This window comes from Gossypium raimondii, chromosome 3 (genome assembly GCF_025698545.1).
Source record: "Gossypium raimondii isolate GPD5lz chromosome 3, ASM2569854v1, whole genome shotgun sequence".
Classification (NCBI taxonomy): domain Eukaryota; kingdom Viridiplantae; phylum Streptophyta; class Magnoliopsida; order Malvales; family Malvaceae; genus Gossypium; species Gossypium raimondii.
This window is the reverse complement of record NC_068567.1, coordinates 56,544,732-56,615,889: the sequence shown is the minus strand read 5'-3', so window position 1 is coordinate 56,615,889 and position 71,158 is coordinate 56,544,732. Positions and strand designations below refer to the sequence as shown.

The 71,158-nt window shown below is 33.4% G+C and overlaps 7 protein-coding genes across 15 annotated transcripts; 2 read left to right on the top strand and 5 right to left on the bottom strand.

Annotated features, from left to right (window-relative positions):
• The first annotated feature begins 1,391 nt into the window (after positions 1–1,391).
• Positions 1,392–20,870, top strand: LOC105794869 (two pore calcium channel protein 1). 2 transcript variants are annotated; one of them, XM_052628575.1, is made up of 24 exons: positions 1,397–1,774; positions 2,458–2,601; positions 2,776–2,880; positions 3,348–3,443; positions 4,223–4,353; positions 5,042–5,102; positions 5,260–5,426; positions 5,901–6,006; positions 6,207–6,284; positions 7,195–7,256; positions 13,061–13,133; positions 14,328–14,393; positions 14,482–14,622; positions 15,737–15,794; positions 15,957–16,064; positions 16,862–16,925; positions 17,121–17,289; positions 17,521–17,585; positions 17,784–17,874; positions 18,933–19,019; positions 19,728–19,805; positions 20,151–20,188; positions 20,285–20,403; positions 20,484–20,870. In XM_052628575.1, the coding sequence occupies exons 1-23, from the start codon at positions 1,649–1,651 to the stop codon at positions 20,379–20,381; spliced, it is 2,211 nt and encodes a 736-aa protein (XP_052484535.1). In that variant the 5' UTR covers positions 1,397–1,648; the 3' UTR covers positions 20,382–20,403; positions 20,484–20,870. The 2 variants fall into 2 exon arrangements, 1 of the variants encoding a protein (XP_052484535.1); XR_008194577.1 differs by lacking the exons at positions 20,151–20,188; positions 20,285–20,403; positions 20,484–20,870 and adding an exon at positions 18,598–18,808 and having other exon boundaries at positions 1,392–1,774; positions 19,728–19,787.
• Positions 20,871–20,932: 62 nt separating this feature from the next.
• Positions 20,933–25,497, bottom strand: LOC105794870 (putative ubiquitin-conjugating enzyme E2 38). Of its 2 annotated transcripts, none has more exons than XM_012624244.2 (7): positions 25,329–25,497; positions 23,697–23,834; positions 23,017–23,592; positions 22,872–22,935; positions 22,382–22,521; positions 21,944–22,255; positions 20,933–21,640 (listed from the first exon to the last, which is right to left on the bottom strand). In XM_012624244.2, exons 1-7 carry the CDS (start codon positions 25,380–25,382, stop codon positions 21,386–21,388), a joined length of 1,539 nt encoding a protein of 512 aa, XP_012479698.1. In that variant the 5' UTR covers positions 25,383–25,497; the 3' UTR covers positions 20,933–21,385. The 2 variants fall into 2 exon arrangements, with proteins under 2 accessions (XP_012479698.1, XP_052484536.1); XM_052628576.1 differs by lacking the exon at positions 25,329–25,497 and adding an exon at positions 25,127–25,278.
• Positions 25,498–44,127: 18,630 nt separating this feature from the next.
• Positions 44,128–45,062, top strand: LOC105794868 (uncharacterized). Its single transcript, XM_012624240.2, has one exon. The coding sequence runs from the start codon at positions 44,250–44,252 to the stop codon at positions 44,937–44,939; it is 690 nt and encodes a 229-aa protein (XP_012479694.1). The 5' UTR covers positions 44,128–44,249; the 3' UTR covers positions 44,940–45,062.
• Positions 45,063–45,317: 255 nt separating this feature from the next.
• Positions 45,318–49,607, bottom strand: LOC105794866 (mannan endo-1,4-beta-mannosidase 2). 2 transcript variants are annotated; one of them, XM_012624238.2, is made up of 6 exons: positions 49,091–49,607; positions 48,578–48,962; positions 47,877–48,074; positions 46,768–46,890; positions 46,102–46,313; positions 45,318–45,977 (listed from the first exon to the last, which is right to left on the bottom strand). In XM_012624238.2, the coding sequence occupies exons 1-6, from the start codon at positions 49,123–49,125 to the stop codon at positions 45,572–45,574; spliced, it is 1,359 nt and encodes a 452-aa protein (XP_012479692.1). In that variant the 5' UTR covers positions 49,126–49,607; the 3' UTR covers positions 45,318–45,571. The 2 variants fall into 2 exon arrangements, with proteins under 2 accessions (XP_012479692.1, XP_012479693.1); XM_012624239.2 differs by having other exon boundaries at positions 48,578–48,944.
• Positions 49,608–56,813: 7,206 nt separating this feature from the next.
• LOC105794865 (uncharacterized) lies at positions 56,814–59,215 on the bottom strand. 6 transcript variants are annotated; one of them, XR_008194576.1, is made up of 4 exons: positions 58,348–59,213; positions 58,032–58,076; positions 57,594–57,696; positions 56,814–57,473 (listed from the first exon to the last, which is right to left on the bottom strand). XR_008194576.1 is itself a non-coding variant. In XM_052628570.1 (3 exons), exons 1-2 carry the CDS (start codon positions 58,865–58,867, stop codon positions 57,623–57,625), a joined length of 594 nt encoding a protein of 197 aa, XP_052484530.1. In that variant the 5' UTR covers positions 58,868–59,215; the 3' UTR covers positions 56,814–57,473; positions 57,594–57,622. The 6 variants fall into 6 exon arrangements, 5 of the variants coding, with proteins under 5 accessions (XP_052484530.1, XP_052484534.1, XP_052484529.1 ...); XM_052628570.1 differs by lacking the exon at positions 58,032–58,076 and having other exon boundaries at positions 58,348–59,215; XM_052628574.1 differs by having other exon boundaries at positions 56,814–57,696.
• Positions 59,216–60,503: 1,288 nt separating this feature from the next.
• On the bottom strand, positions 60,504–61,424 carry LOC105795984 (uncharacterized). Its single transcript, XM_012625633.2, has one exon. It carries the CDS (start codon positions 61,118–61,120, stop codon positions 60,743–60,745), a length of 378 nt encoding a protein of 125 aa, XP_012481087.1. The 5' UTR covers positions 61,121–61,424; the 3' UTR covers positions 60,504–60,742.
• Positions 61,425–69,603: 8,179 nt separating this feature from the next.
• On the bottom strand, positions 69,604–70,587 carry LOC105795983 (uncharacterized). Its single transcript, XM_012625631.1, has 2 exons — positions 70,340–70,587; positions 69,604–70,138 (listed from the first exon to the last, which is right to left on the bottom strand). The coding sequence occupies exons 1-2, from the start codon at positions 70,585–70,587 to the stop codon at positions 69,604–69,606; spliced, it is 783 nt and encodes a 260-aa protein (XP_012481085.1).
• Positions 70,588–71,158: the final 571 nt, after the last annotated feature.

The following is a 71,158-nucleotide window of genomic DNA, read 5'->3' as shown; positions in this document are numbered from 1 at the left end:
GTGTCCCAGTACCCCAAAAATTTTATTATTTTTTAAAATTTGGTACAAGGGTGCTGACAATCAGTGTCCCAACACCCAATTTTTTTTCAAATTTGGTACTGGGGTGCCGACCATCAGTGTCTCAGCACCCAAATTTTTTTTTAATCTGGTACAAGAGTGTTGGCCATTATTGCCCTAACAACTAATTTTTTTTAAAAATCTAGTACAAGGTGTCACTATCGTTGTTCCAAAGACTCAATTTTTTTAATCTGCATCTGAGTGCTTGGTCATCGTTGTCCTAACACCCAAATTTTTTTTAATCTGGTACAAGGGTGTCGGTCATCAGTGTTACAGCATCCAATTTTTTATTATAAATTTTAAAGTGGTGTCAATCATTGGTGTACCAACACAAAAAAAAATTTGATAGAGGAATGTCGAGCTATCAGTGTGCCAACACTTAAAATTTGTTTTCGAATACTAGTATAAACGTATACCAATATGATACAAGGTCAAAAAAATATAAGAGTATAGGTCAAAATCATTTTTTAACTACCTGACACAATCATTAAACAATGATTGTTTCAAAAATTTATCTGATGTCGGTCATTTATTATCTCAACTCATATTTACTGTTCATTTTAAGTTATTTAAATAATTATTTTTGAACAGAGGTTATTTACGTAATTAAATTTTTTGGGTGATTTGGGTAAAATAACCTCTAATGACTATTGTCTAATCCCACCGTTTCCAAAAGAATTGGGGTTTCATTCGTTCAATGTTCCACCGAGACAAGTGCAGCAGATAGTCCATGAAGATTTGTTCTGGTGTCACTAGTTTATTTTCTCCTCCACTACAGAAAAAAGAAGTTAAAATCTATCATAAGTCATTATACTCTACAAATTTTGAATTTAGTCACTATACATTTATTTGCACAAATGTAGTAGTCTATTTTTCAGATTTAAAAATTTAGTTTTGATTGTTGAGAATGTTAAAATTTTTTTAAACAAAAAAATATTTACTTAATAGCCATGTAACTAAAAAAAGTAATGTTATAATAAATTTAAATTTAATAAAATGATCGTAACAATGCAACAATTAAACTTAAACTTTTAAATTTAAAAAATAAAAGAACTAAATTTAAATATATTAATGATAAATTTTAAATTACAATATTGAATACACGGATAGATGATGACATGTCGGCAAAATTTGGATCTCTTTTGTGCAAAAAAGTCAAAATATTAATTAAGATAAAATCAAAGAAATAAAAGAACGGACAGATCGTCGGGCCACGTCCTGCCAACCTCCTCCTGTCAACATTGATGTGCAAATGGACTAATGCGCAGGCTACAGCTACATCTCATTATAATGTATCATCCATTTACACCTTTAAGGATAAAAGCCAAAGGGAAAGTAGATATTGACAGTCTACTTGTCTGCATCTTCGAACCCTTGAGTTCAAAGAAAAAAGAAATCAAAGATACAAATGGTATCGACGTTTATCCAAAGGCCACGTTCCTTCCACTATAACGAACGTTCTCCTTGCTGACAACATTGTTTTTTTTTTTTTTAATTTCAACTCCTCAAAGTCCAAAAGAGAAGAGATCCAATCTCTCTCTGTTCATAATCAAAGCTTCTTCTCCATTCTCTGTGATTGAAGGAAAATAAAATGGATAAGCCTTTGCTGTTTGGAGAAACTAGTAATGGCGGTGGAAGGCGAGATCGTTTATATCGTCGCTCTGAAGCTATTACGTATGGCTCTCCTTACCAAAGAGCAGCTGCCCTCGTCGATCTGGTCACCTTCTATTTTCCTTTTTTATTCTCAATTTAACTTTTCTATCTGCTGTTCCGAGATTTGTCTTTCTTTTTTTCTTAAGCTTGTTTAAAAATGATTGATTATTCTTCCTTTTAACAAATTTTGTTTTCTTTTTCTAGTTATGTTTCTAGATTTAGTAGCTTCAGGATAATGTCTTTGAAAATTATTTATTTATCTATAGCATGCAGAGATCTCTTTAGTAAATGTGAAATATGAATAGAAGTGCTCCGAAAAGAAAATTGAATAGTAATAGTTTAGTTTCAGATGTTACTTTTGAGATTTTAAGATTTCTTTTTTTCCCAGTTTGTAATCAAATGCAGCAATACTATAGGTATCGATTCATCACTTACTGAAAATTTGGCATTTTGATTTAGCATTCGAAATCATTGAATCTCAGTTCTTTTTGGTAAAATAGTATGATAGGATTTTATTAATTTGCTCTTTTTATCTGTATTTATTTATCATTCCGCCGTTTCAACGTTATAGTTATCCTATCCTCTCTTTGACGAATATTTAAAAGTTAAACAGTACCTGAAATAGGTAACTCTTAACACAATAACACTGCAATTAGTAACAAAATTCTAGATTTACCCTTTCATTCAAATAATTGACAGAAAAAAAGAAAAAAGAGAGAACTTATTTGGTTGGCGTGATTTTTGCAGGCTGAGGATGGTGTTGGTCTGCCCGAACAAATTCTTGATAAATCAAGCTTTGGAAGTGCTGCAAAGTTCTACTTCATGTTCATTAAATTTGATATTATTTGGACCCTTAATTATTTTGCATTGGTTGTCCTAAACTTTCTTGAGGTTTGCTTAACTTTTTTTTTTTTCTATCATTTACATTAAATTTCAATGAGGTGGTGCAAGGTCTTTTGGTAAATCAGGATGGAAAGAAAAAAAACCATGGAAGGACAAAAAGAAATGCTCTAGAAATTTTATGAAGATGATTATCTAATTCTGAACTTGATTGACTCTTTGCAGAAGCCGCTGTGGTGTTTGAGTAGTTCATATTCTTGCAGTGATAGGGACTACTTTTTTCTTGGGCAGTTGCCTTATTTGAATGCTACAGAGTCTCTTATATATGAGGTAAGGTAATATAGGTAGATATAATTTCTGTGAAATTCTCCAGTTTATCACGCCACACAAAAAAAGTGGATGTTATGCTTGTGCGATCTTATCCATCTGATCACTCTGAGTTGTGATATATAGCTCAATACAAACATCTTGTACCTAAAAGAAGGGAGTAAGACAAAGCAGTGAAAATTTGCTGAGTTTTGACTGTATGCATGGTTATAAGTTAATTGCAAGTTAGTTTGCTTTTGTGGGGATATATTTATATAATGCATATCTTTGGTGGCTTTGGTCTTGTGTAAGAGTACCCTGAGAGCATGTGCTTTCTATAGGGTTATACTCAAGTGACTGAACCGCTGTTTGCTATATGCTATTTGCTATCTGGTGTAAAGGAGTAGTGGCTTCCAGGAATTATCAATTTAATGCGTGTTCTATCATATTAAAATCCACTAATAACCCTTTGGTTTTCCATTGTTATGCAGGTCGTGACTCTCATTCTCCTCGCTATACATACTATTTTCCCAATTTCCTATGAAGGGTCCAGTATCTATTGGAAGCGTCCTCTTAATCAGATAAAGGTACTTGCATTTTATTCTATTTTGGATAACTACATATCCCTAATCTCTCTCTCGTACTGTATTCAGATAGAATTCTCTTATGGATGGATTTCTTGAATGTAAGGAAAAAAAAAGTTAGGAGACAAAGAATGACAAGAATGCCATTCCAAAACTATACTCTTCAATGTACGTTTTATACCCATGTTAGACCTGTTTGGGACTTCTCAAATGCACTTGCATATTCTGGGATGATACTCTATATGGTGTTAGACATGTATACTGTCTGAAATTGCCCAAATCCAAAATGGTGTTTATGCTTTGTGCAAGTCACCTATTTCCGTAGGCAATCATAGTATATACATTAGTAGCCTTTCAAGCTATATGGACTCTAAGTAGAACTTATTTCTTGGAAGCTAAACAATGGAGTTGAAGTCTTATTGTTTCAATAAAAGATGGACTTTGTGGTCTTCTATTTTTTTTACCTCCATAAACCACCAACGTGCAAGGAACAGTGGTTAAAAAAAAAGGTGCAAGGAACTGCTTCTTGTAGATGATGTTTGTCATTGATCATTACTTATGATTTGATATTGGCTTTTGCATGTTGTATTTTGATTTTTTATTATTGTCTTTCAGAGGGGTTAAAATTGCATCTTTTGCTTATGGAATCCTATGAATAGAATTAACTATCTTGATTCCCCCTGATGCTATCCACATGGTTCTCTTCAGAATTTAGTTTTGCTTTGCCCTTCTGTAATTTTTATGATGTAGCCTAACAATGCATGTTTTGGTTCTACTTCCAGGTCATCTGCCTCTTAATTTTGGTTGCAGATTTACTGGTTTATACTCTCTATTTGTCTCCAGTGGCAATGAATTCTCTTCCGTTCAGGGTTGCACCTTATGTCAGAGTTATTCTTTTCATCCTAAGCATTAGGTAGTGACTGACAAAATCTTCACTTTCTGTTTCTGTAGAAAATTTTTATGTGTATATGTTTGTATTTTATATGTTCGACAGGAATCTATCTGTTGATGTGCATGTCCAGAATTAAGCTTTAAGTCTGCCGAAAATGTATGCTTGTGGTTTGTAGATGTACGTGTGAAATTATGCATCACAAAAGATAACTTGGAACTACTGAGCATATTTTTCCATTCATTACTTGACCTGATCTGAGTATCATATAGATCTATAAGATTATCATAGAGAGAGCTCAGGGATAATTTAAATAGTGAATTTTCTATGGTGTTTTTTGTTCCGCTAAGGTTCACAACAAATAAAAATGTAACTAGTTTTAGACGAGTAGTTGATCTCCTTTTACCTAACCTCATTGGTTTTTGGGCTAAGGCTAATTTGGTCTGCTTTAGGGTGCACAAATTGACCTTTTATAGATTGTTATGCCCGTAATTTAACTTGATTCTTCAATATTTTCAGAGTTTTTTAGCTTTTTGACAACCTATTTAACTTTGGTCTCTAAATCTTGATTGCAAATCATGTTTTCGTTGTAAAGGTTGCATATTCTACCGACCATTTTTTAATATCCATGTTTGAAGGAAGTTGTACTCTTTTATTCTCCATGATTTCAGTTGATGTTCATTTAATCTTTTCCCCTGCTTTGTTTGCTTAGGGAACTACGAAATAGCATCGTCATTTTGGCTGGAATGATTGGAACGTACTTGAATGTCTTGGTTTGTATACTCTCTTAGCACCATACCAGCCTGCTGTATTTTAGTTTTAAACAATATGTATTTGCCTTCTGATCTGGCCCAAATTATTGGTCATAAGTAAATATTGCTTACGTTTTCTCTGAGAACATAATCACTGTCTCATCTGCTTCCATTGCAGGCTCTGTGGCTGTTATTTCTTCTGTTTGCTAGTTGGGTAGCATATGTTATGTTTGAAGATACAAAACAGGGCAAATTGGTATTTACCTCATATGGTACCACGTTGTATCAGATGTTTGTTTTATTCACCACATCCAACAACCCAGATGTATGGATACCTGCCTATAAGTAAGTTTAGAGTTAAATGGTGATTTTCATTGAATGATTGTAATATATTTGGTTGGAGTTATTTTTCTTTAATGTAAACAAATTGGTTGGATGGTGTTTCTTCCCCCCATAGAGACAAATTTTTACATTTATAAACATTTCAAGAAACATTGCAATCTTATATATTTCTTAAGTGCCTGCTTGTTCCACTCGTTTGTTTTGCAGTGTATAAAATGTTAGTTGCTTTTTTTCCTCTGTAATGATCATTTTATGCCATGTCCTATCATTTTTCTTTCACTGGTGATTACAGTAAACTCATTCAGAGTTCAGCTTTATTTATACTCTTTTTTTTTGGAATTGTAATAAGTAAAATCTGCATTTCTTAAGAAAGTCAGGGTGTTTATCTTCTGTTGTATGCTTGGATCATGTTACAGCCTAAATTCTTTTTGATAATTCCTTTGATTTTTTTTCTATCTTTCAATCTTTTGGCTACAGGGCCTCACGTTGGTACTGCCTCTTTTTTGTTCTATTTGTCCTGATTGGGGTCTACTTTGTCACAAATTTGATCCTTGCTGTTGTATATGATAGCTTCAAAAGCGAGGTTGGTTGCAAATTCTCTTTACTTTTACTCTGATGAAGACTGGAGAAAGATGCCAATTTAATCTGCAATATTCCTTTTATTCTTTTGTTGTTGTCGTTGTTGTTGTATGATCAGTTATTATTTGAATATTGCCAATGATGACTGTCACTTAATAGAAAAAAAAGATTGAACATATGTGCTTAAATCTTCTTTTCTTGTAGCTTGCAAAACAAGTCTCTGAGATGGACCGAAATAGGAGAAGTATATTGTGTAAAGCCTTCGACCTTATTGATGATTATGTAAGTACTTTATTCACTTATTGGCCAAATATCCCTTTTACATTCTAAATTGCTCTGTGTGAATACTGCTGTCTTTATTTACAATATATGGTTGCTAGAAATCTTTGTATGTCAAAGTCGTGCAGAACTTCATCTCTGCAGTCTTTTCACATTGTGATCTGGATGTGGAGATTTTGCAATGTCAAGTATATAGGATTCGTTCACTATATCTTTTTTCAAAAGTCCTTCTATAGTACCTAATTAGAAATATATCAGAAAGATAAGATGAATAAAGAGACATGATATTGTCTATACATCTAATTAGAAAGAGAATGGATGGATAAAGTAAGACCAGGAAAGATAGCTTGGGGACACTTCTGGTGATTGAGCATCTCAAAGATATAATTAGATTACTACCATCAATCTATCATGGTTTCAGATGTTTGAATTATTATGTGAAGTTGATAAAGAGAGAATTTTTATGTCCTCGAGTTTGGTGGTTGGATTATTTGTTTCATGTTTATATGTTTGACTTGATTTATTAATAATCTATTCAACTTCAAATATTTTATTTATGAATAGGTCGACTTATCCATGAATTGGAAGATCCCACCATTCGATTTATCCTATAAATTTTGCCACATTAGGTGGATAAAAAGTAGGGACAAAAATGTTTGACAAGTAGCATTACTCCTTCACAATACAATTTTTTTTATTCGAGTTGTGAAAGGAGTATTATTATCCTTCCTTTTATGCAGCCGCAGTCAACTTATATTTAACTTGTTTGTCTGTCATCATGATTTTTGAAAAAAAAACTTATTGCTACTTTATCGATGTAGCCAACCCTACATTTCAGGAAAAGGCTAGTATGTGGTTATGTTTTTGTTTAAGTTTTCTGAATATTATATCAGGGCTCCTATTCTAAATGCAGAATGTTGGGTTCCTAAACAAAGAGCAATGCATTCATCTGTTTGAAGAACTGAATAAGTACAGGTATTAATTACGTCACCATATTTAATGTGTTTGTTGAAGTAAAATTCCTTCTTATCTCTTGCATTGTGTTACGTGATGGAATTTCGAATAGAAAATGAAGAAGAAACTTGTAGAAGAGAAGAAAGGTTGAGAGAATTCAGAAATAAGAAAATTTCCTTGTATTTTCTGCATAACCGATTTGCATGCAATGCATGCATTATAAAGAAATAAACGACCCACATGACGTGGAGTTTTCTGTTATAACAAAAATGCAAAACGCCCCGTATGACTTAAAACCCCAAAACTCTCCGTTTTAATTAAAATTTCCCACGTGCTTCTTGCTCACTTTATTAGCTCATAACAATACTCCCTACCCGCACAACAGCTTTGTCCTCAAGGCTGGAAATGAGGAAATTTGGTTTGGATTGTAGACAAAGATTCCCACGTCGCATCCTCTGGAAAGGAATTAGCCCATTCGACCAGCACTTCGGTTACCGCTTGGTTCCCTTTCTTGACCGTCCTTCTGTCGATAATGCTAGCAGGCTCTTTTGGTAAGGCACCATGAGCATCTACCACAGGCAACTGAGTTTGTGTTGGAGCAGAACCCACATGTTTCTTCAATTGTGAGACATGGAATGTAGGATGTATACGTGAATGTTAGGGAAGTTGCAAAGTATACGCTACTGCCCTTACTTTTCGGATTACTGGAAAAGGGCCAAAATACTTTGGGGATAACTTTTGGTTGGAGACCTTCCGAATCGACTGCTGCTTGTAGGGTTGCAACCTCAAATAGACCAAGTCACCCTCCTGAAAATTTCTCTCCGAGCGACGTTTATCTGCCAATTGCTTCATACGGGCCTGAGCTCTCTTAAGACAGAACATAAGTAACTTCCTAGCAGCCTCCCGACTTTGCAAACTTCGCTCCACAACTGCCACACGAGAGGCCCCCGCCAAATAGGGCATGTGAGTGGGAGGAGGCTGACCATACAGCGCCTCATATGGTGTAAGCTGGATAGAAGAGTGGTAAGAGGAATTATACCACCATTCTGCTAAGGACAACCATTGAGACCAATGTGCAGGCGTCTCCCCCGTCATGCAACGCAAATAATTCTCAAGACACCGGTTTAAAACCTCGGTCTGGTCATCCGTCTGAGGGTGGTAAGCCGTCGAAAGTAAGAGCTTAGTGCCTGACTTATGAAAAAGCTCTTGCCAAAAATTGCTAACAAATATTCGATCCCTATCCGATATGATAGAATCGGGCATACCATGAAGTTTATAGACCTAATTAAGATACTCCCAAGCCACATCCTTAGCCGTATACAGGTGCGTCAATGCCAAGAAGTGGCCATACTTAGTAAGATGATCCACCACGACAAGAATGGAATTTTTCTTATTTGAATTGGGCGGCCCTTCAATGAAGTCCATGCTGATCACCGACCAAGATCTATCAGGTACGGGTAAGGGCTGAAGAAGGCCAGGAGAAGCCACTGACTCACTTTTGCATCGCTGACACGTGATACACTCCCGAATCCACCTTTTGACATCCGTAGTAAGGCCCTTCCAGTATAGCTGGCTCGAAAGTCGTTTCCTTGTAACAGTCACCCCTAAGTGGCCCCCTGATTGCACTAGCATGAAAGTGAAGGAATAACTCGCGTCTTAGTTGTGGAACTCGCCCTACCACTATCTTCCCTTTCCTAAAGAAGAACCTCCCATCCCATGAATATTTTTGGTCCGAATTCTGATGCTGCTGAGTGTGTCTAATAATCTTTTGTAGTCGATCATCTTGAGTGTAAGACTGTTGGACCTGTACCAAAAGACCCGAAATAACAGAACTCGTAGTAAGTTGATAATACTGACCCTGTGCAAGCTGCGGTTGACGAGAAAGAGCATCCGCAACCTTGTTGATTTCTTTCCTGTATGAAACTTCGAAATCGTATCCTAGCATCTTGGCTACCCAAAGTTGCTGGAAGGGAGTAACGGCTACCTGATCAGACAAAAACCGCACACTCTAGTGGTCTGTACGGATTTTAAAATGGCGACCCACCAAATACGCGTGCCACTTGCGCACTGCCAATAAAACCGCCAACATTTCTTTTTCATATATTGATAGTGCTTGATGGCGCACCCCAAGAGCCTTGCTAAAGAAAGCTATAGGTCTCCCTTGTTGCTGCAAAACCGCACCGACTCCAAACCCACTTGCATCCGTATTCTGATGAAATTCCAACTGGAAATTGGGAAGTACCAATACGGGGGCTGAACTCACAGCTTGCTTGAGAGCTTGGAAAGCTTCAATGGCTTGGTCATTCCATCCCCAACAATCTTTCTTTAATAAACCAGTCAATGGCCGAGCAATTACTCCATAATTCCTTATAAAGCGTCTGTAGTATCCCGTAAGTCCCAGGAAGCTACGCAACTCTTTCACTGAACTAGGGGTAGGCCAGGACGTTATACAATCAACTTTAGCATTGTCCATATAAACGATCCCCTTATACAACACGTGTCCCAAGTATTGCACTTGGAGGGAACCAAAACAGCACTTTGACCGATTAGCATACAATTGCTGTTCCCATAGAATAAGAATGACTAATCGCAAATGCTGCATGTGCTCAGACCACGATGTAGAGTAGACGAGTATGTCATCAAAAAATACTAACACAGACTTCCGCAATAGTGGCTTAAAAATAGAATTCATGAGGTCTTGAAAACTGGAAGGAGGGTTGGTGAGGCCAAATGGCATCACGAGGAATTCATAATGTCCTTCGTGTGTTCGAAACGCGGTTTTATGCACATCCGGTTCCCACATGCGAATCTGATGATAGTCAGACCTTAAATCCAATTTAGAAAATACTCTGGCTTCCCCCAACTCATCCAATAACTCTTCAATTACAGGGATGGGAAATTTATCCTTAACTGTATGCTGGTTGAGTTGCCTGTAGTCCACACACAACCGCCAACTACCATCCTTCTTCTTGACCATGACAATAGGAGAGGCGAATGAACTGGTGCTGTCACGAATGATTCCAGCTTGGAGCATTTCTTGAATGAGTTTCTCGATCTCCGTCTTCTAGCAAGCTGGATATCTATAGGGCCTCATTTTAATTACTGTGCCTTCATCAACTAGAGGAATTTTATGGTCGTGTCTTCTACTTGGAGGCAACCCTTTCGGTATTTGAAATATATCATCAAACTCCATCAGTAGCTTCTGAAGTTGATTTCCCTGATTCGTGTCTTCCGTGGTGCAAAGTGTCACTTGTGCAGGTGAGCTTAATATGGCAGTATATGGTCCCAATGATTTCCCCATAACAACAAAACATCTCAGACTGGATTCTTTACTTCCTGTTGCTAACAAACCAGGAACTATGCCTTGAAGAACACAAGGTTTCCCCGCTATGTTAAACTGCATAGTCAAAGAACTGAATTTCCAAACAATGTCGCCCAATGACAACAGCCACTCAACCCCAAGTACCATATCGCAGCCTTTCAAAGATAAAACCATGAAGTCAGTTTGGAAGCAGTGGTTCTGCACCTCCTACTTAACCCCTTGGCATAAACCCCTAGTTAACAAACAACTTCCATTGGCCACCGAGACCTTCAATTGTTCCTGGCACACCACCGATAAGTACACTCTATTGACCAACTTACTATCAATAAAGTTGTGTGTACTCCCCGAATCCACTAAGATAATAGCCCGAGCTGATCCCACTTAAGCCGCCACCCTCATGGTATCATGCCCTTGTAAGCCAGTGAGAGCATGTAATGAAATCGTGGGAGACTTAGAACCCCCCTCCTCACTCCCCATTTCCTCCAAGTTGTCAGAACACTCCTGGAATTCCTCAACTTCACCCTCGGCCATGGGTTCCAATAAGAATTGATACAATTGCGATTTCACACATTTGTGCCCTGCATGGTACTTAGCTCCACACCAAAAACACAGTCCCTTCTGTTTCCTTTCCGCCATCAATGCAGGAGATATGGTTTTGGATCCCGAGTTATTTGTCGATCCCCTAGTAGCTGACTATGAGTTAGCAAATTTCATGGGAGAAGAAGGGTACCTTACCATAGGTGAAGAGCTGGTTACCATTCTTTGTGAGCCGACTCCCAGCGTCGGAGATCCCTTTCCTGTAACAGAGATGAGTACCTCGATCTTTCTAGCTAACTGGAAAGCGTCCACCAATGTCGAAGGTGCGAATAAGTCCAAATAGTGACCTATTTCAGCCTTCAAATTCCCCAGGAATATACTAAGAGCATATGACTCTGGTAGATGTAGTTGATTAAGCAGTTCTACGAATAAATCCTGAAATTGCTCAACGGTATCTTGTTGTTTTAGGTTGACGAGCTCCCTCATCGGATCCCCAAATGATCCGCAACCAAAACGATCTCGAAGGCTCCTAATGTACGCCGGCCATGACAACATTTGCAACCCCCCATTCCTCTGCGAGTAGAAGTGATGCCATTCCAGTGCTCTGCCTTCTAAGTTGAGCATCACCATACGAACCTTACTCCCTTCAGGTATGCCCTCAGCTTCAAAAAACTGTTCCAATTTGGTCCACCAACCCCGAAAATCATTCCCATCGAACATAGGACACTCCAATTGGCTGGTTTTCGTCGAGTCTCCTACCACAAAAGAAGAGTCCCTCACATGTACACTACCAACCTCTGGAACCAGGGGTTCCGATTGTCCTGGAGGTAAATCGGCAGTTTTGGGTAAAAACCCAGGAGGAGCTCCCAGCACCCCCTTCCCTTTGTTAGCTGCAGCATGTAACCCAGTTGGTGGGGCCCGAAATACTGCCCCAACAGCGACTGTAGATCAGCTCAAATCTCCGTTTTGAACTCTTGACAGCGAGAGTCCAACTTAGCCTCCAAATGCGCAAACTCCTCTTGGATTTTGGAAAATTCCTGCTGTAAATTGCTCACCTCTTTCTGCAACCTTGTCGACACACCATCGCCGGCTATTAGGGGGATCGTGATAGCTCTGATACCTTTGTTACGTGATGGAATTTCGAATAGAAAATGAAGAAGAAACTTGTAGAAGAGAAGAAAGGTTGAGAGAATTCAGAAATAAGAAAATTTCCTTGTATTTTCTGCATAACCGATTTGCATGCAATGCATGCATTATAAAGAAATAAACGACCCACATGACGTGGAGTTTTCTGTTATAACAAAAATGCAAAACGCCCCGTATGACTTAAGACCCCAAAACTCTCCGTTTTAATTAAAATTTCCCACGTGCTTCTTGCTCACTTTATCAGCTCATAACACATTGATACATATTTCTCCAGTTTCTAGTAGGATTTATGGAAATTGTGCAGGTTCTGTTGGGTTTAAGTCATTTAAGGTTTGCATTTTTGGGGTAAAAGAAAGTGAATTATGTTAAAAAAGAATGAAGAAAAGATGCAGGGAGGATTTTCTTTTTTAAAATTTTAAGATGCAGGAACGATTTACTGTCTCAAATAAGGGGATATATGTGTAAGCATTATTAACAAGTTGTCTCTCTTGTTAAGTCTGTTTAGTGCATTGTTAAATCTTAATTAGGATCAAAGCATTTTGAACCAGAAGGAATTCAATCTCTTGTTTGACTGTCAAAGATTAGCTAGTTTTCTCTTTGTATCTTTTATCTTAAATCTTAAAAGATTTTATTTAATTAGTGAAAGCAAATTTATGTAGATGCATTTAATTCATCAGGTTGTAGTTCATATTTCTTGAGTTTGTTGTAAGTCGCTTAATGTATGAAGGTTCCTGATTTTATTGACTTCTCGACCTCTTTTCTTTTTTTAGTTCTTCTGATATTGTGCATGCTAAAGTATGCTGTGAAAAATCCTATTCAGGTCTTTGCCAAAAATATCAAGGGAAGAATTTGAGTTAATATTTGATGAGCTGGATGATAGTCATGACTTCAAGGTATACTTATTACTTCACCATTTTGGTTTTATTTAAATTGGGCATTTTTTTCCTTTTTGTATATCAGTCAGTATATGCTGAGTGTTAACTTCAACGATACACGAGAAGAGATTGTAGTTGTTAGATCAAATACCAGCATAACCAAAATTTTCTAATCTCTAATGAGAAAAGTGGGGGCAAAAAAGTTTGATGTTTTCTAATTTGAGAAAATAGATCGGTTTGGTTACTGTTTCTTTTATTGAAAAAATAGAATTTATTTTCCATCTTTGGCAGGATAACCTTACGGAGAAATCTGGAAGTTTGTGTCGTACTGTCGTTAACCAATTGTAAAATTTCTACATGTTAATAAGGAATGAATAGTTTTCTTTAGAAGGGTATAAAAAGAGCCTTGTGTAAGTCATACATAAGAGGTCACTAGAATGGGAGAGAATGAGCTAATATTCTCTCTAGGTTTGGTGCTCTCTTTTTTTTGTTGGTCAGAAGCCAACTTCAGTTTTACTCGGTGTAGGAGTTCTATCAGGATGCGCATCAAATTGCCTGAGTTTGTGGGACTGAATCTGTACAGGGCAATAAACTATATGCTGGGGTTCATCTATAAATAAATGTGAAACCTTCTGCACAGATGGAAAGAGAAATGTCTTAGGATGTGAACATGGGTACTGCTGTTTATGTTAAGTGAAGGTGGTTCATTTGGAAGGAAAAGAGCCTGACATATGGTTGATGGCTAACAAAGATAATATCTGGATAGGTTCATCATTACCATCTCACACTTTCCAGAGCCCTTTCAAATATTCGTAAGAATCTAGTTCTAATCTGGATTTGTAAACTAAAGCTGCATCTTGAAGCCTAGGAAAATGCAAGTTAGTTGGGGCATCGAAGGATCTTGAAGGACCAGCTGTAATATTCAATTGTTGTTTATTACAAGGCTTTGATTCCTTTCAGATGAATGAAACTGATTGTATGGAAAACTTTGGAGGAGCTTTCAATATATTTCTTCAGATCATTAAGCAACAGAGACTATAATGCTATTTTATTGTTTTAAACATTATTTGTTCTTTTCCATATCTTCTTGTATGCGAGCTCTGTCTTATATATCTTTTCTGTGCAGTGGATTGCCTGTTTGTACAATATCATTACTCTTTATTCTTCATTTAATGTAATTGTTTCTGAGTTTGATCTTTTTTCCACCTGTAGATCAACTTGGATGAATTTACTGATCTTTGCAATGCCATTGGTCTAAGATTTCAAAAGGAGGATGTTGTAAGTCCAATTTTCTATTTAACCTTCTCAAAAACATGTTCATACGGATAAGATATTTATGACAGCAGAATCTTTTTATGATGTGCAGCCATCTTTGTTTGAAAGATTTCAAATCTATCGTTCACCTTTCTCTGAAAATTTGAAAGCCTTTGTTCGGGGTCCCAAATTTGGATACATAATATCCTTCATTCTCATACTGAATCTGTTTGCAGTTATCATTGAGACAACGGTATGCCTCTTAATGCATTTCATCTAATGAATATATAATATGTAATTTTCTTTAGCAATTAAGGTGCTTTTATTTCCTTGTTTCGTGCAACTAGTTTTACAATTTGATAGAACAAACAACTTGCATTTATCTGATGGTGATGTCGTCAGTTGTCCACTTTCATAAAAGGGACTCACACATTGGAGTAAAACTCTTTTTTGTCTCAATTTTAAGAGTTTGGAAACTACTTAGAACTCTGCCTCTGGCGTGTGCTGATTTCCATCTTGCCTTATATCATGTCCAAAGTTGGGGCCTCTGATGAATTGTTTTGAAGCACATAATACGATAGGGTTATAAATCAAAAAATATCTCAATCAGTACCCCATGAGTAATTGCTTAAAGTTTTCTGTTTTCTTTTTATATGATTAAATCTTGTCCCTTAAGTATTCCATTTTTCAAGAGGCACGCCATCCATTTGAGTAATACAAACTTCTTGGTTTTCTAGACATGCATCTAAATTACATGTAATTTCCCTTATATGTATATTCTAATTTGCTGACTGAATTAATTCAAAAAAAAATAATTTGCTGACCGAAGAAAAATATGTCAATTTAATTCCGAGAATGTTGTGAATGCATCAAATTCACAGACTAACAAAGTGAAATATGAATGACCTGCAGAAGCTTTCTATTGCTTTACTACTACCATAGCTAGAGTCCAGCAATGTGATTCCCAACTTTAACACAGTTTCTTGCTCTTTTCAACATGGGCTCATGTTTGCCACCTAAACCTGATTTGGAACTAAAATTATAAGATAGCTTAAAATTAAACAAGAAGCTTTTCAAGATTATGCAATGGTCTGAAGATCTGACGCCTATGGAGGGGGGTACGGAAGTGGCACTACTGACACTGAGGAACAGGAGAGAAAAATGCTTATGCATTATTGACTAATAAATCAACAGAAGACCTTCCTGATCTGCTTTTACCATTATTTTTTCATTGTTGGATTGATTGCTGAACGAAGTGAACCCATTTTCCTTATTTTTGCTTCAGATCATTTGATTTCTAGGATACATATCGCCAAATTTAATTTCTGGGTTACAAACTAATTTCCCTGATATAAATCGGCCCGCAGCTTGATATTGCAAACAACTCTGGTCAGAAGGTGTGGCAGGAGGTTGAGTTTGTCTTTGGTACGTACCTTTCTAGTGCATGTCAAGATTTTTGAGCTTGTTGATTAACTCCCTGATTTTACTTAATTTTAAATTCATAAATTTGCATGATTCATTTAATGCTTGTTGTATGTTATTACTTACTATCTCATGGTGCTTAATGCATTGCTTATTATTTGACAGGCTGGATATATGTACTGGAAATGGCACTGAAAGTATATTCATTTGGCTTTGAAAATTATTGGAGGGATGGTCAGAATCGCTTTGATTTTCTTATCACATGGATAATAGGTAGTTAATCAAGTTAAATCTTTGGTATTTTACTTAGCTCTACTAAAGCGACCAATTTTATTTGCAATTTTTTTTGAAATTCTAATAATAATACTAATAATACAAATCAAATAGCACAATGAGCTTTCAAAAGGAAAATTTCAGAAATTATTTTGTTTCATGATCTAATATTGGATGACACCTTAATTTAGTTACTGGTTAAACCAAATGTGAAAACTTGGTTGTCATTTGTGTCAACTGCCAATACTTGTAGAAATTAAACAGAATGCATTAATTAAATCCTTTAATTTTTCCTATTCTAGAGTTTCCTAGGTGACTGATAATAGAGGAGGGCATGGTTGGGAAATGACTTTTGTTGATGTTATTCCAATTTTTAAATATCGACTGTTATAAAATTTTTAGGTAACCTGTAAAAATTGGAGATATGAAATGATTTTATTATGATCAAAATATTATTGAACATGCTGCTGCGTTATGTGGTTTTCCTCTGAAGTGAACTGCTGTATACATTTACAAACAGATAGGTACAAGTTGGGGAATAACCATGCTGTTAAGAGACTATCAAGCAATAATGCGCAAAGCTTATTATTATTATTTTGGAAATGTTTGCACATTAGGATAGAGCAAATGGCATGTGCATTTCTGCATGTTTTACATAAGCAATATTTGTCCATTCAATTTTGAAACATAAGCTTTTATTTTCTCTTTGGGTTAATACGTCTCTTTTATGTGTAAAAGAAAATGCTTCATTTGTCAATAAGCTGCTGAATTTCATTTTATTTAATTTGTGCTTGCAGTTATAGGAGAAACTGTAACTTTTGCATCTCCTGATGAATTTTACTTTTTCTCAAATGGAGAATGGTAAGGACAAAATATTCAAAGTTTGCGTATTAGATGCATCATTTTCTTTTCCTCTTATCATTCATCATTTATCCTTAAACATATGCTTTCTGCTTGTTATAAATAAATTCTAGTTAATATTGTTAGTTTTGGATGTCCCCTTTTCCTCCTTTAGTAGCTTTTACATATCCCATTTGCTCCCATTCTTGTCTACAGGATTCGCTACCTTCTTCTTGCCAGACTGCTAAGATTGATAAGGCTTCTCATGCATGTCCGAAGTTACAGAGCTTTCGTTGCCACATTCTTAACCCTAATACCAAGTTTAATGCCATATCTTGGAACCATATTTTGTGTCCTATGCATCTATTGCTCAATTGGTGTACAGGTACTATGGATATTTTACTTCCATCTTCATCTGCCTGCCTACCTGGATTTTCAGATGCAACATTCTATTGAAGTTACCTCAATATATCAAAATCTGGAGTAGTCTTGAATTTTTTATCCTAAAAGAAAATGGTTTCGGATTCCTAGATATCTAGATTTCATAGTGGATTACTATTCAGTCCAATCAATGTTCTGATTATGTTACTAATGGAAATTATCACCATTTTTCTAGATCTTTGGTGGGATCGTCAATGCTGGGAATCCTGCTCTAGAAGCAACAGAACTCACTGATGATGAGTATCCTTTTTTATCATTTCTGTATACCCTTCTTATCTTCCCTTAGTATATTTTTTAAACAAACAGAATGCATTGACAATCATGGCAATTTACAGAATTCGTAAATTTTGCATTTGGTTTTAGAGGTATATTAAGTTTTAACAGCAATTGAATTGTTAAACTGTATTAACATTCAGCGACTTTCCTTGACTATATCAGCTATTTGCTCTTCAATTTTAATGATTATCCAAATGGAATGGTAACACTTTTTAACTTGCTGGTGATGGGAAATTGGCAAGTGTGGATGCAGGTATTGCTTTTTTGCAAGAATTTCTTCATTTTGTTGTTTCTTTCAACGTGTTTTACAGTGTAGGACATTTAGAGGGACATCCTTGTTATATATGATCTTGATGTATGCTTCATTGGTCAATTACAATAGAATTATGCTATTTCACTTCTGGATATATTTCTCACTTCTTCTTACTGCCTCTACTCACTCGCAGAATAAAAGAATATTTTCTAAATTAGAGATGGCAATGGGTTAGTTTAAAAGTTATGGGAACCTATTCAAATTATAGCAAATTTATTTCTTTGAACTTCTAAGCATCTAAGTAAATTTGAAAGCAGGTGTACCACCTTTTATTATTCAGGATATTGTTTGATTGATAAGCTATGTTCACATTAACATAAAATGAGGCACAGATTCAATATGCATGGTCCATGCTGATGTGGGCAGTTCTAAAAATAGATGCATACAAAGCTAGGTCACAGAGACTTATTTTGTATTTTATTTTTTTGTTCTCTTTGTAACAGTAAACAAAAACCTTTTGCACCAATTCTTACACCAAAAAATTGTATATGCAGTTTTACACTTACAAAAGAAAGTGTAATTCTAACAAAAGGAGATAACTGTATAGAGGATCGCATAATAAATGCTTTTCATTTTTTGTTTGCTCTTAAAATGCTCTACTTATATTGAGTAAATAAATATACTTGAGGGAAATTACAAATTAGCACATTTTTTTTTCTCCAGAGAAGAGACTGAGGGATAAATTGTCTGGACTTTGTGTGGATTGGTTTGTTGCGTCTGACTTGAATACTCTTTCTCAGCAAATATCGCTTAAACTCTATGTAGTATATTTCAAGTTTTTGCTTCCCTCTATTACATTGAGGAATGAAGTACTTTCTGGTCAAAAGTAAAAATGACCTTTAGCTTGGTCATTTGTAGCCATTCTTTTATGCAGGTACTATGGAATTTTGCTTGCTCATGCATGTTCTTTTCTTTTTTTCTCCTCTTGCTCTACTCAAATGGTGTAACCATTCCCGGAGGCATTGATTTTTCATTCTCCTTCTGAATTGCTGTTACAGAGCTACAAAGAATTAACTGGAACTTCTTGGAGCCTTGTATATTTTATCAGCTTCTACCTAGTTACTGTTCTGTTACTTCTGAATTTGGTAAGTTACGAAATATTTGATCTTCTCACTGCCTTTTAACATTGTAGACATATTACTTCTGTATACTTCAATGCTTTCCGGACTATTTTTAATTGTCATGCTGTCATCCAGTATGCATTGCATGTATGTTTATATGATGTTTATTTGTTTGTATTGACATGTACAAAAGCAATTGGATGCTTCTCACTCACATATGGTCTCTATATATTTGCAGTTTAATCTTTTTTCTTGCATTTTGTGACTTGGCAGTTTTAAAACTGCTTCGACATAAAGGACTAATAGGAAAGAGAAAAGAGTGAAGAAGGGAGTAACAAGAGCAAGTTGATTGGCCCTGTGTTTTTTAATAGTTCCACAAGTTAAATAAAGCATCCCTAAATATAGTTCTTATTTAGATTAATTTATTTGAACATACCCAACAAGGAATATTAATTTAGTAATAAGATTAATATAAGAGTCTGTTCATTAATCATCAATCTTTAGTTTTCTCCCTTAATAATAGATACTATATGTTAAGTTTCAGTGTGACTACCCTGAATATGTCTATTTGCTTGATCATCATTCATCTAAATTTGAGTTAGATATACTGATATATGATTGTTTCCTTGTTCTCTAGATCATGCCTTTATAATTCATGTTTTCAAGGTACGTTCAAGACGTTTATAAAAAGAACAAGAAAAAACTTATTTTTCTTCCTTTTTGTAAATTCAGGTCGTAGCTTTTGTCTTGGAGGCATTCTTTGCTGAAATGGATCTTGAGGCATCAGGGAATAGTGAAGAAGATGACAAGGTTGGTACATTTTATAAACTCGTCATTAAATCTATACAAATTTATTGCAGAAGTTGGGAGTCTTCCAGGGGAGTTTTCAGGTTGGGATTGTAGCAACCTTTGCATTTTTGTTATTCATGAGTCTTCTTCAGCGTCATAAAGTTTTGAGGTTAGCATTAGTGTCCGCTTAACCATGGTTTATTAAGTCAAGTTAATCTATTTAGAAGAGTAAAAGGTCACTTCTAAGTAACAATGTATGCCTATGGGCAAATTGTCATTCCCATTTTCATGGCCGTTATCCAACAAATTAGTGTTAACATATCCATCTAAATGATGTAAATCTGATTGCTGATTTCATATTCCCAGGATGCCGGATCAGGAAAAGGTCGAAAAAGACTTGCTGGGTTTGTATTTTCTGTCCCGATATTTCTATATATTTTTTTTCACTTTCACTCCATTTGTTTGATGTTGAAGTTGCTTTATCCTGGTATGATGCACAGCACAAAGACTCGTAGTCAAAGAGTTGATATCCTTCTACATCACATGTTGAGTGCGGAGCTGGATAGAAGCCACTCCTCAGCCTCCTCCGATGCCTAACTTGATTCCATTTCTTCTTCTGGTAAGCAAATCCCTTCTAAACAATAAGCTCTTGATTGAAGTTCATGAAGCCATATTCATTTGGGCTTGTTGAACTTTTAGGTGCATCACTTGTTTCAAGTGTTCAACTTCGTCGATGTACACCCAAGTCTGCTTGCAAAGATTTATCTTTTAGATCGAAACCAAGGTTGTGTATTAAGCTCCGAGATTGTGATAGTGATATAAATATTATTATATGATTGATAAATAAACTTGTTCCTTCTTCCATAGCTTTAGATTATTCTCCCCATAAGAATTAAAGAGGTCATTTTGAAAGAGTATTTATTTATTTGTGCGCGCGCTAGCAAGCTAATGGAGGGGTAGTAGACTAGTGCAAAAGCCAAAAGCAACGCAATGATGTCAAGATGATTCGTCCATGTCTGTATGTAAGGTGGTGTTTAATGCTTGTATCTAACATCTATATATGATAGTGGTATTCAAGTTTTAACATCCCTGATGGTAATGAGATTCAAATTGTAACATCCATAATAAAACAGAGATAAAACAAACAGTGACAAAACATACCAATAGTCATGTGATGATAGATTTAACAATATCTGCTTCTGCTACGCTTCATTACAGTTTGACCCTTAAAATCTATCAAATGCCATCCTTAAAAAGTACACATATGAACAGACTAAATTAAGTACAATAGATCCAACCGAAGTATCCTAGAGTTTAGCAGCACGTGTTGACTGAAATGATAAAATAATTACAGTAAAGGCTAAAATTGAACCACTGTGGGCGTTCTTTCAGTCAACCAGAGCCGTTCCACTATATATATATGATTAAATCTACCGGGGAATCCCGAGATTATATATACCGTAAGTAGTAATAATGTAACCAAGTTCACCAAAATTGCGTTCACCAAATCATTCATACTAAACGGCACTACATTAGCTTCTATAATGGCTTAACACATCCCATCCTACACTTTAGATCTAACCAACTCTTCTTAACCATAATCAGCTTCTGCAACTCTGAAACTGCTCACAGTTCGTTGACCCGTTTTTCACAAATTCTTTAGCCACCGCATTGATCATCTTTGGAATCGTTCCTTTAAATTCCTCAGAGCTACCCTTTACAATTTTGTTAGCATCTGGAACACCTTCTTTAACCGCAACAGAGCCTACTATAGCACCCTCTTTATATGCTTGACATGCCACAAGGATGTCTAGTGCACGGTTGCGAAAATGACCAGTAACAAAGTCCTCAAAATGCTGTACACAGAAAACATGACTGATTCGTAAAATTTACAGAATACTGAGCATAGACGACAAGAACTAAAAGAACAGTAAAATGATCCTATTTAACAAGCATGCCTGACCAAACGCCGAGGCCGTATACAACAGGTCAACTATTTAGTAATGAAAGACTATAGGAAAAGGGAGGGTATTCAGACTTGTCAATGCATGTATACAAACTCCAGGAAAAAGAATTACATAATAACAGATAGACACAAAAAGCTTCATAAAAAGGAAGACAGAAGAAAATTCATGGATATACTAGATAAGTAAGGATACCTTTGGCGGTCTTCTTAGTGTGTAAATCATTGTCTTTAATGATAGAATAAATACTTCCTCATTGTACTTCCTGGACCTCCTGTTACCTTCAGCCCCAACATACGAAGTTTCATACCCAGGTTCATTAAAGAAAGGTCTAGCATTCAGAATAAGAGCTTGTATGGAAACCAATACTTGTAGCATGGTCGATTGCCCCGGAACCCACATCTCATTCTGATGCCCATGCCAGGTGCCCAAAAGGCTTAGACACACTTTACCGCAGTTGTATAAATTTGGATTTAACCGGAGGCCACCAGAATAATAATAAACCATCTGCCAAGAAATTATCATATATCCATTAAGCTCCATAAAAATAAGTTCTAATACAACATACAGTCCAATATGAGAATTTTTTGGGGAAGCACGCAGATATGCATACCCACTGAAGACTGAACATACCGGTGGCTCTTTGGGATATTTTGGAGGGAAGAAACAATCAAAAACAAAAAGGCCATCATGGTATGGAGTACCAGTAGGTCCTATAATAACAGCCCTTAAAAGATCCATCCTTGCTTCATAAACTCTCACATATATAGTTTCTGTGTAAGAACAGAGAGAGAGAGAGAGAGAGAACATGAGACATTCAAACAAAATCATGCCAGGGGATGAGAAGAAAAAAAAAACGTAGTGATATTCATATTTTAGAAGTCATGGGATGCATTTAGAAGGGAACCGGAAAAAAAGAAGCTATAAAATTTAGAAAAAGCTGCACCTGTCCTTTAAAGTTTGAAATGCATGACTCTAAAGATGTTACTCAGCTTGCGAAAGTTGCAGAATTCAGTCAGGGGAGTTAACGCTTGGTAAAAGTAATTTAATATGTCATAATTCCTTACGGTTAGCATGACAATGACACCATATTTCAGAAAACATATCCATAAATCAAACTCACCTGGTAAGTCCTTTTCCAGAATCTTCCACTCCTCTTGTATTTGCTTTGCCCACTCCTTTGGTTGCTATTAATAGAAAGTGCAAATTTCATATTTATATAAATACTTACAAATTTACCACGACAGGCAAACAAGATGTATACTCACCTCTCCTGATGAATTCAAATTGCTGTAATGATGATCTGAGAAATCATCCACAATATCAAAATGTTTGAAACTGAGAGAATTTTGCACGACTCCATTTTCTTCATTTCCTTCTTTCCGATCAGACCCTGACTCTCTTAAGACCATTGAAGTATTGGTAGAAACCGACTTCAGTTCACTATCAGCCAAATTTGATGTTGTCGCTTTCTTGCTTTCAGCCAGACATGGGGTTGTTGAGAGTGAGACACCCAGGGCAGGAGGTAGATTTCCAAGTAGAGCAGAGCCTTTCAGCCAAGGAATTGAAGCCTCTACCCCAGGAGGAAGATCCACATTATCAAAATGGGATTGCATAATTGCATAATCATCTTCATATAAAAAATCATCATTGTCACCATAATCAGAAACATCATCAGCATAGTCATCACAATCCTCATCATCATCAGGATATGACAAATCAGAGTTAGAACTATTGATATTATTCGAATTGATTGATGCAGAAGTAGAACTCTTGAAGGGATTGTCACTATCCTCAGACCCTGCTATACTGACAGAAATACCCTGATCACTGGCTGAAGCATCCTGGAAAAAAAAAGGAAAGTTAATTAAAAGCCATTGGTGATAAAATAAAAAAAAGATGTGCCACGGAAACAAGCAGTTTCGATTTAAAAATATAATGAATATACCTTCACATGGTCTTCCCACTTCTTGTCACAGCATATTTTAGTCTTCCCCTTGGTGCCCATACCAGCTTTCTCAGAATCAATCAAAACAGTTGTTGGATCTTCAACTTGTTCAATATCCATTGCATCAGAAAGAAGAATCTAAACAACAAGATTGTTTCTTCAACATATAGTTCAAGCAAAATAATTAAGTGAAAACTTAAAAAAGTTGCATATCAGAAAGCTCCAAAGACAATGATAAAAAATTGGGAAAATTGACAGTGACAAGAATATGCTATTCATACATGCATTGAAGTTTCAAGATGCTCTAGTTTTTTATGTTTGTAGCTGCAAATTGAATATTAGGGCAAAGTGTATTATGTTAACAGGTTACGGATCAAGTCACCAGGCAATTCACGAGAAAACCTGATTTGATAGATAAGGCCTTACCCTTGTTGCGATTCCTGTCTCGTGGAAAACCTATGATTAATAATAGGTATGGAACTCGTTTAGGGGAGCTCCCAACCTCGGGACTTGTGGAAGGGAGCTACTAATCTTAGACTGATTAGGGGAGAGAGTCTTAACCCTCTAATTTGAATGAAATTCTGTCTTATTTTATTACCAAGAATCGTCCCCTAGAATAGAAGTTACATAGGGAATTAAGAAAATATAATTAAGGACTTTTATTGTAATAAACTATTTGCTAAATGCAATTATTATGATTAGGAATATTTCTAAAATAAAGTTGTTTGCCTGTCTTCTTTCCATCACGCCTTTGATTTCTTGTCTTGCCCACAAAGGCATCCGTAGCAGGGTACCAAACAGACTAACACTTGAGAGTAATATTAAGATTCAATTGACAGATAGGTACTCATAACAGTGAACCAAACATTCACTCAAAGTATTCAACTGATCAATGAGGCAAAGGTTAAACAGGAAAAAAAAGCTATGCTACTTAAAGCATAATCTACAAAACTGTTTTTAAGTCAAATTACTTAAATTTGTACCAAGAAGGCAAGAAAACGTTAATATTCCAAGAAACCAAATTAGGGTATCCGACTAATTCTTCAAAAAGGTTCACTTCAAACTATTATGGGCTAATTTTTTTTTCTTAGTCAGAAGTCCTAAACTTCCATTAAAAAGGGAAAATCCTCCAATCCCATCATTAAAAAATAATAATTGCATAAATAATACTTGCATGCAAGCCAAAATTGGCGAATCGAAACAAACCAAAATTAACCTAAGGCTGTGCTTGGCCACAGAGAAACATAGGGGGAAAGCCAAAGAACAATATAAACCCTTTTGGTGATACTTATAGTTTGTTTTAACTTCTCTCTCTGAAACAGGCAGTAAGACCTCGACTTTCTCCGTGGACAGAATTTTCCAAGCAACCAAACATAGAACTTAAGAAGAAAATTTATATTATAAAAAAAAATAGTCGAAGAATTACATACAAGCTCATTTAGTAAACGAGATCGAGAGAGAGGGGGGAGGGAACAGAATTCCGATCAAATACCGTAAATCAAATCAAAAGATCATTCGTCAAGAAACAACAAAAACCAAATTCCATCCACTTCTACAGTTAATCAAAGGATAAAGCACGCACATAATTCGGTTTAATGGAAAAGACATATATATTGAAGAAAAAAGAAAAACCTGGGTTGGTTTGAGTCGCTTGGAGATCGAAGCGTCGTCTACACGAAGATCCATAAAAAAGACGGATTTTTCCACCAACTCATAAAAAGGAAGCCTAATTTTCTACAGAGAGAAAAACCTAATTAAAAGGTAGAGTGAGAAAACCGTGCGTGATTCCATTTAGAATGATACCATTTCTTCCCATTTTAAATATTAGTAATCATAACCAAAAAATAAAATAAAATATTTTCCGTTAAGAGTAGGTGACGTGCGTGGAAAGAAGGAAGTGTGGTTTTATTTTATTTAACATTTTTAATTAATAAAAATAATAATGGCCACGTAGGCATTGAATTAGCTGAGTAATTAGTATTAGATACGGGAAAATAACAGTTTAATATTGGATAAGACAAAGAGAGAGCACCTACTTAGTAATTAGGTAAAGCACCCAAACTTGCATGAATTTTTTATTTGATGAATTTGTATACGTATAAATATTTTTAAATTATTTCATATTCTACCATATTTATCAACTGCTCTAGATAAATAAAGAAACGATTTTAAAAGTTAATTTATAAAAATAAAATAAAAAATATTACCTCACCATCTATTGACATAACCTTCTATCACAACTTTTTTACATCAATTTTTAAACTAATATTTATTAATTTAATTTAATTACAATTATCACAATTTTTCTATATTTTATGCTTAGAATTTTATCCAAGTGATAACTTTATTTTAAAAATAGCACTACTTTTTAAATAATAATTCTAAATTAAATTATAATCATTTTAAAATTAATTTAGTAATATGATATAAAATGAAGGATATTCTCCTTAAATCAAAAGTTTTTCCAAACTCATACTTTTATATATATTATAGAAATATAATTTTACGTGTTTAATATTTTAATTTTTTAAAATATTTATTTTATTTCATTAATAATCAATAAATAGAACATACTAATTTATATGTAGCAAACAAAATTAAAAAAACTTTTTTCCTTAACTTTTACTTCAATTATAATTATTTCAACTAAACCTTTTAAGTAATAATTGTAAATTAAATTATAATTATTTGTAAATGTGTAATTATTGCAATTTTATTAAATTATAATGATTTTTAATTGAATAGTTATCACATTAAATATTATAGTTATTTTTAAATGTCAATTATTGCAATTTAAGTTTTTTTAATGCAGTATAAGTTTTTTTCCTTATGAAAAACATCTTTGAATTTTGTCACTTGAATTTTAATTTCCTAAAATAATTTAAATCAATAAAATTTATCAAACATAAAATCAATAAAAAATAGAAAATTTGAGCTTTCTCGTGGTGAGAACCATATTTATCTTGAAATGTTGAAAAAACCTTGGGATGTTTGCAATATTAAAATTAAAAGATAACTTATATTACGTCATCATCCGGTGTTATTGTTATTTGTCGATATTGTATTTTCGAAAAACTGTTGCTTAAAAACTTAATTCTAGCTTATTAAATGTGATTGGATTTGGATTAATTATGCCTAAGTACTATTTGATACTATCTATAGAGCTAATTTTTAATTTTAATTAATTTTTAATTTTAATATTTGTCTATATTAAGTTTAAAATTCTATTCAAATTAAAACTCAAAGAGCTAACGTATTGCTTCATAATTATTAAATTTAAAATGAATTATAAAACAAATATGAATTACGTCAAAACAACCTCAAGTTTTGTTTTTACTAATTTATTTTATGTTAATGTGGTTATTTATAATTAAAAAATGACGTGATTAAATTGCGGCAAAATAAGGCCTATAGGTTTTTTTTTTAATTAATTAGGATTTTAGATCGATTTTAAAATTAATTAAGGAAATAAATCGATTTAAATAGAAAACACGTCCAGCTGGGTGAGCTTTCTGTACAGGTGTCAGGAAAGCGCCCTGAAGATCGAAGGTGGTCGGATATCGATGAACTGGTTGAAGAATAATTTCAATGAGCTCCATGAAGACCTTGAAGATCGAACAGAGGAGGTCATAAAACAATATGTTCGAGCATACATCATGAGGTTAACCAAGGGCATTTTAATGTCAGAAAAATCTCAAAATAATGCGCACGTAAGGTGGCTACTACATCTAATGGACTTTAATGAATGCGGGAAACTAAGTTAGCAATCTGTCATATTTTTCACATTATATCGGGAGATGTGTCGGGCCACGATACCGAGTGCAGCGTTGATCGGTGGTTGTCTGCTCCAGCTGCAGTCGTGGGCCTGGTGGCATGTAACACCGTATACCCGGCGTGGTCGCCAAGCCCGAATATTAGGATGTCACACCACCGTCTCATGTCATACTCATAGTAAATTGTCACATTGTTAAGAAATCGTCCTCTTTATCAGTGATCTTATAAATTTTTAGTCAGTATATCAATCATCATTAGAACATGCCAAACATACTTTAAATAAACTTATAGTAATAATTGAACATGCATTAGGATTGCTTAGCAAAATTTCCAAGACAATCACATAGGTATCAATACTAGAACAAGGGTATCGATATTTTCCTGGTATGGTATCGATACTATTTGTAAAATCGATACCAAATCAATATTTTGTTTCTCATCTAAAATCAAAGTCTAAAAAAATATCGGTACCTTTGCAAAAATATCGATAAAATTACCCCAAATATTGATACTCGTGATATGGTATCGATACCTATAGAAGCCCAAATTAGCCCGGGCCTCACCAAATCAAGCCAGACCCACTAACCTAAAATCAGACCCAAACCTACAAACCCACCAAGCAGACCCAAAATAATCCATGGCCCAATATCCAAATCTACAAACAAACCCTAGCCCAAAACCCATAACAGAAAAAACAAAAAAAATTTCCCTAGGTGCGCCGCACCTAGGGTCTTCTAGCCGGGCGCCGCCACCATTCTGTCGCCGCCACCGTTCTGACGCCGCGCCGCACGTCACTTTAGCCATCTGCTTCAATCACTGCAGCTTGCACCTGCAAACAACAAAGAAAAGAACAGCAAAGAAACAGGCTATAAAAGCCGAAACAGATATGTAATCCGGGGGGTTCTTTTTTGTTTTCTTTTCTTTCTTGTAACATATTCACAGAAATAAAAAGCAAAAATCAAAGGTGATTTTCAAGTTTTGTTTCTGATTTCAATCTTTCCTTTTTATTTTTATCACTGTTTTTACTTTTTATTTTTATTTAACGAAAATATAAAAAAAAAGAGACAAAACTCACCCTGACGAAGTTTCAAATGCCGATCCGGCGCTTCGTCGGCCGTTGGAGGTGGTGGCGGTGCGGCGAGCGCAAAGTCGGCGCTAAGAGGACCCAAGGGTCGGGTTTTTGAGAGAAAAAAAAGAAAGGTTTTTGAATTTTTTTTTAAAACAGTGGCTGAAATGAAAAAATAAAAAAAGGGTGTTTAAATAGCAATAGAAAACAGCACTGTTTTGCCATTAGGGTCAGCGTAAAAACACGCCATTTTGGTCCCGACCACGCGGTGACCCGACCACGGGGAGGATCCGTGTTTTCTAAAAGGGGATATTTTTTGCTTGATCCCCATGTTTCTTCAAATAGCATTATAGCTTGGTCCTATTTCATTGTTTTCTTTTATTTTGGATCTAGCCCTGAAGTTTTACTTTTGTTTCATTTTAGTCCACTGAAGTGCTGCGTTTTAGAACTATGGTTTATTTACTGTTTCGGTCCTTCCCTTTTTGCGCGTGTCGCAATTTGATCCTTCTTGTTATTTATTATTTCGAATTGGCCCTGTATCTTCGTTCTTATTTCGATTTAATCCTTTTTTAGCATCTTTTATTATTTAGTCAATTGTTTTTTACATTATTACTTTTAATAATATTATTATTTTTATTTTTATTATTATTATTATTATCATTATTATAATTGCCCTTATATATACGTTTTTTATATATATACATATATTTTTGTATATACTTACACACATACTTTTTGTAATATATATGTACACTTACATATTCTTCATTTTTTAATATGTATTTTATATATGTGTTCTTTATATTTTATGATTCATACATATATCTATATATATACTTTTATTTTATGATAGTTACATACATATATATGTATATGATTACTTATATATATTCTTTATTTAATATTTTAAAATATACATACATATATATATTATAATGTTATTCACTATTATTGTTTCATTTGGTGTTAATTAATTAATTTATTTATTTACATGCTCATTATTATTTTTATTTTATTTAGGTGCTTTAATTTTATATTTGTTTATTTACTTTTATTTGTTGATTTCTTTTCATTATATATTTGCCATCTTATTTATTTATCTTTTCTTATTTTGCTTGTGTTATTTACATTATCACTATTATCATTATCTTACATTTTACTCGGATTTATCAAAAACAAAAATTTTCAAATAAGGCAATGTTTTGCGTTTGGGAAATTCGAGAAAACGTGCCCTAAGGTGCTGGGTGTCGATTTTTCTCATTCAACCAAATGGCTAAATATCCTTTTAAAAATTTTCAAATAAGGCAATGTTTTGCGTTTGGGAAATTCGAGAAAACGTGCCCTAAGGTGCTGGATGTCGATTTTTCTCATTCAACCAAATGGCTAAATATCCTTTTAAAAATTTTCAAATAAGGCAATGTTTTGCGTTTGGGAAATTCGAGAGAACGTGCCCTAAGGTGCTGGGTGTCGATTTTTCTCGTTCAACCAAATGGCTAAATATCCTTTTAAAATTTTTTTCGAAATAAGGCAATGTTTTGTATTTGGGAAATTCGAGAAAACGTGCCCTAAGGTGCTGGGTGTCGATTTTTCTCGTTTAACCAAATAGCCAAATATCCTCTCGAATTTCAATCCATGTCATCCGAGTTTTTTTTAAGGATCGTATTTTAAATCTCTCTAAAGTTTTCAGTTTTTCGACACTAAGACATTAAGTAATCAACTAGGTACCAATTTTGGGCGTATCGAGGTGCTAATCCTTCCTCGTATGCGAATCAACTCGAACCCGTTTTTCAATTTCGTGGACCAAAATCATTGTTTTAATAAAATTAAATCATTTATTAAAAACAACCACTTTTTGAGGTGATCTGATCACACCTCATCAAAAAGGATCGGTGGCGACTCCCGTTTTCGTTTTCATTTTTCAAAACCTAAGTCGATCCCGTTTTCATCCAAAAAATGGTGTCAACAATACCAATTTACGATTCTGACTTCCTGCACATTTCAAATCACAGATGTACCGTTTTTACAATACAAATATCGATACATCTGCTTTAGACCAGAAAAATACAACATACATAAGCATATAAGTCATTCCAACATGTATCAACTTATCATGCTATCATATCATCATCAAATAAACGTTAAAACGGCTATAGTAATAGTCTCAAGCATCGAAAGTAAATCCGAGCAATAATCAATGTAATACGAAATAAATCTCATAGACTTAGGAACAAATAGTCTATGGAAGCATCTAAAATGTCATGGTAAATATCAATAAAAGTCTACCACATTGCCTTATTCCCAAAACATAAACAAATAACAATAACACTTGCAAAAGCACAGAAAGGGACTTGTTTGGTACAACCTCCTGGAACTACATTGCTTACACCGGCACTTAACTACTCTACAAGGGTTTAAAAGGAGTGGGTAAGCTTAACAAGCTCAGTGAATGCCTAGAACAACTACCACGCAAACAATACACCAAGCTATAACGAATTAACCATATAACACAATCTCAACAGTTCCAACTCTAACGTCATATTATACTTACTTGTGCATTATTTACTAGTTCATTTACATGGTAATCATATTCACTTTTAATCGTATATCACATTACACATATAATCACATAACATTTAAGCATATATCACAGTACACATATAATCATGTAACATTTAAGCATATATCACGATACACATACAATCACATAACATTTAAACATATATCACAATACATATTTAATCACATAACATTCAAGAATATATCACAATACTCAAAACATGTTTATAGATAAATTGGCACTCGAGTTATGAAACATAAAAATGAGCTCTACCATCACTTATTGGATACACAGATCTTCAATACACCAGATAGACTCATAGAGTCAAACATGTCCCAAAAGTGAAGTATAAAGCTAACACTCTTATTATTTCCCCTCACATGTTCCATTGAATAGAGCTTAGCTCACATTCCCTTATCCCTTCAACATGTCCCAATGCCTATATCCAACGGTTTCAAGATAACAAAGCCAAAATATCTTAAATCAAACAAATATCGCTTACCGATTATCCGTGCACTATCAGTGCATATTTGCATTTTTAGCAAAACATTGTCACTAGGATTTAACATATATATAACATGTACACACTTGCACTTTCACAACAATTATCATAACCACATATCACATGTTATAGCATCTCATCCCAATTCACATATTCACAAACACTTAAGCACATAGTGTTCACAAGATAACATAGGTATGAGAAAGCTTACACTTGAAATTTAGAGTAGGGGTTTAAGCTGCTACTAAATTCCCAAATAACACATTGAATTATGTCCATAAGCAATTATTCCAAACACTCACCAATTATGCTTTCTCTGTAATACCCCGAAAATTACTACGGTAAGAAAGTAAGATAGTATCCTTGATATAGTAAAATAAGGAAATAAAATGACAAAAAGGGAAATTTTGAGTTATATCAACATTGGGAAGTATATTATGGCATATTAATTCAAGAAAGGATTAAATCGAAAAAGAAAGAGAAGTTTTGCTGCCCAAGAGTAAATACTCAAATTTTGAAGGGTTAAAGTGTAAATATGAAAAAAATTGAAGGACCAATAGTGCAAATATTTTAAGGGCGGAATGATCTAGAAACTAAGAAAAAAGGATGAATTAGGACCAATTTGAATAGGTGAAGAATTATAAGGGACTAAATCGTAATTTTACCAAATTAAGTGATGACTCAAGGATGGAATTTTAAAAGATCATAAAGGGCAAAATGATCAATTAGAAAGAGAGAGAACTCTAGAAGACAATGATGATATTAGAGATATTTTGATGATATTTTATAATTATTTAATCAGATAAATATTATTTTATTAATATTTTAATGAGATATTTTATTTTTTATTTAGTATAAAAGGAAAGAAAGATGAAGAATTTTCATTATCTTTCCATGCACCCACGTGAGAAGAGAAGAGAAGAAAGAAAATTTCCTTTCTTTACAATTAGGTCCTTTACTAAAATTCATCATTTTCACTTAGAAATCAAAAGAATTTCCATAGCTACCAAGAGAGAAAAATAATAAAGAGACAATGGGGAGCTAGAATATCAAGTTAGATTCAAGAAATAGAAGTTGGAGAGAGAGAAAATCAAGTTAAAGATTGAAATTAATAAGACAAGGTAAGAACACCAAGATTTTAATATATTTTTAGTTTGATATTATTGAAAAGTACGAAAATGATGTTAAAGTAGAGTTTTATTATATAAGATTCTATGTTATTGATATTCTAGTGAAGGGAAATAAGAGGAAGTGATGGGAAATATTGTAGAGAAAGGAAAGGAGGGTGTTATAAATTTGGTTATCAACATTTTACACTAAAACAATTTTGGACAGCAGCAGTAGTCTGACTTTGAAAATTCACCAAAAACTGTAGAAATTGAATTAGAGGTTAATTAAAGTATTAAATTAAAGCATATTGAGTCTAGTTTTACATAGAAAAAATAGTGTAAGCAAAATAATTTCATATTATGAGATATATTAATTTTTGTGAGACGGGGTTAGATTGATTTTGGGTTCCCCTATTCTAACTTTGGAAAATCATCAAAATTGTAAAAAATAATAATAATTAGGGTTTAAATTTATATGTTTAAATTCTTGATGATTCTACTTTCAAGAGAAACAAATAGAAACATCATCCAAACTCCGTACTAAGAGATAATTAATTTTAAGTAAGTAAATGTCAAAGCTATCAAAAAGCAAAACAGGATAAATTTGAAGATTTTACTGTACTTATTGGCTAAACTATAAATTCTGAAAAATTTATGGTAGAAAGATATTTGAGTCTAGTTTCAAAAACATCAAGCGAATCTTAATTTAGAATTCTGTAGCTCGAGATATAAATAATCTATTGACTATGACTCAAGTGGATAGCTTTGATATGAACATAAGTAAATAGTAGAATTATAGATAATATTACATATAAGCATGTTATATACATTAAGGATGTGGAATGGAGATGAGAAGGAGGAAAATATATGAATATTCAACTAGCATGGGTTTTCATTAAAATGGCTAATTTGCATGTTTTAGGCTCAGAGACTAAATTGAATAAAAGTAAAATTTTAAGGGTAATTTTATAAAATGTCAAAAATAACCAAATTGCATGAAATGAATTGTTTTATTGTCTAAATTAATATATTGAAAGAAATTATTAATATCAAGTGGGTTTAGAGCTTTAATTTTTTGTATGATGATATTATAAAGTGATTTTGTTAAATATTGATGTTACGATCAAATTGTGAAAATGGTTAAAATATTAGGGTTTGGTATTAAATTTATATTTTATTAAGAGTTTTTTATAGCCTAGGATATTTGGATAAATTATTAATTGAGGAAAATTAGTTGATTTGATAGATTAATTAGTTAAGGGACTAAATTGTAAAAGTTATAAAAGTTGGGGTAATTATGTAAATTTAAAAAAATTGAACGGTATAAATAGTGAATGAATTGGAACTGAAATATATGCTAATGAATGAGTAATTTTATATTTTAAATCAAGATTTCGTAGATACTCATTAAAAAATATAGCGAAATAGTCCTTGAACTCCTGCAATTGTTACAATTCAATTCGTAAGTTTGTATGGTTAAAATTTAATGTTTATTTATTAAATTTATGAATGGCATTATGTATTTATTCATATCTATTACTGAAAACAAAATTATTGTTAAATTATGAAATTGAATTAAATGTTCAAAACAAGTGGAACGCGGGATTGAGTACAATCGTTCTGTGGCAAAGGATGAATTGACGGATAAGACCATAACTGGGTTATGGCACTATGAACATAAGACCATGGTTAGACCATGGCAGTGTTTATATGTAAGACCATAGTTGGGCTATGACATTCTGATGAAAAGACCATAATTGGGTTATGGCATTATGAATGTAAGACCATGGTTGGACCATGGTAGTGTTTATATGTAAAACCATAGCTGGGCTATGGCATTTTGATGATAATACCATGACTAAGTTATGGCACTACGAATGTAAAGGATGAATTGACGGTAAATTACCAAAGTAAACCGAGATTTAGCATTTGTTGCGAACTTTCATGTTTACTTTCTGTTTAGCTCTTATGAGCTTCTGTTAAACCTTCGGGCTTCTGAAAACGATGTACTCATATTCGTAAGTCGTTTTTCGAATGGTAAAATAACAAGAGTTGTTTTTGGATGATATATGTATATGAAGAAACAGTAAGAGAATGATGTGTCATGATATGTATATATATCGATATCTTGATATGTTGATACATGGAAATTATGTAAGTTGTGATGAGTAATAAACTCAAGTGTGATATGTTGATAAAATAAGTTTATCAATGTTGAATTTATATGAAATATTTTCAAGTATGCTAACAAGTATTGTTGTTGACGCTTAGACAAGTGCCAAGTTACTGGTTAAATGGTAATATGTTTATTATATGATGCGTTGAAAGGGTAAGTGCTCAAATGAAAATATACTTGTGCTCATGAAAGAGTGGTAAGTTTTAAGTTATGCAATTTATTATAAAATGAGTTATCCTGTGATTAATTTGAAAAAGGTCTATGTTTAAATGCACTAGCTTGTATCTATGGTTGAATGATATGCTTACAACTGGTGTGTTATGCATATGGAATGAGTGTGGAAAGTAAAGAAACGCAAATGAAAATAAATAAATTTTGGAAGAGTTAAAGTTGTTTAAAATCCTACTATGTTAGGAATATTATGTATAAGTGATACTGTAGATTTATTCACTTAGTGAGTTGTTAAATATAACTTCATGAGTATTGTGGTAGCAATATTAGATTATTCTTGATAAGTATAAATTTCATATTTGAAAAGGAAGTATTATGATTAAAGTTTATACGAGCTTACTAAGCATTCATTGCTTATGTATTTGTTTTCTTCTACTTTTCAGATTATCAGAAGCTCAATTGGGTTGGAAGCTTGTCGGAGATATATCACACTATCCATTGGTTCTATTGGTATTTTTGAATGTTTTGATTTTGGTTATAATGGCATGTATAGGTATTTTGTTTAATGATGGCTTATACGTAGTGTGTTGAGTTTAGCCATTTATTTTGACTTGTTTTGAATGTCTAATTATGGCTTGTTGATATGTGTATGTTGATTGTAGATAGTGTAACACCCCAAACCCGGTGTAAACGTTATGACCGAATCTAGCGATGTCACATTGTAACACCCCTTACCCGTATTCGACGCCGGAATAGGGTATGAGGCATTACTAGAAGACATACATTTGCATACGTATTAAGCCGAGTTGCAAAATTTCATCCGAATTAAAAATTTTAAATTATTAACGTGCTTTTATAATTCTTTACAACATATCCTCGAAATATTATATTCATAACAAATAGGGCCTACGAGACCTGATATTTACTCATGTAATTCAAAGCTTTATTTCCATTTCATTCATTTCACAATTTCTCATGTTCACAATTCAAATCAATTTCTCAATCCAATATATATTTCAATCATCTAAAAATATAATTCAAGTTACACGAACTTACCAGGCTAAATTGCAGAAATACCAAAATTCAGGGACATTTTGGTAATTTTCTATTTTCCTCGAATCTCCACCCAATCTTGATATAAATTAATTCAATTTATTAATTTAAATAATAAAACAATTAATTTCATGCAATTTGGTCACTTTTTGACATTTTTACAAATTTACCCTTAAAATATTACTTTTATTCAATTTAGTCCCTGAACCTAAAACATGCAAATTAGCCATTTTTAATGAAAACTCATGCTAGTTGAATGATCATATATTTTCCTCCTCCTCCTCTCCATTCCACATCCTTAATGTATATAACACGCTTATATGTAACATTATCTATAATTTCATTATTTATTTATTTGTTCATTCAAAACTGTCCACTTGAGTCATTATCACAAAATTATTTATATCTTGAGCTATGTAACTCCGAATTGAGATCCGTTAATTTTACCTAAAACAAGACTCACATATATTCCTACTATAAAATTTTCATAATTTTTGGTTTAGCCAATAAGTACAGTTTATTCTTTAAAGTCATCCCTGTTCTGTTGTCTGACAGTTCCGACCCTTCTTCACTAAAAATTAATTATCTCCTTGTACAGGATTCAGATGATGTTCCCGTTTGTTTATATTGAAAATAGACTCATTCCAGATTTTAAATATATAAATTTAAGCCTCTAATTATTTTTATTAAATTTTTGATGATTTTCCAAAGTAAAAAATAGGGGAACCCGAATTCATTCTGACCTTGTCTCACAAAATTTATTATAACTCATGATTTACAATTCCATTACTTACAACGTTTCTTCTATGAGAATCTATACTTAATAAGATTTAATTCCATATTTTTTTTCATCCTCTAATTAGATTCCCATAATTTATGGTGATTTTTCAAAGTTAACCTACTGTTGCTGTCCAAAACTGTTTTAGTGCAAGATGTTTATTACCATGTTTATAACACCCTTATTTTCTTTCTTTACACTATTTCTCATCACTTTCTCTTATTTTCTCTTCACTAACATATCAAGAACATGGGACCATATATACGAAAACTTTACATTAACATCATTTCCATACTTTTTCAATAATATCAAACTTAAAAATATATTAAAATCTTGATGTTCTTACCTTGTCATATTGATTTCAATCTTTAACTTGATTTTCTCTCTCCTCCAGCTTCTATTTCTTGAATCTAACTTGATATTCTAGCTCCCCATAGTCTCCTTGTTATCTTTCTCTCTTGATGGATATGAAAATTCTTTTGATTTCTAGATGAAAATGGTAAATTTTTGGTCAAAGGACCAAATTGTAAAGAAAAGAAAGTTTCTTTCTTTCTCTCTTCTTCTCACGTTGGTGCATGGGAAAAAATGGTGGGATGGTGGCTTTTCATCTTTCTTTCCACATATATATACTAAATAATAAAATAATAAAATAATATTTAAAAATCAAATTAAAATATTAATAAACTAATATTTAATTAATTAATTAATCTAAAATATCTCCAACATAATCATTACCTTCTAGATTTCTCTCCATTCTAATTGACCATTTTGCCCTTCATAATTTTTAAAAATTTCATCCTTGAGTCATCACTTAATTTGGTAAAATTGTGATTTAGTCCCTCAAAATTCTCCACCTTTTCAATTTGGTCCTAATTCATCCATTTTCCTTAGTTTCTAGATTATTCTATCCTTAAAATATTTGCACCATTGGTCCTTCAACTTTTTCATATTTACACTTTACCCCCTCAAAATTTGAGTATTTACTCTTAATCAACAAAACTTTTCTCACTTTTGTGATTTAATCCTTTCTTGAATGAATATATCATAATATACTTCCCAATGTTGCCATAACTCAAAATTTCCCTTTTTGTCACTTTATTTCCTTATTTTACTATCAAGTATACCTACTTTCTTACTGTAGTTATTTTCGGGGTATTACAATAGTAATTTTCGAGATATTACAGATAGACACAAAATTGGGTGAGAAATATGGCTTGTAAAATGACTTATTTTCATCCACACAGGTAGAGACACGGGTGTGTGTCTCAATCGTGTGTGACACACGGCCAGGTGACACAACTGTGTGTCCCTTGTATCTTAAATTTGCACAAAACAGAAGCTCACATGGCCTAGCACACGGGCGTATGACTTGACCGTGTGACCTAAGTCAGTATACTCACACGGGCACGGACACGGGTTAAAAGACTGCCGTGTGTCCCTATTTCGAATACCCACACGGCTTGAGACACGGGCGTGCCTCTAAACCGTGTGAGTCACGCAGCATGGCCACACGGCCATGTGGCCCCTACAGTGTTGGAAACTTTAAATATTTTCGAAAAATTTTCTGAGTTTTCAACTTAGTCCTTATGTGTTTCTAATGCATAAGTTTGGGCATCGAGGGCTCGTTTAAGGGACAATATGTATGATTTTGATTGGTTTCAAATATGAATGCTAGATGAAATGAAATGTCTGATAATTAATTTGTAAACTCCGGTAATGCTCCGTAATCCTATTCCGGCGACAAATTCAGGTTAGGGGCGTTACATTCTCCAAAAAGTCGAAAGCTTAAACTAGCCTTTCTTAACTCGTAGATGGCCCTAGCGAATCCGGAGCTTCAACACAACAATCACACAACAATACAATTCAACCATCAGCTAGGAACTCACTTCAAGCAACCAAAAACATAAGCCTAAGCTATGTTCTCATGTAATCGAAACATTTAACATTGCAAACTTTAAATTCGAATATCTCGGTCTATACTTAATCTTTTCACCTAAAATTAACTTCGTTCATCTTATAATTCACCTACGACTAATTCCCAACCTTTAAACTATACTAAACTACTAAGTTCATAGTATCGACTTTTTCGACATGTTTTATGGTTATTTTCCGAAATTTCATTAAAACTCAAAAAATATTTAACGAAACTTCAAAGTAAGTTTAGAAACCTCTTAATCATGTCAAAACTAATTGAAAAACACTTTGAAACCACGTTTTTATGCAAAATCTCGAAATCCACTATTAACGATCAAATTTGTGACTTTTATTTAAAACATACGATTTAATGGCTAAAAATTCCGTTTAAAAGACTACATAATATTTAAAACTAATTACGAATTGAATCGTTACCTTAGTGGACAAAAATCTAAACATTTGATCGAAAACTCGAAAAACTCACAATCTTGAAAATGGAGGAATCTATGGTATTTTGGGCGTTTTTCTTGGATTTTATGGAGGTTTAATGTTGGGAAAGTGAAAGAAATCAAGAGTATGGAGTTTGGGAATCAAAATCGATTGTAAAGTGCTTAGAGAAGAAAGGGATGGCAACAACAATAAAAGGGGAAGAAGACTAACGTGGAACTTACATGTGGGGGATGATACTAGGGTGATTTTTAAAATTTGGTTTAATTGACTCTTAAAAACTCACAATTTTGACTCTTTTACAAATCAATCCAATTTTCAAAATTGAAGGTCTTTAAAACTCATTTTCAGAAATTGATTTAATTTTCTAAAAATCATAGTAAAAAACATTATCGATAAACCATGTCGCAAAATTCAAACTCTCTAAGAATAAAATCCCTAAAATACCCCTAAAACTCTTAGGTTATATTTTAGGGTGTTACATGGTAACTACCGTTTCTACGTCCTAATGTGACTGACCTATATATGTTCCTGTTGGTGACGAAGTAAACATAATTTATTAACAAATACATAGTTTGTACAATAATTTTTTTATACGTTTCGACTAACACATCGCTTGTATAGGTGGAACTATGCACCGAGTTACATAGGACTACCAGATGAGTTAGAAGATATTAGGTTGTTGAGATAAACACTCAAAAGCTGAGGTTAGTTACTTATTCTTTCGAACCTATATTAATTACGTAATGATTTGTAAAAAAAATCATACATAATGATATTTACAATTTTGCTTTTCAATTTGAATGGATGTCGTAGCTGACACCGATGTCATATCCTGCATCTGCCGAAAGTGTTGGAAAATCGGCAAATGTGGGACGCCAATGTGCTGTTGATAGTTTACGCAATAGTGGAAATGCACAAATCAGACCAACTGTTGTGGCAATTCGGGTGGAGGCAACGAATTTTGCTGCCACCGGGAGACCTGAAAGAGCTGCACAAAGTGGACATGCGGGAGAAAGACAACAACAACTGGGCGGTGCGGCACGGGAGCACATCAAAGCGTGGGATCGTAGGATACAATCCTTGCCCGTTTACCTGTCATTTTTCTCCGTGGACATGGCGGTAGCTGATGATTACTTGGCATGGCTCATAGCCATCGACAAGCTGTATCTGCTACCACTAGAGGCAATGAGTCAAAAAATTAGGCCAAAAAGGCAACATCGACTGCCACAGCAGCGTAGGAGGGGACGTGGTCACACAACGAGTTCATCATCCGCTCTGACAGAAGATGCACCACTTGTGACTATGCAATATTTGTTGGAAAATAAGAGTTTTGAAAAAGTAGCGAAAAATAAATTTAGAAAAAACCAGAGTTTTTAAAAAATTTTCCAAAACAAGATCTTAGTTGTGATATCTAAAGTGATAGACACTTAATCAAAATTGTACATTTTTTATTCATCTAGGATGAGCGCTTCAACCGAGTAGTCTTTTCTACTATCCTCAAGCTCACATTTACCGAGTGTGGGCTCGCTTCGAATAAAAAAAAATTTACAAAAATTATCAGTTGGGTAATTTTGTAATTTTTCTAAAATTTTGGGTCAAGTTATAAATAAAAAATATCTCTAGAAGTTTTCTAAAATAATTTCTTCAGAAAATTTTCTCTCTACAATTTTCTCTTAAATTCAAGTGTGTGTCAAATAATGACTCAAGACTCTCTTTATACAGGGAGAATTTAGAGAGTTCAATTATGATTGAACTTAATCACTTTAATATTAAATTAATATAATATTTATCTTGATATTAGATTAAATTTAATATTAAATCTTATTAAAATAATAGAATGTAACATTAAATTAAATTTAACATTAAGATAATCAATTTAATATTAAATTAATAAAATACTATTAAGATAAGTATCAAATTTAATTTAATATTAAACTATTAAAATAATATTATTTTTAGAATAGTTAATCTGAAATCAAATTCTCCGGTAGAGTCTCAGTAGAAATGTAACTCTTCCATTACTCAACCATCGAAGACCAACTACCGTAGGCCATCGGAATGCCACCGTCAACACCGCCATGTTCGGTGCTGCAGGTGCGACACCCTTACAACACCTCAAGCCGGTTCGATCCAGGTCAGTGACAACCTGATCGGTCCGGTCTAGCCACCAGTTGGACCGTCAGTCCAATTTCACATATCGAGCCCGGTTCGACCAATTTTTGGAACTTGGTCTCAATTTAGGCTCTCGAACCCAATTTATGATATCAGGTCCAATTTTTAAGTTCAGTTACCCATTGGCCGAATTGTTTGACTTGAAAATTAATTTCCAAAAATATCATATTAATTTTAATTTATTTGATTAATTTAATTTTACTTGATCAAAATTAATTTTCCCAAAAACCATTTAGATTTTTCAAATTAATTTTTCAAGAAAATTCTTTAATCAAATTCTCTAGTTAAACAATTTTCACGACAACCTAATTTAATTCCACATCAAATAAATCAACTCAATGAAATTATTTCCAAAGTCGTAGAATTTTCTTCGGATTCAAATGCAGTCCAATCGAGCTTTTGTTGAGCTAGCGGAGGGACCAATAGGACATATACAATTAAGCTCTAGTGATTGCAATTATGTCCAGAAGCATCGTTCTGATAATTTGTAATTACTTAATTATGGATTCAATCCACAAGAACTATCATGATTAAAAACTCATTGTATATTGTTTACGAAAACAATTCATCCAACTTTTTTGTCCAGTAACCTCGTCATGTGTGTGTTACCCTCATATGATATCATTGATTCTTTTGAGTTAAATCCGTTCACTTAATACAATCTTATTTTATCTCATTGTCACCATTATGTCTTCTTAATGATTAATATGATAATTGTCAACAAATAACTGTGATAAATTGCTTGTTCGAGAACGAGCTACTCATGGGCATGTTTCATATTTATCAATCCACACAATGCTAATGAAAGGATACCATTAACTCTTTAATTGAGCTATGAATTTCACTGTTGCTGGTAAAGTCATACCATACACAAGTCATGTACCCAACATACCGACTATGGGCTAGATCATCTTTAGAGCATAAGCCTCCACTTATATCAAAGCACATGAATTACATACGCATGTCAGTGACTAACTCAGGATTTAGGTAAATCACACCATGAATGTCACAAGTGAATTAATTCACTAATGGATTTAGAATTAATTCATCTTGGGTCCAGTCCAACGTATCATTCTACTAATAAATACATCTATATCTCTATCCGTGGAGTCAACTGCTCCGATAGCCAAGACTAGCCATCTCCCCAATTGGAATTGTAGATGACATAATAATCCTTCTAGTATTTGAATCAAATGCTCACTTCGATTTTTTTACGGGATTATGGACTTATTTAGATTATCTATTGAAGTAAGTTGTCTTTCTCGCAATGTAAACGTTCTTACAATGCCACTTATCTTCAGTTTGAACTTAGACAATCAATGAACTAATATTTGTTTGTCACAATTTCGCCATGTATGCAAAATATGAAAGACAAAAAAATACAAAAGACAAAATAGTGAAATGTGAAATTAACTTTATTTATTTATTAATCGTTCAAATAGATAGAAAACAATTACATGTTTACTATAATATGGACACATTTCCCAACAACATATTCAGGCGATGATGACGAGGAGGAGGAAGTCTACAGGCTCGCATCTCCAAATGCACCTCCGGTTGAACCTCCATTTGTACTGCCGGTTGTACTAAAAAATCCTCCATACAATCGTCGTCTACCGCCTTGTGGCACACATTCTCCCCAATGACACGATTGAAATTTTTTTTACAATTATTGTGATGTAAATATTGATATATCATAAATAAAGAAAAAACCGAGGTTATTCATTCAAACAAACCATTTGTTTTTATTACTATCTATTATGAGTTATACATTAGTTAACAATAAATAAAAAAAAATGTCAGATTTTGTTATCGACATTATTTTGAATATGAAATTTGATTTGGATTAGCCATTTGAATAAGAAAAAAAAAGATAAACATGAAAAATGTAGAATAAAAAGAAGTAGGTAGACCGTACATCCGAAAGCCATGACATTTCACAATTAAATAAATTTTATATCCTTATAACCAATCAATGTGCAATGAATACATAGTTGGAGCTACAAACCCATGTTGATGACTAGATCTCACTTAGTCGCCAAAGGATATTTTTGGTAGTAGTTGGATCCCACATGTTGTATGTAGTACCGATGATGAGTGCAATCCCAGAAGGATCCTTGATGATCAATTGTCAAAAGTATTTCAGGTCCCCTATCTAATATGACACATATGTCGGGTTGTGGACAAAGGAGGTGTCACAACTGGCTCAGGAAGAAATCCCAATCATTTGTCGTTTCTCCGAGAGTTATTGCGAACGCTATAGGCAGAATTTTTCGATGACACTTGTCTTACCATTATATCCAAAACTTGCTGGTTAATTTTGTAATTTTTGTTTATATAATTTTCAATTATATTAGAATAAAAATTATTTAAGGTTAGTATTTGAAAAATTAACAATACACTTTTTTTAACTCTAAAATTAAAATTAAAAATGTCACAAGCCTCATTTATTTTATATATTTAATTTTCACCATATTCTACATCTATTTGTCATTAAATAAACTCTGCTTGTGGATAATGTATCAAGTATTTTTCCAATGATTTATTTTTAATAATAATAATAATATCCATAACCAAACGTAAAAATCATGTTAGACCCGGATGAAACCAAATCCTAGTCATTTATGGACTCGTATTTACTGAAAACACTCCATGCCAGCTCAGTATGGCGCTAAGTTTGGGCGCCAAACCAGACTTCTCCCGCTTAATTCCCCCGCCACCCTTCGACACCATTTAATAAAACCCCCCACCCAAACCTTCTCTATTCATTCCCAGTTCTACATTTTCTTCCAATAATTTCACAAATCTTCCAAATTAAGTCTACTTCTAATATGGTGGTTCCTCTCGGCCCCGGCAAGTTCTACGGCAGCAGTCTTCCTCGGCCCCGTATCTACACCGAAACCAGGTTCAACTCCGAACGCGTAAATCCTCCGGTTCCAGTCCTTGATCCGCTGCTCTCTTGGGCCAATGAAGCGCACTGGTCCATGGGTGGTCTCAGTTTCAAGCGCCTCCGTCTCCAAGGCCGCATCGAAGGCAACGTCCAGAGACTGAAGGCCCAGCGCGACAAGTTCCTTAATAACAAGGATCCTATCCCTAAGAAAAACAATAGCGATGCTTCCTTTTCCCCTCCTCCTGCTCCTGTGGCCGTCAAGAGGAAGAGATTCTTGGACCTTAATGATGAGGACGTAGAGAGTGAAAATGAAGACAATGAGATTGTGATGAACAGAGAAGAGAAGAGGGTACTGAGGAAAGGCGCAGTGAGGAAGCTGGGAGATGATTTCGAGAGAGTGGCTAAGGATAAGGATAGCGGCGTTGCGAGTGGAGGAAAGAGGGGTTTCAGTGATGGGATCGGCATTGACGTGATGAAGATTGTGGAAGAGGTTAATGTTGAGTCAGAGGAGATAAAGAAGAAGAAGAAAAAGAGGATTGTAAAGGGTTTGAAGAAGGGTACAGATGAGGTGCGGAGTGGAACAGGGACAACGACAAGGGCCTCCCCTAGACTGGCAAAACGAGGTTGCTAGTTCTCTGTAGGGTTTTTAATGTTGTGTATTGTTCGAAATTTACAGTGAATACAGCTTAATGATGCTTTTGTTCGTATATCAAAGGATGTCCTGTCAATAATGAAGAAGAGGCTTGAAATCCTACATTTTGACTGATTCAAGTAATCGAGATTAGTTGAAAACCATACAAATATATGTTGGATCAATTACAATAAAGAATTGACCAAAAACCAAACCAATCTGAAAAAATTCAGGTAACATTCGCACACAAGGTAAGAGAAAAACCTATGCATAGGTAGGGACTCGAACAAGAGTATTCAAAATCTGGAGTCTCAACATTTTACCAACATGCAAATTAACTAAAAAAAGTTACTCCTTTAGTTTGACTTGAAAACCGCATTTGAAGCGCAACGCTTAATGGGATCCATTCAAATTTCTACAATGAATTGAAAATATGTTAATCATTGTCGATGATTCACCCAAGTTTTTGCAGCGAACTTGCAATCTTGTGCTATATATATATATGCCTCTCTACTTAATACATAGTAATTTGTATGGATATTAGAAGAAAAAAATTGATACAATACCAATATATATCTCGCACAAATTAACTCACCAGAAAGAATTGAATTTTCTGATAGCAAGCGCTAGCTTTACTTTCTCTTGGAACACAGTTGTTTGAGGTTTCCGTTTTCTTGAATAAGTCCTTGGATTCTAGCCAATTTGCACGAGTGTTCTATGGTGAGTTTGTAAATTGGCGGGGACTGCCATGGTACCATCCCGAAATCATCACTATATTCCTGCATTCCTTCTACAAAGAACTGCCAGACTAAAGCACCTGCCCCCGACCCTTTCTTCTTTGCAGATTTATAAATGATGTCCTGAATGGTTCTATAAAGCTGCTCTCTTTGGGATAGCTGGAAGTCTTTGTTCTGGTCTGACAGACCGTATTCGGTGAACATAACTGGCTTCTTCAGTTCCTTGTCACAATCTTCAATGTGCGAGTGCATCCACTTGGAAACATAGTTCCGTTTTTCTTCGAACCCGAGACCATGAAACCTACCAAAGAGGGAATGAACAGACATCAGAGAACATGCATATCGAAGAAACAACAGAGTGCCTCCGAGACAATGATAAGGCTTCATTCGAAACAATTTCATAAATAGAGGTCAATATGGCTTACCACTGGTCGGGGTATATATGAACAGAGGCAAAATCAACGTTTGTAATGTTCGAGTTGCGCATAAAATCAGCTCCAAGGGCCGAGGCCCACTGTTCTGGATTCACAGTTGCCTTTTTGGGGCTTGAAGGACCGTAAAATCCTTCTAAGCCAATGGTCAAGAGATGGTTTTTGTCGATTGATTTTATGAAAGCCGACATCTCTTCTAACCAATCCTGCAATGGGAATGCCGTAAAATTAAACTCAACTCAAATTAAAAGACAAATCAATAAAGTAAAACACCACTCTTTGTGATGAATGCATATGAAATATAAAGCCCATTTTCTAAAATCTGAAGTATTTCTAGTTAATAAATCTTAAGAAAGTCCTTCACATTCAGGTTTAGTGGAAGAAAAACATTTCATCCAAATATAAGTGAGCATGAAAAGGCAACCTTATTCACAATAAGAGACTTGAAATTACTGGTAAGCCCATCATTCAATTATACGAAAATTTTGCAATACACCACCACATTCATCTAAGTTAAGCATAATTGGTCTACATTATAGAGAAAATTTAGAAACCAATATAGGGTCAAATATTATTATTATTATTAGTGCTTAAAATAACTATTCTACGATCCCTTTTTTTTTTGGTCCGTCTAAATAGTTCAAAAATCTTATAACTCACTTGAAGAGTATCCCCAGAAGGATCAGTCATGCAACGGGGTTCATTTATCAACTCCCAAGCAAAGATGGTGGGATCATTCCGATATTGAATTCCAGTGATAGTGTTCTTCCTGGTAAGGACAGTCTGAGAAAAAGAAACACATCAGGATACGGCACTATTGCAGACCAGAAATACTACAGAATTTATGATATAGCAAATAGAGAAAAAGAACATATACGGAAGAAACTATATTTTCCCTCAAGTTTGAGATCATAGTGTCGGTTGCCCTTGTTCTCAACCTTTTTCACATAAAATCATGTTTATTGAAAGTCTGTAATGAGGTTCATACATATTATTGGCTGGCACTTAACAAGGAGACTTTTCTGAATAATATACAAATAATCTACCGAACTGTACCATACATACTCCATTCATATGAAGGCTGATAGCCACCACATCTTGGTTTTATATTTGTTTTTGCTTCATATGGATGGATAAGTAAAGATTTAGAAGGATTTCTATTCTGTACTGCATCAAGACATAAAGAATCATAATTATGCCATACTGTCTATAATAATCTCAATCTCTTGACTTTGCTTCGATGGTGAATAACATTTTTGCATTCTTGAAAGGCAAAAATCAGGCTAATGAAACCCCAAGTTTTTAAGAAATGAAAGATTAATAGAATTATCATATATCCTTCCCCCCTGTCCTAAAATAAGAAATATAAAGGAAAGTTTATTTCATGGAGCTTAACAACACGTTGTAAACAATTTCCTTTCACTTATACATTGTTTCAGTTCTCTTTCACAATCAAATTGCTGTTCTAACTTTCTTGTTTCTTGTCTACATTGGTCCTTATTGTTTATAAGGCCCAATCAAGAATAAATTAATAAGCAAGTGACTGCAACGTTTGCAGCATCAAATTCCCCTTTGAGCATTAAGATTTATCTATTTCAACAGTGTAATGTCAGCACTCCATGAGCAGTTCACTGAAGAGCATATTATATATACAGTGACATGCATGCATCATGATGCGGGGGAAGAAAATTCCCATTATTCAAATATAAGGAAAAGAAGAAAAAGATAAGTGAAATGAAACCTAGATTACTCGATAGATGATGAGATACCAGGACATAATTCTTGAAATATTTGCGGATAGATGGATCAAAGAAGAAGGAATCATTAGAAGAGCTCAAACCAACGCCTTCTTGCCATGCCCAGTTGACATACTGCGTCTTTCCGCCATATGGTTGCAAGTTATTTACCAAGCTGAGAAGCAGCCTAATTCCTTGTTGCCTTGCTTCTGCAATGACATAATCCAAGGCCTGCCAAAAACTTAAGGTTGTCATCATAAATAAGAATAACTGGGAAAATGTACTCTACAGTCACTTGAAACGAAATTGGAGAACATGACAGAGTCAAGGATTAAGGGATTTTTGACAGGTTCCTAATCAAGCAGCTGAGAAATCAAAGCAATTAACTTATTATGGGGCTATTCTCTTTCATTTCTAACTTTCTAGATTACATTCTTAGTGAGCTCCATCATCTTCATATTCAAGACAAACCAAGATTAGACTAGCAACAACTGTGCAGCAATCTAAACCATCTTCAATATGCAGATTGGAAATCTCTTGAAAGCTTGAAACCGAAAATGTTGAGGTGAACTTAGAACATCATGTAAAACCAAACAACTGGGGACCAAAAACACCTACATCATCTAGGATTGAATCATACAGCTGATAATCATGTTATAGAATGAATTGCAGAATCTTTTCTGTGCAAAACATAAAAATTTACAAAACAAAAGCCTGAAATCTCAAATTAATACCTTGAAAACTCGCTCATCAAATTGGCCAGGGGAAATCTGGAGAGCATTATAACCTCCATCATTAAAGGCCCAAGTTCTACAAACAGTAAGTCCCATCTTTGCACCAGCTTGCAACATTGCACTGACCTTAGGTCTACTGCTTTCGTCCACAGAATGGGCCATTAACCAGTAAGAATTCCATCCATTAACGTATAATGGTTTACCATTCAAAAAGAATTGAGTCCCATTCCTTTCCACAAAACTAAACCTCGGTCCCTTGGTGAAACTAGCACTAAGCTTCAAGTCACCAAAAGACATGTAAAGAAAAGCCACACATGATGCAAATCCAAGAATTGGGTATAACATCCCATTTCTAGTCACCATCTTCCTATATATAATAAGGAACCTGAAAAAATCAATCAACAAGCGAAAAATTCCAGAAAGAAAAACAAAAGACAGATTATTTGGGTACCCTTTTGGCTCTATTTCAACACAGTCTAAAAATTGAGGATACCCAAATGGAGATTAAAGTACCTTAAACTCCAATGTGAACGCAGATCCTTCTTCATAAGGGTACACACCCCCCTCCCAAAAAAAAAAAGGTATAAAAATGACTCCTTTTGGGATTATAACGAGTTCAATGACAGACAGATTTGAAAGTAGTGATCTTTCTGTTTAGGATTTGGGGGTTTTTAATAGCAGAAAATGATGCAAGAAATAAGGAAGGTAAAGACCACATGAAGGGAGAGATATTCAGAAAAATATTGGAAAAGGGAAGGCAAAGAAAGCACACCCACTGCTAACTTGTGTGCTTGAGAGAGTGACAGTCAAAAACAGAGAAGGGATGGATGGGATGGTGGAATGTTGGTATCAACAATCTGGTTAAAAATCAGATATATGCACCACACCTGATTTCCCCACAGTTTCCTTGAATTTTAATATAGCTACTGAAACAAGTCTCTTTATTGATTCAACACCCATGGATTGGATGGGCCATGTGTACCTCTAATCCTCAATAATCTCCTTCCCTTCCCCTCTCTAAACTATACCTAGTCATTAACTGGAAAAAGAAAAATATGACATTTTATATATGGGTTATTTTTTAGAAATATTTATTTTTAATATTTTATTATATTTTATACGATACTTCTCACCCTTAATTTTTTATAGAGTCTAAAATCCTTTATCAAATATTATTTATTATATATTATATATAAAATTATTCAAAAAAAAAAAAGAGAAAAAAAATCCCAATCCTCATGTGCAAAGGGAACTTAGATTCTCGGCCTTTGTGAGCCTTAAGCTTTTCTCTTTCTTTAGTAACTTAAAACAATGGTCAAATTCTATATAAATCCTCTATATTATGTGTTTATTGTGGATTTAGTCTCTCTATTATAATATTTATTCAATCGTACAAAAAAATATTAAGGTGTCACTACACGTAAGGATGGACAGTCACGAGGGCAAAGGGGTCTTGGCCTTCAAACTTTTTTGAAAATATTTATTTAGTATATATTTATTTGTTAAATAAATTAAATTGAAATCTTTCAAAATGAATTTTATTATTTATTTTTAACTTAATTTTTATGCTTAAAAAAATTAAAATTAGATTTTTAGTTATCATTCATTGTCATAAATTTCAAACCACAATTGAACTTAAACCAACTTTCTAAATTGTCTACAATAGTTCCATCATAATGTTTATTTTCACCTTTTCCACATTTCTACTTGTCTTTTTTATTGAAAATAATATCGATCTGATAGAGGAGTCAAACAAGTTTTCACCACTAATTTTTAAATACTTAAATAAAAATATATGGTTAGACTAAAATCTATAAATTCGAAAAGAAATCTAACATTTTATTTTTATTTTTTAATTTACAACCTTAAATTCACAACTTATCCAGTTGGCCTCAAGTAAGAAAATTGACCTTAACATTAAAATGCACATTTCAAAAAATAGAGGGACTAAAACTAAAAATATCACATTATAGTATAAAAGTAAGTCTACAAGGAAAAAAATGCATAATATAGGGACCTTACATCAAATATTACCTAAAATAATTGTGTGGGATTCTATATGTTGAGATCCACAGTCTCATTCGATTAGGTTAAGACAAGCTGTTAATTATAACCGACAAAAGTAATCCCATGTGAAAACTCCGACAAATTCAAGTGGGTCCCACATTCCTCTGTATACATACATTTCTTCCTTGCAGGCAATATTTTCCCCCCTTGATTGTTGCTTTTATTGATGATTTAATCAACTCTTGACTCTTTGAGTCGTGTGTGTACTTTGAACTATTTGGGTGTGACACCACCATTTATTTTTATTAAAAAATAAATAAATTAATTTTTATATATTACTTTACGAAGAAATTTATTAATTATTATTATTAAAAATTAATTTATATATATCGATCCAAGTACAATTTGTCTAACAATGGGAGAAAACACACAAAAGGGGGGGGGGATTTATGAACGTACATGAAGTAAAAGGATGGGTAGAAATTAAGACAGACAACATGATGGAACACATGTAAATGTCAGGAAATTTTTAATAAGAACAGAGCTTAATGATACACTTTAATGTGATTAGTATTATTGGGTTTTATATATTTATATAATTTTTATTTATTAATTTTAAAATAGTATGTTTAAATAATTTTATTTTTAATAAGATGCTATTATTTATTTATTTTATTGATAGTTTATAAATTTATATGCATCGAATATAAATATAAAATTATAAAGATGAAATAATCGGAAATGAGAATGAAAATTTGATGTTTGGTTGGGTGGTTACACCCAAATGTTTGGTGTCGGCAAACTTTATGCATGTGGTAGTACTCCCTAAGTTATTAATAACTTAGTCCATCTTCCTTCAAAAGGCAAAAATGTATTGCTTGAGACCTCACCTGCAATGAGGGAATATAATCATACTTCTTCCATCAAGACATACACAACATAAATGGCATCCGTTGTTTAGTTAAATTTAGAGATGATCAATGAATGTGGATTTGGTTTCGTTGGTGGTTTTAATTTGTTGGGTGTGGAGTTTCGAGATTTATAATGTTTAATTCAAATTTGTGAATTTCTAATTTCACTATTAAATGTTGTTATGTGTAAGCTTTAGTTTAATTAGTTGATTTGCAGTCTGGATTGATCCGATTCTTAATTTATGTTGTGATAGTTTGATTCTTTGTTTTTTGTTCTTAGTTCGTTTGGGTTGTAACTGTTTGATCTACACCAAATAGTTCTTGTGTTTGTTTCACAGAAAATGATTTACAGGTCACGGAAAATAAGTTCTTTTTCCTGTAAAATAATTTACCCTTTTAAAAAGCGTAAATCATTTTCTGGAAAATAGCTTTTTAATGGGTAATTTTATTTTTATTAAAAATTAACTTAAATAAAGTTTAATCTTATTATATTGATAATAAATTTATTTTTATTTTAAAATTATTAATATAAAATATTATAATTTTAAATATTATTAAAATACATATTTAATTATTTATATTTAATCATATAATAAATTATTAATATAATTAATATATTTTCAAATTTATTTTAATAATAAATTTTAAAATAATAATTTTAAATAATATTTATTTATTACAATTATAGATATATTAATAATAAATCTTTTACAGTATAAATGTTAAAATATATGATAAGTCCATGTACTCTTTACAAATTTGAAATTTAGTCCTTATACTTTTATTTTCAAGAATTTAATCCTCTACTTTTCAAATTTGAAAATCAAGTCCAATTGTTAATATTGTTAATTTTTTTGTTAATTTTGTTGATGTCACATTTTAAATAAAAATACTCACTTAGTAGTCATGTAACTAAAAATGACGTTGTAATGGACCTGAATTTAACAAAATTATTGTACTATATGCAAAAACAATGCAAAATATAAATTTATAGATATAAAATAAACTCAATTAAATAATAAAAGATAAGAAAATCTCAATTGTTTGTTTGTTTGTTTCATTGGAAGCAGATTTTATGAAATATTTTCAGAAATATGCCAAAAAACAAAAAAAAAATATTTTACACGGGTTCATACAAACACCAGAAAATATTAGTTTTCTAGAAAAGTAAGTCATTTTTAAAAAATAGTTTTCCATAAGTCATTTTCAGTAAAACAAGCAGAACCTTAAAAGAAAAATTGAGATGATATGGTTGAAAGGTAGTAACAAATAACAATGTACATGTTGAATTTTGACTTCATGTTTCAACAATTTAAAAAAAAAGTTTAAATTAACCTCGCTTGCTTACGATTTACTAAAAAAGAAAAACATTTGTTAATTGGGTCTTAGTTTAGTTGACATTGTTACCAATGTAGGAGGACATAAGTTTAGGTACGTTGAAACGCATTATAAAAAAATAAATACTAGGAATCATGATGTTACTCTAATAAAAACCTTTTATGATAAAATATAATTAAGACATAGGTCAAAAGATAATATTTCTTTTTAATATTTTATACAAATTACTAATAACTCTCAATTTTAAAACATAAAATATTACACACATAAAACATCCGATTTCATATTTTTAAATGATTGCCACAATAATGATACCAACTTTGATCATTGATTTTATATATTATCATCTAAGTCAAATCCTCACTAAAAAATGCAGGGTTGTAATTAGCTTTCTCATTTATATACCATTTAAGAAAATTATCATGCACCAATCATGAATCATGATATAGGCTAGTGAGTTTTCTGACATATATGCCACTCTATATAAAAATTAACACTTCATTTAATATTTTTAAGTAGCGTTTAGTAATTTAAGGTATGTTTAATAAATTAATATTTTAAATTTTATAAGTGTTAAATTTATATTAAAAAATATTTAGTAATTTAGTAAATATAAGTACTGAGTAAAATTATGTGTCTCATAAAAGTAATGATTGATTCTAATTTTTTTAATTTTAATATTATTAATATAAAATTTTATATTATTTGGATAGTTTTGGATAAAATATAATTTATTTTAATTTTAACAAAATAAAATCAATTTAATATTTTCCAGTCTTTAAGTGATAAGTAACTGCTCTTACCTACTTATCTTAATCAAATATTTTTTGTTGAAAATTTTATATCAATTAAAAGATTAAAATGATTATCAAATACATTTAAAACATTAAATGTTAAAAACTTTCGTTTTCAATAAAATGGAAATTTTAATGGTTTATCAAATACACCCTTAAATTAAATATTTGTGATTTTTTGAATTAAGTATATTTTGTGTTGATTTTATAATTTATGGAGATTAAGTTTTTAATGGTTGGTAGCTATACTTTCCAATAATGTTATCTCTAAAGTTAAAAACTAAATTCTTTTCTAAAACTATAATATATTATCAATACATTCAACACTTAGCGGAGATATTTGAAAATTTTCATCTCACAATATGTGCATAAATCAAAAGGAAATTCACAATATTATTTCATTAAAAACATTTTAAGGGACGTTTGTTCGCCAAATCTTAGATTGAAATTATCTTGTTTGGTTTATTTGGTTGGGATGTAAGGTTACCTAGAAGTACATTTTACTCAATTATCGCGTTATTATAAATTTTTCTTTTCAAAACAAGTTTAGTTCCTTTAATATTATTTTAGTCTTAATTTCCATAAAATTATGATAAATGATTACAATTCTTACTTTTTATTACGATTTATATATTAATAAGTAAATATATTGTTTTGAAATAAATTTATAAAACATAATTATAATAATTAATGAAGAGTGATTTCAACATCAGTCATAATTATAGTTATAATCATACTAATAAATAAATTATTTAATAAAATATAATGATTATAATTGTAATGTATGATGTCTACTAGTTCACCATTAAGAAAAACAATAATTTTTGTTTTTAATTACTCTTAAACTTTATTTAAGAAAAAAATCTAAATTAGTTAAAATAATAAAAACAGAAGGTAAATTTGTCCAAAAATTAAGACTATGTCTATAACCTAATACTACTTAAGGAATGGGTTATAACAAGAGATTACACCCTATATTACAGGATAGCGAAATCTAAACACCGCCATCTCATTTCAAAATATAATATTACGAATCGTAATGTTGCATTCGAAAAATAAAATGCACTTAATTATTCCATATCAAATAATAAGTATCTTGTATAAATAATTAATCCTACTTGTTTTCCTACATTGAGTTAGCAATAATAATAATGTAATAATGTTTGGCTTTTGGCAGTGACATAAACATTAATTTCTTCTTTATTTACTAACTTTTATTTGTTAACTATATAGTAGATCCTGGAATTGAGGAAATAATAAAGCAGATGAAAAAAATACTTATTTTAACTTTTAATTTAATTTTTCATATTTTAACTTTTAAATTTACATTTTTTGTCAAATCACCTCAAAATAGATAGAAAAATTAATTTTTTAATTTTCTTGATATGGCATATCGTCAACATTTAATTATTTTTAAAATTTTAAAATTTAATTAAAGCTAACATGTCATCCACGTGACAATCCACGTGTATGTCAAGTCAAAAAAATAAAAAGATATTTTCATCCATTTTAGGGTGATTTGACAAAAAATACAAGTTTAAGAAGGCGAAAAATTAAATAGAAGGCTAAAATAAATTTTTTTGTAAAATTGAAAGGCCAAAAGAGGAAAATGATTAAAATTTTGCATTAAAAAGAAGAAGAAAAAGTTAAGGTGGTAAGTTAGTAATTTTCTTTTATTATTATTATTATTATTATTATTATTATTAACAATTTAGTGCAGATTGATGTTATTGACAGTAACATTTTCGCCTTAAACAATTTACAGTTGTAGTTTGTTTGCTTTAGTTAAATTAAATTAAATTGTATCATTAATCATTATTTAATTAAATTAAATTTAATCTCACTGACTCATGTTGGTAAAAGAAGTAATAATTGAATAGTGGGTAAATTAGACATGGATTTGGACCTTGCAACCCACATCCTGATTTTTAGTGACATTGTTTCAAAGTAATCAAAATTCAAAGTCAAAAACTACAAATGATCCATTCCATCACCATCATCATCACGCTTAAAGTTTCACCTTAACACTCATTTACTACTCAAAACAAGATGACCCTTGATTTTAGTAGGTATTCATAGCTTTTTTAATGAGTATCATCAATTTGTTCGAGGAATTAAAAATAAAGCTAATTTTTCCTTATTTTATTTTATTATTGAAGGTTTCATTAACAGATGTTTTAAGAATTCTTTTAATGCATTAAAATTTATGAAATTAAGGGTTTCGAGGATATGAATTGTGTATAAAGAATATGAAATTAATTATCACATTTAAATGTATATTTCTATTATAAACAATAATTTAATTTGCCCAAAAAGTATCTCAAAATCACTCATTAACCAAGTCTTATTATTAAACAAGGACCTCCATAAGACTACAACGAACGAGAGCAATTAATTAATTTTTCACTAAATTAAATAATTGCTAAAATTCTCTACGGATAAAAAATATTTTTTATACCATATTTATATATTTGTAAAATTAAATAAATAAAAATAGTTTTTATCTAATAAAGACTAATTATCTTAGTTGAAAGGAACATCTTAATCAAAGCTTAATTATGTCTTTGACCATGTCTAATTGAAGCCATATGGAAGAAGGATGCTTACTAAGTTTTAGAAAAGACACTTGACTGAAAGAATGAATGGTTGAGAAAAACAGTGGGTATATATATATATATATATATATATATAATATTATTATAAAGGTAGAGGGAGATAGAATCAGTCGACCCTTTTAAAATTTAAATCAGTCACATTAATTTAATTTAATAATGTAGTAATTAAGGACAGAGTATAGTTGACTCTTGGCTTAATTTGTCAGTGGATTATGAATACATAAGTCAATGTCATCAGATGTTAAATGAAAATTAAAGAATTTGCTTTAAGTATCTGCTTCCGTTTGAAGTGGAAGTGTGAAGTGGGTAACCAAACTCCTTCATGTTATGTCAGCAACCAAATCAGACCAAAGATTTATTATTTGGGCCAAGAAAAACTTGGGGTTCTCCTTATTAACACCCCCCCCCCCCAAAAAAAAAAAATTCATTTTACGACACATACATATTAAGCCCATTCTTAATGTCTGTTTTGCTTGCTTTAAAGTATGAAAAAGAGAATTATCATTTTTCAGTTTCACTTCAGAACGAAATTATGGTTCCATATGATAAATGTGTATAATGAAAAAGCTAATGAAAAAAAAAGTCTTAATTGAGAGGTTAATTACATAATTAGTCCTTTTTCAACAGAATTACTGCCTCATCAGACCTTTTGACAGCAATTTCTTGGAAGATGGTCAGAATGAGACCACTTCCAATAAATACGGTAGCAGACAAGGACTAGAATCCTAGGAAGATGTCGAGTATCTAATGGTAACCTTGCCAAAATTATGAACCCTGTTACCAGAAAAAGCTGATGGCTTATTTGTGTTCATATAACAATCTTGATCATGTACTGTGGGGCGATTAACATGGATAGCCCTTAGGCCTTGGACCAACCTGCGGCCACAACTCTCTCGACACAAGACCAATTTCATTTGGAGGGTGTTCCAAATACGACAGTTCAAGTCTCAACATAGTGACATTAACGTTGATGCAAGTGCAGCAATCATACTAAGTATGTGCCATATGTTTGTCAACTGCAACACCATAGCAACGTATAGCTCCCATGATGATGCTGTCACCTGTACTTGGCTTGCCTGTGTTGTCCATGCTTGCAGCGATCTTTGCTCCACCGTGTTGCTCATCTAACTGCTACATCTCGTGTTGCATTTCTTACTATCCCTTCCATTCGATGTAGTACACGTTGGGAAACCACATGGACCATGAGTCAGAGGGTATAGCTTTCAGCCATCTTTAACAACATCAATGTTGATTAGCAGAAAGAAACAATCTATTTTACTAGACGGATATATACTCGTCACAAGTATGCTGAACTTTTTCTATGTTTTTCCATATATTCAAAGGATCTTACCCTATACTTGTATTCTAATATTTATCGGGCTAATTCGGTTTCTGTCGAGAAGGCAATAAAAGCATTGTCTGTTCTACAAGTGGCTTAGGGTTGGGGTAGCTATCTGTCACACGAAATATACAGAATCACTAAGATAGTTTTCTCCAAGAACTTGATAAATGGCAAAATGATGCAGTTGAAGGGGGACCAAACTCACATTTCCACACCCTGACACGGCTTTAATAAAGCATGGGTATTGGGAAACGCAAGGGACCCTGGCCTATTCCAAATACTCGCAATCATTCCAAAGATTGCAGTTAACTTCACTAATGTTTCCAAAAACTCAAGTATGTTGATAAATTAATGAAAGTGGTAAGATTTAACATAGATACGATTTTTAGCAATTCAAGAACCAATGCATGTTGTAGGATTTGAATTGAAAATAATCGCATGCCATACCACCAATATGTATTGCATAATGCAAACACTGGAAAAATATCTACCCTGTAAACAAAAAAAAAATTGAAAGGGTGAAAACAACAGCTCGTCATTCTTTTTATACAGAGAACAAACAAAAACAGGAATAAGTGTTTTCATAGGCTTGTCTTTGCTTTGGTAACTTCTAATCTAAGTCAAATTAACAGAAAAACAAACAATGTCTCAAGATGGAAAAAAGAGAGGAAAAGTTCCCAAAATCTACATTTTCTTCAAATATCCACAAAACCAAAACCTGATCTCCAGCTAAATAAGGATTCAATTCAGCTTAATCACTCACCAGAATTCTTCCTGATAAGTGCAAAGTAACCCAAAACGGCACAAACAGCAGCTACAAGGTTCCCTTCCTTTAACAAAATCTTGAACACAAACCCAACGATCTCTCTAGTAATTTTCCTTCCTTCCAGCACCAAGGTCCTCTTTGGTTTCCCAAAGAAAGCAAGCAAAACCACAACGGTGATCCAGGTGACCAAAGTGGCTGGCACAGCCACAGCCAGAGCTGCAACCATGGAGAGCAGCCCAAAAACTGCACCGAGAAGAACAGATGCATAGAGGGCAGGCCAACCAGAAGAAGAGGGTTGGGCTTGGTGTTTGTACCAAGAAAGTATCGATTTGAGGGAATTCCACAAAGAAGCTAAAAGGATGGCGTAAACTAGCACAAACAGAAATACCCATGTTCTCCTTTTGCTCATAATCGTTATAAATAGCGTGTACGATGATGATGATGATGACGACGACGATGACGGAGGAGGAGGAGCAGGTGGTGGCGATGTTGGAGAAGTGGACGGTGGCGCTTCCATGTCTTTTCTTTCTATTCGAAGTGGCTTTGCTTAGGCTTTGATCTTTTTCTATGACTGTTCTATTTTGGTTTTAAGTTATTTTGGGGGTTTGGGATTGTTTTGTTGGAGAGTTTTGGTAGCTCTCTGTGTCCGAGACTCTGAGATGAGATGATGAAAAAGTGGATACTACCAGATTTGAGCGACCCAGTTAACGGGAAATACCAAGCGCCATTGGCGTCGAGGGTACTTAACTTTAGCACCTTGGCAGCGTATCATTGGGTCGTGTAGGATACGTGCTTAGCAGATGGTGTCATGGTTTGTAATGCTTTGAGTAAACCTATGTACCCCTGTAAGAGACTAAAGGGCTACCTTTACAAACATATGGAAAATGTATTTATAAGTGATGTTTTAATATTATTCAAAAGAAAATTGTTACCACAAAATATCTTATTCAAAACATATATGGAAATATATACTGATTCAAAAATATAGAGATTCAACGGCAGTCTCAAAACAATCCAGCGTCCATTCAAAATTTCCATAATCGGACGATGCCTATTGTTTCAACTTGAAATCTCATCATTGACTTTATTTTGTTTTTAGAAACATATATATAAAATTGTTTATATAAGGATGAGTAGATGATGAAGATAGGTGGTTTATCTCTGCTTAAAATATAGAGTAGTTAGTTAGAGTAATAGAAAGGAGGAAAGGAGATGTGGGTAGTTAGATCATATGTCTAGGCCTTGGGACTTATATACTTGTAGTCTTTTATCTTAAGGTATCACGAGTTAAATTATTATTTATAAGTCAAAGGGAAGTAACTTGGTGTCATGATTTATCCTGATTCATCCGTAATGATTGAGATTTAATGTAGTAGTTAATAAATAAAATTGTTTGACATGCAAATTGTGACTTAAAAGCTTTCACGACAGATTCTCTCAGAAGATTTATTCGTATCACTTTGAGGTTCGACTGATCGAATGACCATAACAAGGTGTAGCAAAAGTTAAAGCGGCTAAAAAATCACCCATTTTAGAGTTTAGGCTTGTAGTGTTCTAAAAACTTAGAATTTTCACTTTATTTTTTTAAGATTTGTTGTTTTCAATTAAAAGAGAATGATCTAATCTAATAGGTGAGAGAAATTTAATAATTATATTAAATTTTGATTAAATTTAAATCTAAATCCACACTATTTTTTGCATTTACAAAAGTTAATACTAAAACTTTATTTAAGAAAGATCTAAATTTTTAAACATTGGATCACTTGTGCATAACCTCTTTCATTCTTTTATTAGGCTAAGCTTGCAAAAGTCAGTTCCTTGATGGGGTTGCACTTTTGGCCTCTTTATTTTAAGTTTCTTTTCTTAAAATTATTGTTTTTTGTAAGAAAAACGTAGAAAAGCAATAAAGTGGGATCCAACAAGACACTTAGGCCCTACTCCATACACCATTTATAGCCGATGTCGGTGAGAGTTTAGTAGGATGAATAATTTAGAGATGCTTTGCTTTGGTCCCCTCATTAATGGATGAACCAGCGCCACCACATTCTTGAATAATGCCTGCTCTTTTTTGTTTATCGCAGTTGCTAAAAATAAAAGAAAGAAAAAAAGGATTTAGCTCACAATTAGTTCAACCACTACAATTCACGTATATGTACATATAAATAAATGCTCGGTTTGACATTTCAAATGGCAGTATTTTCTACAATTCATTTCCATACCCATGATTCTACATTACACACTGCTCATGTCAGAGCAGAGTGAGAGTGCAAAATGGCTATAATTGGGATGCTAAAAGGGGAAGGGATTGGCATGGCAGCAAAGCAATCCTTTGATGCTAATCATACTTCTCCCTCCATGTGTAGAGTAAAAAAAAGACCCAAGAAAGAGCTAGCTAAATATCACCAACCACTTGTCTTGGCCAATCCCAAGCCAAATCCTCTAACCTTCTCTCAAAATTAACCCTCCAAAGAGCCATTGATAAATGAATGAGTATACACCCTTTGGCGAAGAAGCTCTGTAACTCTTTATCCTTCACAAAGGCTACCATGAAAACCAAGAACCCAATCACGAAAAGAAGCAAACCAACAAAAGAATTGGATGTCTGAATCAAGAGTTGATCATGTGGGGTTGACCCTAAAAGCTTTTCAGCCGTTTCAACACCGTGAGCAAAGATGCTGATCTCGTTGAGACAGAACATGATCAAGGACCCACTCGTTATTGCGATCGCGGAGTGAAGAATGCAGATCACGAAAAACATTGACAAGCCCATTGTATTGTACCGATTTAAAACAACATCACTTACTTCGGCTGTTATGTTACTTGCCTAGATCTTCTTCCCATCTGTCTTTACAACTCTAAATCACAATGCGGATTAAAGGGAAAAATAGTGGTGGCATTGGTGGGAGTTTCAGTGTAGCATAGCATATGGGAAGGGAATGTGAGAAGAAAATGAGATTGAGAAATTGAATGAAGAGAATCTGATCTGGTATTGGGATTAAACGACTAAAGACTGAGCTGTGATGCTGGTTGGGAAGTGTGCTTTTTTTTTTCTTCACATTTCAGGCTGTTTTGTGTTCGACGGGTTTTCTGAATTTTCTTTTGTCGGTAAGACTTTGGGTTCTTTATAATCTATGAACCCCGTTGGTGGTTTTTTTCTCCAACCATTTTTGTTATTCTACTATTAATTTATTTGAAAATAATTTAAACTCTTTAACTTTGGGGAATTCTCTATTGATTAGAAGTTGTTAGGCTGAAGAAGTGTACTAAAATTATTATTGAAAGTGATTGTAGAATGGGTATTGAAATGTTAAAAGAGAACTTGTCAGACTCTTCATCGACGAAAATGTTGTTGGAAAGGATAAAATGATGTGTAGTTATTTCCAAGTACATCCCCACAGGAGTTAACATTGTAGCTGATTGGTTGGCGCAAATTTGTGAACTTCAAATAATTGATTTTTCTATGTTTTCTTTTAGGGAGTTGCTTAGAATTTCCACATTTAATGTGTTATGTTGATTTAAGGTTATTTGTGCTTTTTCGTTTCTATTAAAACATAAAAAGATTTAAGTGGAATTCTTGAACCATTATGATTATAATCGAAATTAATTATCGAATAAATAATTAAAATTTATTGATAATAAAAAACATTACGATAATTTTTAAATATAGTTAATAAGTGTGTTTATAGACCATAAAGTAATTGTAAAATGTAATTATTAATATAGTGATTACACTTCAGCGTAATAATATATTAAAAATAAAATAAGGGTCATAATGTTTAATTACCTATGTAAATTTCAATTTTCATTTTTTTTGGATAAATAAGATTTTATTCATAAAAAATGAAGAAGCAAAGTTTGCTACAAAGAAAAACAAAATGCAACAAAAGCAACCACCACCTTCTACACACTAAATCAGTATTATTTATAGCAACCTTTGTTCTCAGTAATCTATCTCGAACAATGTTCTTTAGTTGTGAAAATAAAACTTGTATTGATCTTGACGGGCCACCATGAAGTCTGTAGTTTCTTTCTTGCCAAATGAAATAAAGGAAAGCATTCCATGCAAGTTTGATAATGGTGGAATGCAAAGTTTTATGTGTTCCCACTTGCGGAATCCATTCAAGCTCTCCATGCCAAGAGCGTAACACCCTATGGATCTCACGTGCCTGCAATTTTTTCCCTACAACTCTTTTGAAAAGGAGCAGCACATAAAGATATGCTCTCTAGCTCCCATTTCCTCATCATTACACAGCACACAAAAAGAGTTAACTAGCAAACCCCAAGAAACCATTCTACTTTTGGTTGTTAATCTATCCAGGCAATGAAGGAATGCGTAGGAATAGTAAGGTTACCCCAAACAATCTTATGCCAAGGGATTTTGCATTGTTTATGCCTTAAAAGTTCCCAGCACTTCTCTGCTTTATAAACATCATCAAATCCCCCAATCAAAGGAACAAGACTTCGAAGCTTGAGTAATTTTTTCCATGCCCAACTATGACTTGGTTGAGCTTGGACTTGCAACACACTATGACCCTTGAGAGTGTAAAGATGAACCCAAGCAACCCAAAGAGACCCTCCTTTCACCCACACTGACCACAGATTTTGCATCATACAAACTTTGTTCTAAAGAACCGAATTTTTAACTCCAAGCCCTCCTTCAGCCTTGAGATGACATATCTATTCCCAACTCATTTTTGCTCCCCTTGCTGAACCTTCAGAACCTTTCCAAAGAACTGCACATCTGTGCAACTCTTTTAATAAACCTGGTAGGAAGAAACATAACCCTGCGCTAGAAATTTTGAATACTCTTTTAATATCATTCCCAACTCACTTTTCAACCTGCCAAATGTTTCAATTCACTTAATTTAATGAGATCCACTATTATATCACATATTGATATGCATATCATTAAGTGATGTTTTAAATATACTCTGAATATTAATTTACTATTTTCTCAAGAATTAAATGTCTAATATTATCAAATGAATCAATTAGATAAAAGTACAGGCTAAAAACTTAAAAAAGGAAACAATAGTGAACATTAATTATTACAATTACATGAATTTTCATATCATATATATTTTTATAATTTCTAGATTATGCCATTCTTGACTTGAGATTTTGAATTTATATAACTTTTGATACATTTGTGTACTCCTATCATGTTAGAAATTATTTATATAATGTTTTAATAAGTTTTTCAAATTTTTATTCTATCTTAAGTCATTTTGTATTTTGTACAAATTTTCACAATATTTTAAAATTTTTATACAAGGTTTAGAATTACATATAATCTTTCCTCAATCTTAAAATAAGGAGGATAAGCATGTTTGAGCGCATCCAAACTCATATCTTCCAACATTGAGGACAATATTAATGTTAATCGGGTTAAGACTCAATTGATATCACTATATTTCAATTTTAATGAAAATTGGTTAAGGTTTAATATTAAAATATGAATAATTTGTGATCACAATTCAATTTAGAGAAAAAATTATTACGTAATTATTTATATATATTTAAAATTATGTATCTAAAAGATTGGTTTATGTGTTTACTCAAATGCTCATTTAGGATTTGCTTATGATTAATTAGAGAAACTTTTAAAAGAAAATTATTTAAATAATTATAATTTTAAGTTTAAACGATATATTAGAGGACTGAGGACTCTGATTTGTAAATCTACTCACTGGTTAAGTTAGGATTTGTAGTTGATTCCCTCAATGACATATATTTATTTACAGATGAATTTAGTATTTATATTTGATTCACTTAAACAGGATAGAGGTTTTTTTATTATTTAAAATTTAGGGTTAATATATTATTTAAGATCTAAGTATGGCTGACTGTGTATTTTTGGCACTTGAATTTTTTATCTAATTAAATACTTATATTTGACAAATTTTATAAATTTTGAGGGCTAATTTTTTTAAATTCTTAGAATTTAAACTAAAATGAAAAAATTATAAATATTGAGGACTAAATTTGTTGAATATCTAAAATCGTTATTAGATAATAATAATAAAAAAAGCTCACATCAACTTTGTCACTCATCTAATAAGAGAATAACTGAAATGTTAAGTTTAGTGACTAAATAAATAATAATAATAGTTCCGTGAATAAAATAGAACGCAAAATCTTCCCTCTTTGCCTTCAATTACATCTGACAACGACTTGTAAACCTTATTATGACCATCCCTCATTGGTTGTTCGCGGATTCCATTATCAAGAAGTGTATCCACGGCTTCTTAAACCAATTTTTCCGGACACATTACTAATTCCCCTGGCGTAGATCTACTTGTTGTTAATAGATCAGTAAGAGTATTATTTCGACAGATAACTCTTCTATAGAGTTCATTAATATCCGAACTCATTAGTTTACCCCCATCTATCTGAATGATCGGTCTCAACTCAGGAGCAAGAACCGGTAATAGACATAAAACCATCCATTTTGGTTCTATATTTGTTCAAATAAAATACTTAGCCAATTCCATGCGTCTAACCAAAAAATCCTTTCTTCTTCCAATTTAATGACTATTTTTGTAGTTTACCCTAAACAATTAGGGTTTCATCGTAAACTAAAGGCTTAGTAAAAAAAGCCTTCAATAAAAAAAAAGTCAATTGAGCCCTTATGAAGATAGTACCCCCAATTGAGCACTTAGTGACAAAAAAATCAATAGACTTTTTCCGTTAAAACTATCAATTGACCGGTTTACCTCGCTAACATGGCTGACCAGATTATTACCACATGGCAGCATGTGGACATGACATGCCACTTCAGCAAAAAATAAAATATTTTAAATATTTTTTTTCAAAAAATAATTTTTTTAAATAAATAAAATGTACATATAGAATAAATGTGAACATATGAATATCTAAATTCATTTTGAATGAGTGCAAAACTATAAAAACTTAAAAAATTCTAAAATATATATATATATATATTGAATATAGGTATTCTCAATCAAACTAATAGTGCAATAATAAACAACTTTTCTTAAAATGAAGTATTGACTGAAACAACTTAAGCTAATTCACATTAAACAACTTCGGTTGCATTATTTGAAGAAAAGTTGTTTTAACCTTAAGTTAATAAATTAAGAGTGCAAAATAATGCAAGATGCCTGCCTCTCTGGACTTGTCCAACAAACTCCCTTGAGAATATGAACATATAAGCAGTTAAAATGGAACTTTGATTTAAATTGGAAAATTAAATTTGCACATACCGATGAAAGCAGATATTCCACTCCAATTGCTGAATAAAGTCGTACTGTAAATCAGACGAGGCAGGGTTGTTAACAAGTATAAGATTTAAGGTTGTTTTAAGTGCTTATTGTGTGTACGTTGTGGACTATTTGGTTGGCGAAGGACTGATGAGAGGATCCATAATCGTTCAGCGCACCGCTGAGTATGTACGTGTTAATTGGGGACATCAGTACATCTCCAATGCTACCCATGTTAAGGTCAAGGAAGAATAATTAAAAACAAAAAAAAAAAAATTGGAGGAGAATGATTTTCTGCATTGAGTAAAACTGGAAATATTGGGCTATTATATAGCCTTACATAGCAACTAAAAAAAATAGAAAATAAAGGAGCCATTATAAACTTAAACGACTAAAATATCCCATGAAAATAGGGATTTATTGAACAAACTTTGACCAACAAACTCTATCATTTCCTCCCTTAAACTGAAATGTCTAGAACATTCGGTTTATATTAGTAAAAACACAAACTCCCAAAAGCTTTCATAACTTTAATAATTGATTCAGCTTGAGAGGTTTAGTCATCACATTTGCCAATTGATCTTGCAAACCACAATGAACCAACTCCACGCTTCCATCCTTTGTCAACTCTAGAAGAAAATGAAAATGCACATCTATATGTTTAGTACGACCATGCATTACAGGATTCTTTGAGAGTTTAATTGTTGAGCTACGGTCACATAAAACAGTGCTTGCTTCTTGATTCTGACCCAACTTTTGTAATACTCTTCTCAACCATATTGTCTGACATGCGCATGATGCAGCATCAATGAATTCAACCTTTGTAGAAGATAAACTCACAACTGGTTTGTTGGAGCTGAGAGCAACTAACAGCAAGGTTCAACAAGAAACTTGCTAAACAAGAATTGAGACTTGCGGCAGAAATAAAGCAGAAAATCAAAACAAATTTTAAAGCAAAGCTAAAATAGAGAGCATATGGATGAAATCTTTTCTGAATTCATTCAAAAAAGAAAATGGCACCAAGCCAATACATAAAACCAAGCTCACAGCTTGTCAAAACAGTAGGTTAACCTAATCACAACCTACCACCACTAAGTAGCTTAGTAACTTGAGCTAATTAACTTGTACAAATGAACAAAGCTGATTAATTAGCTCAATCACCATCAATTTTACATCAAGTATAAACCTAACATAGTTAAGATTGAACTAAGTTACATTGCATCAACTTAAAATACAAAATGAAACAAAAACATGCTTGCTGGCTTGATGAACTAGCAACTTCTGCATGTGATGGCCTCGACTGTCTTGGTTGCTGCATGCTGACCATGCTTCAACACTCTTCATTGGTTAGCATGTTGCAAACTCCCATCTTAGCTCTCAAATGTTGAAACTTTGAAACACTGAGGGCCTTCGTCAAAATATCAGCTATTTGCTCTTCAGAACTGCAATGAACCAGTTTAATAACATGAGCTTGCTCCATTTCTCGAACTACATGGAGCTTGATATTAAAATGATTTGTCCTCCCATGAGAAATAGGGTTCTTTGCAATTGCAACAGCAGATTGGTTGTCACACATTATCTCTGTTGCTTCCTTTTGCTCATGGTTAAGATCTGTTAAAATTTTTCTAAGCCATATGGCTTGATTGACTGCTGCAGCAGCAGCCACATATTCTGCCTCTGCAGTAGACTGGGCTACTACTCCCTGCTTCTTTGAGCTCCAGCAAATCATAGCAGAGCCAAGGTTGAATGCATAACCCGAAGTGCTCTTCATATCATCTAATGAACCAGCCCAATCACTGTCACAGTATCCAATTAGCTTCAAATTTTCATCCTTGGTAAACAACATTCCATAGGACAAAGTTCCCTCGATGTATCTTAGAACTCTTTTTGAAGCTCTAAAATGGCTTTCATTTGAGCAATGCATAAACCTCGAGAGTAGACTTACAACATACATTATATCAGGTCTAGTGGCAGTTAGATATAGCAAACATCCAACAAGAATTCGATAGGTTGTTTCACAAACCTTTTCATACTTGTCTTGGCTCGATAGCTTTTCTCCAACAGCAACTGGTGTGCTGGTTGCTTTACAATTCTCCATTGAGAATTTGTTGAGAATTTTCATAGCAAAAGTCTTTTGACTTAGCCAAATTCTTTTCTCTGCTTGTGTTACTTCCATGCCTAAGAAGTAGGACATCAACCTCAAGTCTGACATCTCAAAATGCTGTTGCATTTTGGCTTTAAAACTGACCAGCATCTCTCGATCTCCTCCTGTCACCAGTAGGTCATCGACATATATTGACACAATGAGCTGAGTTTCAGCACTGGTCGATTTAACATACAGAGTTGGCTCGCTGAGACTCTTTTCGAATCCCAGACTGGTCAGATAACCATCTATTCTGCTATACCAATCCCTTGGAGCCTGTTTCAAGCCATACAAAGCTTTGTTGAGCTTGTATACCATTTCTTCTTTGCCAGACACCTTGAAACCTTGAGGGTGCTTCACATAAATCTCTTCTTCAAGAAATCCATTGAGAAATGCTGATTTTACATCAAGTTGATGTATCATCCACTGCTTTTGTGCTGCTAAGGCAGCTAGCAGTCTTATGGTATCAAGCCTAGCCACAGGTGCAAAAGTCTCGAGGTAGTCTGATCCATACCTTTGATTGAAGCCTTTCACAACCAATCTTACCTTCAACTTGTTTAACCTACCATCAGCATTGTTTTTAACTAGATAGACCCATTTGACACCAATAATCTTCCTGTTTGCTGGTCTTTCAACCAGATTCCAAGTTTGATTTTTTTCAATCATTCTGATTTCTTCAATCATTGCCTACTTCCAGCCCTCCTGGCTTTCTGCTTCTTCAAAGCTACTTGGTTCAACAATGGCCACTTGTACTCTTTCATAAACATCAAACAGTGATCGAGTGCCTCTGACTGGAACATCATCTACATCCATTTCAGATGTATTTTGATCATTTTCAACTTGGTCCAATGCCAGGTCTTCAGTTACTGCCTCTGGTTCAGCTTTCTCCCAATTCCAGCATGTTTTTTCATTAAATGCAACATCTCTGCTTACAATTATCTTGTTTGTAGCAGGTTCTAGGATTCTGTAGCCCTTTTTAACCATGCTATAGCCAATTAGAATCCCTGCTTGAGCCCTTTTATCTAGCTTACCTCTCTTTGCAACTGGAACTTGTGTATAGCACAGGCAACCAAAAGTTCTGAGATGAGCCAGTAATGGCTTGAATCCAAACCAGGCTTCAAATGGAGTCTTCTAAGCTAGGGCCTTAGTTGGGAGCCTATTTTAGAGGTATACTGCAGTGTTTACTACTTCAGCCCACAAAATTTTGGGCAGATTCTTCTCAAACAGGAGGCATCTTGCCATGTTCATCAAACTTTTGTTTTTTCTTTCACTAACCCCATTCTGTTGAGGTGTATACACATTAGTCAGCTGATGTTTGATACCTGCTTCTTCACAGTAGGCTTGGAACTGAGCTGAGGTATACTCAGTTCCATTGTCTAACCTCTGTGCTTTAAGCTTGCAACCAGACTCAGTTTCAATAGCAGCCTTAAACTTTAGGAACACAGATGCAACTTCTGATTTTTGCTTCAGAAAATAAATCCAGCAGTATCTTGTAGAATCATCAATAAAGAGAATAAAATACCTGTTCCCTTTGAGAGACTCGGTCTCCATTGGTCCACACACATTAGTGTGCACAAGCTGCAGCTTCTCTGATGCTCTCCATGTTGTGTTTGTAGGAAATGACAACCTTGCTTGCTTTCCTTGCTGGCACACTTCATAGATTTCATCACTTTTCACTAATTTGGTGAAGTTTTCAGCTAGCCTTTCATTGACCATCTGAGCCATCGATTTGTACTTTGCATGTCCAAGCCTCTGGTGCCAGAGCCTAGAGTCATCAGTGGAGGCTATACAGGCTGAATGTAAGTCATTTGGCCAGTCTACTTCAAAACATTTGTCAGTCATAGTGACTGTTATGAGGATTGATCCACTCGGGTAAAAAATTTGGCATTATTTCTCCTTGAACACAACTGAGTAACCTTTCTCAAGTAATTGAGTTATACTGAGAAGGTTCCTATCAATTTCAGGTACCAAAAGTACATTTGAAATGATTTTGCTACCTGTAGGGGTACAAATCAGCACATCTCCTCTTCCTTCAGCATTTATGAACTGACCATTTCCAATTTTCACCTTGGTTTTGTCTAAGGGCTTGAAGATAGTTGCATCTGGTGACATATGGTTTGTGCAACCACTGTCTAGAAGCCAGCCCTTTGAACCCTTCTTTTGGTTTGCTGCACATGACACAGTAAAAACCTGTTCTTCTTGATCACTGCTTTCTTCAGCCACTCGAGCTTCAGCCTTTAGTTGCTGAAATTGATACTGCCTTGGTTTGCTTCTGTTCTTGCAAACCTTTTCAACATGGCCATTCTTCTTCCAGTGTTGGCATACTGTATCTGGTCTAAACCAGCATCTATCTTCTGGATGACCAGCCCTTTTACAGTGTCTGCAGGGTTGATCACTACTCCTAGCAGCATCAGGCTTAAGCCTATTTTTCCAAAACTTTTTACCTTTATGAGTATTGATGCTCGAGGCTTCTTTAGTTTTGGCTTGAAAAGCCCCTTCCTGGTGCTCCTCTTGTCTGCTGGCTCTTCTTTGCTCTTGTACATACAAGGCATTGGTTAGCTCAGTTAAGGAGATAGTTGTCAAGTCCCTTGAGTTTTCGAGGGATGAAATTTTGGCTTCTTACCTCTCTAGTAAAGTGGACATGACTTTCTCAACTATTCTAGCTTCACTGAATTGCTCTCCAAGGAGCCTTATGCTGTTTACTACAGCTATAATTCGGTCTGAATACTGCTTGACAGTTTCTTCCTCTTTCATTTCGAGATTTTCGAAATCCCTTCTTAAGTTTAGTAGCTGTTGTTGCCTTGTTCTTTCAGTTCCTTGAAACTCTTCTTTAAGTTTATCCCAAGCCTCCTTTGGTGTTTCACAGGCCATGATTGTAACACCCCTTACCCGTATCCAACACCGGAATAGGGTACGAGGCATTACTAAAACACATACACTTGTAAACGTATTTAACCGAGTTATAAAATTTTATTAATATATAAAACTTTCAAAATAATTAACATGTTTCTATAACTTTTCACAATATATCCTCAAAATATTATAATCATAATAATTAGGGCCTGCGAGACCCGATACATACTCATGCAATTTAATGCTTCATTTCCATTTCATTCAATTCGCAATTTCTCATGCTCATAATTTAAATCATATCACTAGCAATTTCCATTTAATTCACGTACAATTCAATGACATCAAATTCAAAACTAATACGTATTTACCATTTAACTCAATGTTTATTGATTATACCATTCAATAACACATTTATGAAATTCTCAATTTAGCAATGAAAATATCACTTTAGTTTGAATAACAACATCGTCCTGATATAAATACACTACCACTTATCCATTTACTTTAATTCTTTTGGGCCCATTTGTCACTTACCATCCTTAATCAAATTAGGGAACGGTCACGGAAAATTGAGTACTTCACTTTCACT

Bases quoted from the DNA above. Each gene is read 5' to 3' on its own strand.
- LOC105794869 (XM_052628575.1), top strand. From the start codon at position 1,649: ATGGATAAGCCTTTGCTGTTTGGAGAAACTAGTAATGGCGGTGGAAGG. The intron at 2,602-2,775 runs GTTTGCTTAACT...GACTCTTTGCAG, and splicing joins TTGTCCTAAACTTTCTTGAG to AAGCCGCTGTGGTGTTTGAG. The intron at 17,290-17,520 runs GTACTATGGATA...CCATTTTTCTAG, and splicing joins ATTGCTCAATTGGTGTACAG to ATCTTTGGTGGGATCGTCAA.
- LOC105794870 (XM_012624244.2), bottom strand. From the start codon at position 25,382: ATGGATCTTCGTGTAGACGACGCTTCGATCTCCAAGCGACTCAAACCA. The intron at 22,936-23,016 runs GTGAGTATACAT...TTCTATTAATAG, and splicing joins ATTTGAATTCATCAGGAGAG to CAACCAAAGGAGTGGGCAAA. The intron at 21,641-21,943 runs GTATCCTTACTT...TTCTGTGTACAG, and splicing joins CACTAAGAAGACCGCCAAAG to CATTTTGAGGACTTTGTTAC.
- LOC105794868 (XM_012624240.2), top strand. From the start codon at position 44,250: ATGGTGGTTCCTCTCGGCCCCGGCAAGTTCTACGGCAGCAGTCTTCCT.
- LOC105794866 (XM_012624238.2), bottom strand. From the start codon at position 49,125: ATGAAGAAGGATCTGCGTTCACATTGGAGTTTAAG. The intron at 46,891-47,876 runs GTATCTCATCAT...TCTTTTTCTCAG, and splicing joins ATTTCAAGAATTATGTCCTG to ACTGTCCTTACCAGGAAGAA. The intron at 46,314-46,767 runs GTGAGTTATAAG...TTCCCATTGCAG, and splicing joins CTTCTGGGGATACTCTTCAA to GATTGGTTAGAAGAGATGTC.
- LOC105794865 (XM_052628569.1), bottom strand. From the start codon at position 58,867: ATGGAAGCGCCACCGTCCACTTCTCCAACATCGCCACCACCTGCTCCT. The intron at 57,697-58,347 runs GTGAGTGATTAA...TTCGTGTGACAG, and splicing joins ACTTATCAGGAAGAATTCTG to ATAGCTACCCCAACCCTAAG.
- LOC105795984 (XM_012625633.2), bottom strand. From the start codon at position 61,120: ATGGGCTTGTCAATGTTTTTCGTGATCTGCATTCTTCACTCCGCGATC.
- LOC105795983 (XM_012625631.1), bottom strand. From the start codon at position 70,587: ATGGCCTGTGAAACACCAAAGGAGGCTTGGGATAAACTTAAAGAAGAG. The intron at 70,139-70,339 runs GTAAGAAGCCAA...TTGGAAAAATAG, and splicing joins ATGTCCACTTTACTAGAGAG to GCTTAAGCCTGATGCTGCTA.